The sequence below is a fragment of the Dendropsophus ebraccatus genome, chromosome 7 (genome assembly GCF_027789765.1).
Source record: "Dendropsophus ebraccatus isolate aDenEbr1 chromosome 7, aDenEbr1.pat, whole genome shotgun sequence".
Lineage (NCBI taxonomy): Eukaryota > Metazoa > Chordata > Amphibia > Anura > Hylidae > Dendropsophus > Dendropsophus ebraccatus.
In genome coordinates, this window is record NC_091460.1 from 112,696,235 (window position 1) to 112,768,323 (window position 72,089).

At 43.8% G+C, this 72,089-nt stretch overlaps 2 protein-coding genes across 13 annotated transcripts in view; one reads left to right on the plus strand and one right to left on the minus strand.

Annotated features, from left to right (window-relative positions):
• Positions 1–5,410: 5,410 nt before the first annotated feature.
• On the plus strand, positions 5,411–58,047 carry CDS1 (CDP-diacylglycerol synthase 1). Its single transcript, XM_069978198.1, has 13 exons — positions 5,411–5,785; positions 32,441–32,571; positions 33,814–33,910; positions 36,993–37,090; positions 40,211–40,350; positions 41,344–41,402; positions 46,443–46,525; positions 48,909–48,996; positions 49,931–49,999; positions 50,418–50,570; positions 52,310–52,429; positions 54,651–54,754; positions 56,379–58,047. Exons 1-13 carry the CDS (start codon positions 5,723–5,725, stop codon positions 56,488–56,490), a joined length of 1,317 nt encoding a protein of 438 aa, XP_069834299.1. The 5' UTR covers positions 5,411–5,722; the 3' UTR covers positions 56,491–58,047.
• Positions 58,048–62,256: 4,209 nt separating this feature from the next.
• The window catches only part of WDFY3 (WD repeat and FYVE domain containing 3), a 230,262-nt gene continuing 220,429 nt past the window's right edge, over positions 62,257–72,089 (minus strand). For all 12 annotated transcript variants that reach the window (XM_069978200.1, XM_069978202.1, XM_069978204.1 and 9 more), the window contains 5 exons: positions 71,363–71,459; positions 70,904–71,236; positions 69,719–69,830; positions 66,947–67,144; positions 62,257–65,498 (listed from right to left, as the gene is read on the minus strand). In XM_069978200.1, the coding sequence (XP_069834301.1) occupies positions 65,378–65,498; positions 66,947–67,144; positions 69,719–69,830; positions 70,904–71,236; positions 71,363–71,459 (861 nt within the window). In that variant the 3' untranslated portion in view covers positions 62,257–65,377. The remainder of the gene's footprint in view (positions 65,499–66,946; positions 67,145–69,718; positions 69,831–70,903; positions 71,237–71,362; positions 71,460–72,089) is intronic.

The following is a 72,089-nucleotide window of genomic DNA, read 5'->3' on the forward strand; positions in this document are numbered from 1 at the left end:
GGGCCCTCCAGTAGCCCTTTCCAGCCCAGGCCCACCCCAGCCCCCTAACACAGAGCCTCCCTTCGGCCTTCCCAGCCCAGGCCTGCCCCAGCCCCCCAACGCAGACCCTCCCAGTGGCCTTCCCAGCGCCCAAACGCGGGCCCTTCCCAGCTCCACACCAGGTCCCTAACACGGACCCTCTCACCGCCCTTCCCAGCCCCCTAACGCGGGCCCTTCCCAGCTCAGGCCAGTCCCAGCACCCTAATGTGGACCTTCCCGCCGCCATTTCCAGCCACACCCCGGATCCTTATCACTGACCTTCCTCTCGCCTCTTCCCAGCCCAGGCCCGCCCCAGCCCCCTAATGCAGACCCTCCCTTTGCCCTTCCCAGCCCCCTAACAGGGACCCTCCCTTCGCCTTCCTAGCCCAGGCCTGCCCCAGCCCCCTAATGTGGGTCCTCCCGGTGCCCTTCCCAGCCTAACAGGGACCCTCCCTTGCATTTCCCACCTACAATAAATAAATTGGGGCAGACAGATGAGAACTCTGCTTGTTGCCTTTATAAACTAATCACTGCCCAGCTTTCTTGTTGTATTCAGTTCTTCAGGAATATGAGCTGTGATTGGTTGCTATGGGCTACAAAGGCCATTGCTACTGGAAGACTACTTGATAAATCTCCCGTTATATGTTTTAATATCCAGTCTGTATAGAGCAGCACAATCCGTCATTGTGGAGGCTGCAGACAACCCCATATTACCCTATGGGCCAGATTACAGACCTATGCCCTATGTATGATCGTATGATCTGAATGGCGGCCATATAACACTACAGGTTACTGGCTGTGATTTCTTGGAGATGACAGTCCATGGCCACCATTACTAATGTCATCTGTGTCCTGTACTGATCAGTCATATACAGTACAAGTCTGCTAGTTACATGGCCTCCTAACATGACCAGTCTCCCCGCAATCTGCCCCCCCCCGGCTGTGCAGTGCGCACCAGTAATACTTACCAGGAGACACTCTAGGATATACCGGGGAGCTGTGCTGTGTGCGGTGGGCACCAGTAATACTTACCAGGAGACACTCTGGGATGTACCGGGGAGCTGTGCCGTCCATCAGGCGTCTCGCTAAAAAAAAATGGGCAGGGAGTTGCCCCTCAGAGACCATAAGACGCCACAGGACTTGTTTACAGCTCCAATGATGGTGGCAGTTGGTCGCCAGCCTCACCAGCCACATCATAACATTCCGGGATTGGACAATGACTTCTTTTTTTTTTTTTAACTGATGTAGCTTTATTAATAACAGTTGTTTTTAACATACATACAATGTACTGTGCAGCAGCTCCAGCTAAGAAGCAGCACACCATAAATTAGTACACATCCCATACATAGCACAGCAATATAACACAGGGATCTCTACAACAGTGCTTCTCAATTCCAGTCCTCAGGCCTCAACAACAGGTCATGTTTTGAGGATTTCCTAAGTATTTCTCAAGTGATATAATTATACTCGGTGCATCAGGTATTATCACAGCTGTTCTTTGGATGGGAAATCCCTAAAAACATGACCTGTTGGTGAGGCCTGAGGACTAGAATTGAGAAGCTCTGCTCTACACTATACACCAGTGCTTCTCAAACTCTTTCCTCTGGAGCCTCGCCCAACAGACAAAATGATGCTTGGGCCTCACCAGACTGACCAGGAGGATGCCAGGGCCTCACCAGACTGACCAGGAGGATGCCTGGGTCTCACCAGACTGACCAAGAGGATGCCAGGGCCTCACCAGACTGACCAAGAGGATGCTGGGGTCTCACCAGACTGACCAAGAGGATGCCGGGGCCTCGCCAGACTGACCAAGAGGATGCCAGGGCCTCACCAGACTGACCAAGAGGATGCTGGGGTCTCACCAGACTGACCAAGAGGATGCCAGCGCCTCACCAGACTGACCAAGAGGATGCCAGGGCCGCACCAGATTGACCAAGAGGATGCCGGGGTCATCGCTAGACTGACCAAGAGGATGCCGGGGCCTCACCAGACTGACCAAGAGGATGCCGGGGCCTCACCAGACTGACCAAGAGGATGCCTGGGCCTCACCAGACTGACCAAGTGGATGCCGGGGCCTCACCAGACTGACCAAGAGGATGCCGGGGCCTCACCAGACTGACCAGGAGGATGCCGGGGCCCCTTACCAGACTGACCAAGAGCAGGTCTGGCGTCAGCACAGAGCTTACCTGGGCAAGTGCCAGGGCCCACAGCTCCTCTAGGGGCCCAGAGAGGGAAAGGCGCCTGGTGCTGTACTGTTCAGCTTGCTCACTGTAGTGCAGGTTGAACGAGCTAAGCATCAGAAGACACAGGAGACGGAGCAGGACCTGCACAGAGGAAGAAAGGGTGAAGGACCTGATCACATGACTGGAAGGTCCTCAACCTTTCAGTGTGGAGAGCAGCCTGACAGAGAGGAAGAAAGAGAGGACTGAGCTGTAAGAGCTGTGTGTCAGTGTCTGAGTGTGTCAATGTCAGTCAGTGTCTGTGTCAGTCTGTCAGTGTGTGTCAGTCAGTCAATTAGTGTATGTCAGTCAGTGTGTGTCAATAATGTGTGTTTGTGTATGTTAGTGGTGTCTTAAGTGATTGTGCATAGTGGATAGATGAGGGGCCTGCTGAGGATCTGTTGCCCGAGGGCCCAAAAAAACTGGAGCCACCCTGACCAAAAGGAGGCTTGGGCCTCACCAGACTAACCAAGAGGATGCCGAGGCCTCACCAGACTGACCAAAAGGATGCCGGGGCCTCACCAGACTGATCAAGAGGGTGCCGGGGCCTCACCAGACTGATCAAGTGGATGTCGGGGCCTCACCAGACTGACCAAAAGGATGCCGGGGCCTCACCAGACTGACCAAGAGGATGCCGGGGCCTCACCAGACTGACCAAGAGGATGCCGGGGCCTCACCAGACTGATCAAGAGGGTGCCGGGGCCTCACCAGACTGACCAAGAGGATGCCGGGGCCTCACCAGACTGACCAAGAGGATGCTGGGGCCTCACCAGACTGACCGAGAGAAAGCCTGGGCCTCACCAGACTGACCAAGAGGATGCCTGGGTCTCATGATCTATGGTAAAAGTCCATGCAAATATAAAAACAATTGCTCAGTCTACCCTCCATTTGTCTCCTGATCTCTGTATAACATTAAATAAGTACAAAACAAGCCAATAATGTTCCTAAGGATGTCTTCACACACACCGGATCCGCAGCAAATTTCAGGCTGCGAATTTGCAGTGAAACCGCTGCGGATCCAGTGGCTGTTCATTCCAATGAGAATACATACTCACAGCGGGATTGACATCCCGCTGCATGTATGTAAATTAACTCCCCCGTCAGTCGGAGCATACATCACCCACTCCCGCTCCGGCTTGCTTCGGGGGTTCCTACCGTCTGTTCGTCCCCATCAGCCAATCAGTGCGCTGCCCAGCCGCAGCGGAACATCCAGCAGAGAACCCCTCAAGCAAGCCGGAGCGGTTCACACGTACAGGATCTGCAGCAGATTTGATGGCGCAGATTTGAAGCTGCAGATTCAAAACAAATCAATTCTGGGCCATCAAATCTGCTGCGGATTCAAATCTGCACCATCAAATTCTGTACTGTCTGATTGTTAATACATCCTTAGAATTGTAAAGTGCTATGGAATTTGCTGGTGCCCTCAGTGCATCGGTCGGCCCCGGCTGGTCTCGTCTAATGTATATTGTTCCACCGCACTGCAGTGATAAGTGCCGGAGTAAAATCACTGCAGAACACTGGGTAAATATTCATTAAAAGAGGCTGGCTGGGGCGGATCAGTGCACTATGGGTGGTAGTCCTGCCCCAGTGCACCAAACTGCATCATAGGCATATGGATTAAAGTACAAAATAAAAAGAACGGCATAACGTCTTCATCCCCAGTGCCGTGTGCACTATAGGGACATAACAGCAGGTGGCTGTGTATGTATATATAATATTAGCCATTAACACTTAGTACAGGAGTACATGTATATGTCATAGACACTAAGGCCTAGGTTTATTTGAGTAAAACAAAGACTGGTGTCATTTGCCCACAGCAGCTATCATTTACCAGAGCTTTTAAAGATAGGAAACCTGAGCTGTAACTGGTTGTTATGGGCAAATGACATCAATTTTTGTTTTACATAGATTAATAAATCTGGACCTTAGTGTCAATAGTGTACATACATGTATATGTGGTTATGTATACTAAACACTGGAGTACATACATGTATATGTGGTTATGTATATCCAGTACAGGAGTATATGTGGTTATGTATACACAGCACAGGAGTACATACATGTATATGTGGTTATGTATACCCAGCACAGGAGTACATACATGTATATGTGGTTATGTATACACAGCACAGGAGTACATACATGTATATGTGGTTATGTATACCCAGCACAGGAGTACATACATGTATATGTGGTTATGTATACACAGCACAGGAGTACATACATGTATATGTGGTTATGTATATCCAGCACAGGAGTACATACATGTATATGTGGTTATGTATACCCAGCACAGGAGTACATACATGTATATGTGGTTATGTATACACAGCACTGGAGTACATACATGTATATGTGGTTATGTATACACAGCACAGGAGTACATACATGTATATGTGGTTATGTATACACAGCACAGGAGTACATACATGTATATGTGGTTATGTATACACAGCACAGGAGTACATACATGTATATGTGGTTATGTATACACAGCACAGGAGTACATACATGTATATGTGGTTATGTATACACAGCACAGGAGTACATACATGTATATGTGGTTATGTATACACAGCACAGGAGTACATACATGTATATGTGGTTATGTATACACAGCACAGGAGTACATACATGTATATGTGGTTATGTATACACAGCACAGGAGTACATACATGTATATGTGGTTATGTATACACAGCACAGGAGTACATACATGTATATGTGGTTATGTATACACAGCACAGGAGTACATACATGTATATGTGGTTATGTATACTGAGCACAGGAGTACATACATGTATATGTGGTTATGTATACACAGCACAGGAGTACATACATGTATATGTGGTTATGTATACACAGCACAGGAGTACATACATGTATATGTGGTTATGTATATCCAGTACAGGAGTATATACATGTATATGTGGTTATGTATATCCAGTACAGGAGTATATGTGGTTATGTATACACAGCACAGGAGTACATGCATGTATATGTGGTTATGTATACACAGCACAGGAGTACATACATGTATATGGTGAGGTGCAGACAGCGCCACCCCCGGCACAGTGGTACACTCCCCTCCGAGCTCCGCACACCTCCCCGGATTTGTTGTGTTCCCCACAAGTTTCCTCCCGCCCGGTGTGCCGTCCCGTGTCCCCGCCCGGTGTGCCGTCCCGTGTCCCCGCCCCGCTGTCAGGAGTGTAGGCGGGAGGAGGAGTGAAGCGCCCAGACACCTCCGTCACCTCCAGCCCGGCTACAGCCCTCGCCTCCCTTGGTAACGAGTGACAAGGACGCCGCTCAGCTCCCGGGAAGACTGTACCAAACACACGAGAGGGGGTGGGCACCGAGCCCTGCGAGCCTCCCGTGCCATGCTTCCGGGTGCGGTGTGACCCGCCTCCTGTGCCTGCTGCTGCTGCAGATCTCCCTGATCTCCTCTATCCACTTACCTGCTCCTCATCCCTATAACCGTGCGGGACATGTCCGAGCTCCGGAGGAGAGGGGCCGGCGGAGAGGCCGAGCCCGAGCACAACAGTGACCGGGTAAGTCAGCCGATCTCCCCTACCTTCCGCCGTCATGGTGTCACCTGTGTGCGCCCGTACACTAGCACCCTGCGCCTGGCCTTAGCCTGTCATCTCTGGCCCGACACATAAAGTTTATTCATAACAACTAGGGCAAATAAAAAAAAAGCGCAATGCCGTTGCCTATAGCAACCAATCAGCTAATCTCTCTGACTTTGGGCAGCCTCCTGATTGGCTGTTCCGTGTCCATTCTCCATTGTCCTTCTCTCTTATATGTGGAGGCTGCAGGGCTGTCCTCTATCACAGGCTGGAATGTGTATGTGTATAATATACAGGTCAGTGCGCTGCTAATCTGTGGGTTATACACATACTCCGTATCGTTTACACAGAGTCCGGGGTGCTGGTTGTGTATGTTATAGTGATATACCTGGTCCAGGCCGGCTCCCAGTCCATTGCCTGGCACTGCTGTGGATGAGCCCCATGTGTCCCTGTCTCTGAAGCTCGCAGTAGATGTGCCTATACCCAGAGTAAGCACATTTTCTGCTATATGTTAGGCCGGGTTTACACCTTTCACTTTCATTTGAATGAGACAGTACACACCATGCATTGCGTGCGCCGCCGGACACACTGCGTTCTCACACAAGGCGTCTCCAACAACTGACGGTTAAAAGGGGTACTCCATGAATTTTTTTTTTTTCAGATCAACTGTACAGATTTGTGGTTTATTTATATTTCCAGTACTTATCAGCTGCTGTATGCCCTGCAGGAAGTAGTGTATTCTTTCCAGTCTGACACAGTGCTCTCTGCTGCCACCTCTGTCCATGTCAGGAACTGTCCAGAGCAGTAGCAAATCCCCCGCTTTGGACAGTTCCTGGCAGAAGAGAGCGCTGTGTCAGACTGAAGAGAATACACTACTTCCTGCAGGACATACAGCAGCTGATAAGTACTGGAAGGCTTGAGTTGTTTTTTTTTTTTTTTTTTTTTAGGGAAGCAAATTACAAATCTGTATAACTTTCTGACACCTGCTTCTTTACAAGCTTTTTTTTTTGTTCACCGCAGTACCCCTGTAATGAAAAATAAAGAATAGGATGCCTGATGACATCTGATACCTTTTTGCGGTATTAGTTGTCATCAGTTTATGGTAAAAGCAGGATGAGGGACCACTTTATGAATGTAAACCAAGATGAAGTGTTCTGGTATTGTTCTCTTTTGTATGTTTCAGTGGTCTGAACAGGGACAGCGCCCTGCATAATGTAGCCCAGTTACTGCCAGTGCCTGTACCCAGTCAGTGCTCCCATAAGACTGGTTTGTGATGCCCTTAAAGGGGTAGTGCGGCACTAATAAATTATTCACAAAATAACACACATTACAAAGTTATAAAACTTTGTAATGTATGTTATGTATGTGAATGGCCCCCTTCCCGTGTTCCCCGACCCCCGCCGGTGGACCCGGAATTGTAGTGCATTATACATACCTGATTCATGTCGACCCCCGTCCGCCGTCTTCTGACAGTGATGTAATCTTCAGGAGGCCGGCCGACCCGCTCCTGCCGTCCCTCATGCCGGCCCACCTCTGCCGCCTCATAACTGTGCTCAGCCAATCGCGGCTGAGAACAGTTATGACGCGGCAGAGGGGGGCCGGCACCGAGGGACGGCAGGAGCGGGTCGGCCGGCCTCCAGAAGATTACATCACTGTCACTGTCATCATTAGGAATGCCACTGGAACATTGCACAGGTCTTTAACGATCCAGCCCATATGCCGGGCTGCCACAGGTGAGGAATAGGAGGCAATCTGCCTGGAGCATTCCTATTGGGGGGAGGTGCAAAGTTAGGGCAGAGATACTCCCGTTTGGCACAGGGCTTCAAGTTTAAGGGTATAAACACACACACCCTATACGCAGCGTATTTGATGTTGTGTTCAGTTATTTAGATCTAATCTGCTGCGTATTTGCTGCGTATCACAGCAGTAAATACGCTGCGTATACGGTGCGTGGGTTTATACCCTAAAAGTATTTTTCTAGGACAATAACTGCATCACCTGCTGAACGGACCCCAGGGCAGATCTTGGATTAAAAGCAGCTATCCGAAGGTACAAGTGGTTTGGGGGGTCAGATTGTGGGTACAGAGTCGCTTTAATAATGCAACCACTTCCATAGTTGTCTGTGTGATATATCCTATGTGCCATGATGCATTGACACTCTAAGGCCCTATTCACACGTCTGTGGTTCTGTCCACAGTCACCGACAGAACTCAGGGCCAATAGATTTTAATGGCCCAGTTCACACGTCCGCACCGCAAAGAAATGCACAGGTCCTCGTGCGGACCTGACCTTGCATCAGGGATCGCTATCTGCAATGTAGAGCTCTGTGAAGCGCTACTGGTGCACATTCCTAGTGCTCTCCGCGGTGGTGGGCTGCACTGTGGACATATAAATGCTCACCACTCCTCCAAATTCATCAGTACTCCTTGTGTACCTATGGTGAACAAAACCGCTATACGCATATGACTCAGCTGACACTGACGGTGCAATGTTTTTTTCCCGAATCTGTGTAAAAGGCTGCTAGTAGAGCACTGACAGTCACACTTGTATGAATTTATAAAAGTGAGTGCCTGGGGGAAAAACACTGTTGGTGGCTAAAGGTGCAATAAAACAGGCGTTTTCCCGCTTCTTGGCCGATGTCTGACACTTTTACACGGGCTGATTATAGGCTAAATGAGTATTACTAGCAATGCTTGTTGCCAATCATCCCGTCTAAAAGGGCCTTAAAGGGAATGTACCATCAGACCCGGGCTGAAGCACTGGAGGTGGGCCGACTCACCCCCAGTGGGAGGAAACCCCGGCCCCTCTATGATGTGGCTCTATTGATTCTAATGGAGCCGTGTCATAGAGGGTTGGGGGGTTCCTCCCACTGGGGGTGGGTCGGCCCACCTCCAGTGCTTCAGCCCGGGTCTAATGGTACATTCCCTTTAAAGCGGGACACTGCTGCCGCCAGTGATTAACTGAATGGGGCAATTCCTGTGGGGATGACGTGTCATGGGAACAAGGAAAAAGCAGTGATGAGTCGGAGTGGAAACCATCCAAATGGCAGCTGAACAGAGGAGCTGATGTTATTGGGACAAAGGTCGGGGCATGCAACTACTACTGAGTAAAACTATATGTCCTTCTACTTGGGGAGCTGCTACTAGTGTATGTTCACACTGCCAGAAATCACACGGAACAATCCCCATCAGTATTAGCGCAGAAGATTTTGGGGCCGTTTTGATGTGTTTGATGGTTTCCAGCATGGTTTTTATGATCTCCCTGGGAGCTCGGATCAGGACTGAGCAGAAAAGGTGACCTGTCACTACTTTTTGAACACCACATGCTTTTTTTTCCATTTCCCATTGACTTGATGGGGCATGTTTTTTTATGGTAAAACCATGCAGAATTTGAGGCATAAATTGGCGCTATAAACATGCGCTTTCTAGGTAAAGCAGGTGCTGCTGTTACAGTCAGTTCACACTGCGCAATTTGAGCTGTATTTCAAACCGCACAGCGGACCCTGCTTGAAATTCTGCCTGTCCCATTGATTGAATAGGATGTCTATCGTGCACTTTGACTTTTCAGTTCTTTGGGCAAAGTGCGTGCGAGACATCCTATTCCATCAATGGGACAGGCAGAATTTCAAGCAGGGTCCGCTGTGCGGTTTGAAATACCATGCAAATTCCATAGTGTGAACGGACCCTAACTGCTACTACTGGGGAAATGGCAGAGTTAATACTTCTAATAGGGGAAAAACTCCAGTTATTGGGGGGACCCTGCTGCTGTTACTTCTCAGGAAGAGTGCGGGAACTTGTTACAACCACTATAGTGGGGTGTGTGGCAGATTGTTGACAGTACTGAGAACAGGTCAGGCAGGCACGTGAGATATAAAGGTTTCTTTATCTTCCATTTTGGATCTGATACAAGGTTTAGGGCAAAAAGTGTGTAGGAAACATGTCACAACCAGGTTAGCTTGGCGCATTCTGCGGAGAGTATTGGCTGGGTTCTAGGTGTGTGGAAGATGTACCCTGAAGTGATGGCAGTCAGAGAATCATTACTCATCCTGCCTGCTGTTACGTATGTGACAGGGGCCGGGTGTCGTGATTGTAGACTGGATTGTCATGCTCAGTCATATCTCACTTGGAAGTGTGGCTTTGGCTTTGTGGGAATGGTGCTTCATTTAGCAAGATGACCGTCTATTGATAATGGCGGACGCAAATCTGTGGCATTCAATATCAATAGACGGCAGCCTTTTTCCGCTAAGATCCCGCTGTGGGAACATAGCTTTTAGCCGTCACCATTGCTTGATATTTGTCAATCAGGTTATGGTGATATGTGACCTATATGCTGGATTTTTTGCACAGTATTTCTGGGGGAAATAGCAGCAGTAGCAGCAGCAGTGTGAACAGGTTGTTAGTCCACACGCTGCCGAGAAACAAATCCGAACCGAAACCTGCGGCAGAGAATGCCCAGCCTTCACACCATAGCCATACCATTAAAGTGCCATACCAGGCCCAGGCTGAAGCACTGCAGGCGGCCGACCCACCCTTGGTGGGAAGAAACCCCCGCCCCTCCATGATGTGACTCCATTAGAATCAATGGAACCCTATCATAGAGGGGCGGGGGTTTCCTCCCACTAAGGGTGGGTCGGCCCGCCTGCAGTGCTTCAGCCTGGGCCTGGTGGTACAGTCACTTTAAGGTAAGGTCACATGTGACTTACAGACTAGATTTTTTGTAGCTTACCCACAGCAGCAAATCCACACCAAATTATGCAGTGTTCGCATAATCCGCTGCGATTCCCGGTTCTGTCGGTTTGTATGGGTTTACATACTTGCAGTGGATGTTTCATTCTGCTGTGGGTATACAAACCCCATCCCCTTTAACCCGAATACTTTACTGGTCCGTGCTCCATCCTGCTTCTGTGGCTCCCGGCTCAGTGGGCTGTCCTGATTCCGGTATGTGTAAACCCACCCTTAGTGCGGCAATTGTTCTTCCTATCTTCGTTTGTCACTGAGGTTAGCTGAGTTCATGTCCATTATGGTAAATGACCTTAGTTACTAGGATTATATGGTTTCCGCTGCAGCCTTTGCTCCAGGATCTGAGATACGAGCACCCATTACCTACAGCGCTCTGTCTTCTTTCATTAAGTATTTCTTGTGCTGATGAGTTTGCGACCCCTCAGGATCACCCTACACACACTGACAAAAAAAGATACCAAACCAAGTTATTGGATGTGAATGAAACTTTTGCTGCGTTTACACAGAACGATTATTGTGCGAATTTGCACGATAACCATTGAATTTGAACGATAATCGTACGTAAAAAAACGCAACGAACGATCAAAGGACGAGCGAGAAATCGTTCATTTTGATCTTTCAACATGTTCTTAAATCGTCATTCGCGAAAAATTCGCAGATCGTTCCGTGTAAACAGTCTTAAATAAACCTATTTTACCTATGTGCGAGATAGGCTTAAACGATTGCAAAACAAATTTTCTGTACGATATATCGTTCCATCTAAACGCTGATTGTTATAAAAGAAAAATCGTTACTTCGAAGTCGTTAATCGTACGATCGGGTGAATTATTGCTCCGCGTAAACCCAGCATTTCTGTGTGTAATCGTAATGAGAACATATGTAAGTGATTACAACATTAGAGCCAAAGGATACATTTATTTGGGAAGAATGTACAATGAAAGGAGTATGTTGTACTATCTACACCTCTAGCTCAGAAGATGAGATATGGTTGGGCCTGGAGGTGTACAGGTTCCCTATTGCAGTGATTTTCAACCAGTGTGCCGTGGCACACTAGTGTGCCGTGACACATGGTCAGGTGTGCCGCGGGGAAAGTTCCCCAAACTATGGTGCCCCTGTGAAACAGGAGAAAACAATGGGGGGGAGAAGCAGGGGGGAGAGAAACATGGGTATGGGGGAGAGAAACAGCGGAGAGAAGTTTGGTAAAGAGTAGCAGAGGGGTGAGAAGTATGGTGGAGAGAAGCACGGGGATAGAAGCACAGGAGAGAAGCAGGGGGGAGAAGTGTGGTGGAGAGAAGCACAGGAGAGAAGCAGGGGGGAGAAGTATGGTGGAGAGAAGCACAGGAGAGAAGCAGGGGGGAGAAGTATGGTGGAGAGAAGCACAGGAGAGAACTGGGGGAGAGAAGCACGGGGGATAGAAGCACAGGGGATAGAAGCACAGGAGAGAAGCAGGGGGGAGAAGTATGGTGGAGAGAAGCACAGGAGAGAAGTAGGGGGGAGAAGTATGGTGGAGAGAACCACAGGGGGAGAAGAAAACAGGCCCAGGTGAGTATAAATACATTTAGAATCTATATTATTAACTATATGTATAATATGTACTGTTTTAGTGTCATTTTGTGCCATTTTGGTTGGTGGTGTGCCCCGGGATTTTTTTAAGTATAAAAAGTGTGCCACGGCTCAAAAAAGGTTGAAAATCACTGCCCTATAGCATCCTGCAGCACATATGCCCACAGATGTTTCAGCTGGGCCTGTAGATCCTGCACACATATTGGTTGCTGAACCTGGTGTCCCATAAATGCTCGATTGGTGATGTCTGGAGCCTGTTTGCTGTGTGTGCATGTCCTCGTATAACCCCATGATCCCAACACCTCCTATCAGCTTGGTTAGAATGGCCCAGACAGCGGACAGTTTATCAAAACAACCATGCTGCTTTTCTCAGTCTAATGATGCACCCCCCTCTTAAAGGGGTTACCCAGAGAGGAGGAAAGGTCCTATCTTTTTTGCTCTCCTGCGCTCCACTTCCTCCACCTTCCCATCCGTGCTGATGGGCATGTTGCAGGAAGTGATCAATAGCTGCCTGATTGGGCATTGCTTGTAGGCAGGGTTTTGCCTGCAGTGCCTGCAACATGCTCCCGTACTCCTCTCGTCTGCGGAAGCATCAGCACGAACGGGCAGACGGAGGAAGTAAAGAAAGTATTTACAATTTATTTATTATGCCTTGTTATAGTGCTGCTGAAAGTATTCTGGACTGTACAGACTGGCATTGTGCTGGTGATGGTTTACTCAGAACACTTCTATAGACGCCATGTGTAAGGTGAAGGAGTTTCCTAATGCACTGGTGCTATGAGAGCAGGACTTAAAGCGTAACTGTCATATATTTTTTTTTATTGCAGAAATCAGTAGTATAAGCGATTTTAAGAAACTCTGTAATAGGTTTCATCGCCAAAAAAGCCTCCTTCTGTACTCAAGAATCAATCTCCCAGCCTCCCCCCCTGACTTCTTATCTGTGCATTATCAGGCAAACACGTCTTCATTACAGAGAAGCCAGTGAAGACGGGCTCTGCTCTCTCCATTGTAAGCCTATGAAGGGGGGAGGGGCCGAGGGAAATGAGGGAGCAGGAAGAGGTGACATGAAGGTCAGCTGTTTGTAGACTCTCTGGGCACCTAAAACGCTAAATTCAGGTGTCAGAAAGGTCAGCGCTTATCTATGAACTTACTGAGAGAAGATTGCAGGGTGTTGTGCTTTGCAGAAATCCTCCGTGCTCAGTCACTCCTAACAGCCCCTCCCCTCTCCATAGCCACATAATGGAGACAGAAATCCTGCTGCTTCTGCAGTGAGGGGGGAGGCTGGGAGATTGCTTTTATAGTACAGAAGGAAACTCTTTTGGTTTATAAAACCTATTACAGAGTTTCTTAAAATCGCTTGAACTGTTGATATTTAATGTTTTCAAAAAAATGACCCTGAAATGACAGTTACGCTTTAAAGAAATGGCAACAGCACAGCAAGGAAGGGGCTACACTAAACACTGAACTGCTGCTGAGGTGAGAGAAGCCTTGATGTACCTTTCAGGGACATTGCGGATCCTCTGGAGAATGGAGGAGGGCTCACACATTCCATGTACACAGTCCAGGCCTTCTCTTCCCGTCTCCTGCACACAGCAGCAGCTAAGCCTTGCACTGACTTCCTGTGTTCTGTTCTGATACTTCTGCTGCTAGACAAGGAACTCCCCTAACAACAGACATTGGACAGATGTTTGCAGAGATGTAAGACACCTAGTGGCCAAGGCTTTAGAACTGCGTAGAGAGTCATTTTTGGTGAATAAAGTGTTTTACAAATATTTTGGCAATCACATAGGCTATCAATGCAGAAAATTTATTTTAAATGACCATAAACATCTAACATTTCAGAAAATGCTGGTTATACTGTTAGACCAGACAAAATCTCAGAAAACTCTTCATCATATCTACCACTCACTTCTCTGTAGTATGACCGGTGCAGAACCACATCATATATACACACAGATGTGCTATTCATATGGAAGGAGACAGCCTGCTTGTAACCAGACACCTATCACTGTGAATAGCTAATGCTCAGATTTGTACACTACATATGATATGTTACTTTTCTGAGAGTACGTGTGGAGCAGTAGATACCACAAGAGAAATGTCCAGCTGAGATATATATATATATACAGTATATATATATATATATATATATATATATATATATACTGTATGTATGTGTGTGTGTGTGTATATATATATATATATATATATATATATATATATATATATATATACATTTATGTGCAGTATTTCTATCAATTTACAGAAGCAAGAGAACTGATATTTAGAGAGACTGTTAGTGGGTTTATGCTGCCCTATAAACTAGTCACAGTGAAGCTGATCAGAATGTTATCACTTACATTTATTCAGAGATATCCCCCTGAATAACAAGGACTCTGAGCACTGCACACTAGTCCTCTCCATTATGTTTGTGTGCTCAGTAGTCCTTGATATTCATGAGCACCGGCTCCCTCTGACCATTGGCCGATGATTGGTAGTTGTCTATCTATACTGTGTATATATACTATGTTTAGGCAGACAGCTGTCAATCAGCAGCTAGAGGGTGGAGAGGATGGTGCTGCATGAAGCCCATTCTCTTGCATATCAGGAGAACGGCTGAACAAAATGATGGAAGTAATATAACAATTTGTTCATTATTTCTGTCACTAGTTTATGCTGCTCTCATTTACAGGAGCATAAACCTAGTGACAGATTCCCTTCAAAGAGTTTTTCCAGGAAAACCATGAGGTTAAAAGAGAACACCAGCGATACAATAAAAAAATGAAATGTACAAAAAGCATGTAGGTGCACTCACCGACTTCCCCACCAATTGTTTGACACCTTTCCCACTTGTCTGCACTGCTGCTAGCCCCAGATTCAAACTTTAACAAATGATCCCAGTTTTACATCATTGCACCTGGCCAGGAAACTACATTTCCCAGCATGCATTGCACCTCAGAGCCAATTTCTGGGTATCTGCCCCTGTCTTGTAGTATCTGCCCACCACTGGCTCCATCTGCTTCTGACAGGAAACACTCTATCTATCTATCTATCTATCTATCTAGATTATATTGAAAGAGAGAGATGAAACAACAGTGTCTCCTTTCCCCTATACTACTTTGGAGAGGCTGCTGTTATCCACCTTTGGCCAGGCAATCACTGTGTGATGTCAGTGGTGGGCGGGGTTACAGAAGAGGTATTACAGTTTGCCTGGCAACAGAAGAGACAGAGATCATGTGATGTCTGTCTCAGAGGGAGGACAAAGGAGTGGAGACAGAGTTGACCAGACAGTGAGGATTTTCAGCAGCTTTAGGATGTGCTGCAGATTATCGGACCAATTGATATTCGAGGAACCTATTACTAACAGGCTTAGATTATGGAGGAGGATAAGACAGGGTTAAATCTTGATTAACTGGTGTTCCCCTTTAACCCCATGCATCCTACATGTACAACAAACACCCACATACTTACCTCCCATGGCATGGCTGTTGCTCCGGTCTTTGTCTTTCTTCTCCCGATAATGACCTGCTCACCCACTCTGCTCTGTGGCTGTTTGAGCAGACAGTGGGACGTCATTGGAAGGGAGAACAACACAGGAGCAGAAACTGGAGCATATTACAACTGCAGTGTTGGGGGAGGTAAGTATGTGTTTGTTGTTTTAGTGCGTGGAGAGAGGCATGGGTTAATATTGGAGATTTCCTTGGACCTCATTTCCTGTAGGCCTTATGCAGAATGATGGCCATAGTCACGCTAGGGCTCTAGGAAAATGGCTCCCAAAGGATCATGTGACTTTTTTTAGGGGTTGGGAAAGCTGGCAATATCATTTAGACCAATGCCCTCTTTTTTACAGGCAACTTTTTATTTTTTGTGGATCTGAAAAAATATGGGTGTGCTGTATGTGTGTAAGGCGCCTTTCTCGCATCAGTAAAATACTGTCTGCAATTATGGATATGTGATTGTGGACAGTATATTGCTCCATAGTTGCTATGGATCCGTAAAAGGGGCCCCGACTCGCATTAATTTCAATAAGTGGGTCAATGCAGATGCGAACGGTTATAAAAAGGAGTTCTCCAGCAATTTTTTTTTCCTTTTAAATAAACTGGTGATAAGCAGTACTTATCAGCTGCTGTATGTCATGCAGGAAGTGGTGTATTCTTTCCAGTTTGACACAATGGTCTCTGCTGCCATCTCTGTCCTTAACAGGAACTGTCCAGAGCAGTAGCAAATCCCCATAGAAAACCTCTACCGCTCTCCAGACTGGAAAGAATACACCACGTTCTAATGGACATACAGCAGCTGATAAGTACTGGAAGTCTGGAGATTTATTTTTTTTTTTTGCTGGAGTACCCCTTTAAGAGATGAAAGCTAGACTTTGATAGGCGGTTTATATAGCCTTTTATAGGATTCTGAGGATTTTGAGGTCCCTTTGGGCAGACACACCAGTTTCCACCAGTTTGTATATATTAATATTAATGGGCTATAAATAATCCACTAGTTGATGGTGCAATGTGGTATCTGTCACTCAGGATTAGGTGGATGAGTCACTAATCTCATGTTGCACCACAGTCATAGTGGTAGTTGTATTTCAGGACATAACAAGTCATGTGAAAAAAGTACAAGATGCCGCCTTTAGGCTTCCTTTACACAGTGCTTTTTCTAGTATTTTGAAACTATATGAAAAAAATGAAAAATTAATAAAAACAGACATGTTTTTTTTTTCAATATTTTTTTTTATTTTAAAAAGTCACTATTCACACTTCGGTAGTTCTGTCCACAATTGCAGACAGAACATAGGACCAATGTATTTCAATGGCCCCGCCCACATGTCTGTACCTGTGTACAGGGCCATGATCTGTTCTTCAAAATAAAAGTTCAGGTCTTGGTGAATTGCGAAGCACTACTGGTTCATAGTGCGGTTTACAATTACGGTCTGTACTAGGGACGTGTATATAAGACCTTAGGCTACATTCACACGTTCGGTAGTTTATTTAGGATCGTATATGATATCTGCAATCATCCGCAGTCTTCGTCTGCAATCCACGGAAAATTTGTCCATAATACATCCGTAATTCAGATTTTTTATTTTTTTTTGCTGATCAACAAAGGTGATGGTTAGAGATGAGCGAACCTGGAGCATGCTCGAGTCCATCCGAACCTTCGGTATTTGATTAGCGGTGGCTGCTGAACTTGGATAAAGCTCTAAGGTTGTCTGGAAAACATGGATATAGTCATTGGCTGTATCCATGTTTTCCAGACAACCTTAGAGCTTTATCCAAGTTCAGCAGTCCCAGCTAATCAAATACCGAACAATCGGGTTCGGATGGACTCGAACCCGAACCTGGTTCACTCATCTTTATTACTTATCTGTATTTTTGACGGATTTGCAGACGCCAAGGACGTTTCTAAAAATTACAGATCTGCACAAATTACAGACGCTCTCATAGACTCCTATGGGACAATCTGTGCTGTGCAAATACGGTCCATACTAGAGCTTGTCAGTAATTTTTGTGGACTATGGATCCGCAAAACTACAGACAATGTGAACAGCCCAGTTGAAATCAATGGGTTCTAAAACGGACAAACTTGAGCGCGCAAATGTAGCCTTATAACACAGCAAATTCACACCAGATAGATGGATTACTTGACAGATAGTCATTGTTGGGTGCCATTGGGGTCAGGGCCCTATTACACCAACAGATTATCTGGCAGATTTTTTTGAGCCAAAGCCCGGAATGGACTATACACAGATAACAGGTAATAAAGGATAGACTGAGATTTCTCCTCTTTTCAAATCCATTCCTGGCTTTGGCTTAAAAAAAAATCTGTCAAATAATCTGTTGGTGTAATAGGGCCTTTAGGGTAGCTTCACATGTAACGAATCGCAGCGGATTTCACCCTGCCAGTTCAGCAGTGAAATCCACAGCTGTTTCTGCTACTTTGAGTTTAATGGGGTTACATACTCACCGTGGAATTTTAATTCCACTGTATGTAAATGCCGCCCCCCTTAACCCGGAGCATCCTTTACCTGATCTGCGCTATGGTTGCATCCTAGGCTCCTGGCTCCAGTAGGTCCCCCACAGCCAATCAGTGACTGCAGCGGGGCCGTGCAGTTATTGGCTGCGCAGGACCTACAGTAGACGGGAGCCTCAGATGCAGCCAGATCACAGATACGGTAAAGTATCCCCCAGGGGCGGCAGCAGGTTAAGGGGGCCGGAATGAAATTCGCTACCTCTGAAGCTACCCTAAGGGTAGCTTCACACGTACAGGATCCGCAGCAGATTTGATGGTGCAAATCCGCAGAAGATATGCTGCAGATTTGACTGAATAACTGAACACATAATCAAATCTGCTGCGGATCCTGCGCATGTGAACACACCCTTAAAGGAGTACTCCAGTGTAAGGGCACTTTTGCGCTGGAACCGTCCACTCACCTCACCGGTGACCCAGCGGCGGGTCCTGCATCGCGGCGCTCCAGTGCCCGGTTCCCGGCCGCTTCCGGGTGTCTGACGCGGGCCGAGACGTGACGTGTTAGGCCGGCTCAGCCACTCAGTGAAGGAGGCGGGATCCGTTTTAAGTCCGCTCAGATCCCGCCTCCTTCACTGAGTGGCTGAGCGGACCTGAGGCGTCACGTCTCCGGCCCCCGTCAGACACCCGGAAGCGGCCGGGCACCGGAGCGCCGCGATGCAGGACCCGCCGCTGGAACCGGGGAGGTGAGTAGACGTCTTTTCCCTCGGCCACCTTGTCCCCGGTCCCAGCGCAAAAGTGCCCCCACACTGGAGTACCCCTTTAATCTAACATTACCTAATGAATAGGTGGCATCATCTAGCTCCCATCTAAATATGTGTACCTATAGCCTTACCGATGCTCCGTGGTTGCCATTACAGTCTTTACAGAACAGCTATCCGCATATCCTGATGGGTATATAAAAGCCGCATTGTTAGAGACTCTCTTCATTCTATAAAAAGCTCGGGGACTTTGTCTGCTTTGAAAGTCCCAGTATCCATTACAAAGGCTGAATAAAGAAGACGCCGTACAAGTGACTACTCTTGGATTCCAGGATTGTTTTTTTATTTTTTATACTGATATATTTCCTCATTGTTAAATGAAACACTGTTATGTTTGATCTGTTTTTATTACCTGGAAAAAGAGCCGAAAATCCGGTGAATTATGTTGTCAAACACAATTTATGGTGGTGAGCGTTCCCAATACAGGAGTCTTGTTTGAGCACATGGCATGGTGCCCTCGGTAAATAAAGGAGTGGAAACGTGGACTAAGTAATCCACCTTAGCACCCTGTATCACTGTCTAGTCAGTACGCTGGACTTTAGATCCACTGCCAATAAATGTTTTATCAGTGTAGAATTTAACACGTTCTATGGGATCCTAGCAATGTAGTACAGTATTACCTCCATACAGGATGGGTTTTTTGCCACTTAGATTTTTTTTCAAATTGGTTATCCAGTGAAAATGTTTTTCTTTCAAATCAGCTGGTGTCAAAAAGTCATACAGATTTGTAAATTACTTCCAGTACTTATCAGCTGCTGTATGACCTGCAGGAAGTGGTGTATTCTTTTCAGTTTGACACAATGCTCTCTGCTGCCACCTCTGGCCATGGCAGGAACTGTCCAGAGGAGAAGGAAACCTTCTAGAAAACCTCTCCTGCTCTGGACAGTTCCTGCCATGGACAGAGGTGGCATCAGAAGAGCACCATGTCAGACAGAAAAAGAAGACACCACTTCCTGCAGGACATAAAGCAGCTGATAAGTACTGGAAGATTTAAAAACTTTAAATAGAAGTAAATTACAAATCTATATCACTTTCAGACACCAGTTGATTTGATTTTTTTTTTGGCAGAGTACCCCTTTAAATGTTACATAGGAGAAACTCTGAATCCTGGGATAGGAATAGAGCTTTGGGCTCAGTACTTTGGTAACCTCCTGAAAGTCTGTGACTCCATGTGACCCTTGTAGATGAAGTGGCCAGTTTTACTTCCCCAGTGACATGAGACAGCATTGAAAGAATACGTCTATGTACATGAACGCTTTGATTATCTGAGGACTACACAACTCACTGAAAATCTAGACTGACAAGCTGTAATATCCCCATAAGCAAATAGTATATTGCTGAAATATATTACATCTTTATTAGATATGTATTATAATGTTGTATAAGAACTGATGGATCTCGAGTCACACAATTGTTTTTAAGTCTCCTGATATTTTTGGACACAAGGGCAGGAGAGAGTCCTGGGAGCCGTCCGTACGTATTACCAATTGCCTGGAGTAACCAATGCTTGAGACTGCTCTGGTCCCCACCAGGCTTCTATTTTAGGTCCCTGTGAACCCTTTAATATAACATGGGAGACTTTTGGGCCCTTTCTGTACCTGTACCTGGGATTTAGATTATTTGAGATTGGGTTTGTCACTATGTGCTAGGGCTGGTTGATATGGCCTAAATTAATATCATGGTTAAAGGGATACTCCAGTGAAAATCAACTGATTTCAGAAAGTTATATAGATTTTTTATTTACTTCTATTTAAAAAATATCAAGTCTTCCCATATTTATCATCTGCTGTATGTCCTACAGGAAGTGATGTATTCTTTCTAGTGTGACACAGTGCTCTCTGCTGCCACCTCTGTCCATGTCAGGAACTGTCCAGAGCAGTAGAGGTTTTCTGGTTCAATGTTTTTATTAGGTTTTTTAAGAACATATTACAAAAGAGAAAATCTATATAAGCACTGACTTTAGTGCCAAAAGTAAAGTTAACATGTTTGTACAACAAGCTAACGTATGGGTTAACAAAGAGTATAGAAACAACAGTAGTAACATTCGGTTTGCTACTGCTCTGGACAGTACCTGACATGGACAGAGGTGGCAGCAGAGATCACTGTGTCAGACTGGAAAGAATACACCAGTTCCTGCAGGACATACAGCAGCTGATAAGTAGTGGAAAACTGGAGATTTTTTAAGAGAAGTAAGTTGGTTTAATTAAAAAAAATTCATAAAAGTAGTGCTGCTGTTGGGCTTTTACACACTTACAAAAATTACTTGTTTTTAAATAGTTGGAGCGGTGGTGCCAAGCCGCTGCGGCCATGCCTCCTCTCCTCCATACCAGCGTGTACTTTTTCAGAAGAATAAAACATTTACAATAAACAAATGCTAAAAATCCTAATCCGCCTAAACCTGAAACGCGTTGCAACTTTTACAGATTTTGCTGGACACAATAAAGCAGACTACTATTCTATAAAGCATAAAGAAATGGAATCCAGTGAAATGCAAACAGAAAAATGTACTTTGACCCCTGCCTTACCCTAACCGGTTATATGTCCTATATTACTGTTCTGTTTTTCTATTTTTAGTTCATGTAGTCCAGCTTGAATTTTGTGCATTGTTGTCTTTTGTGTAACTTGATCAGCTCCCTTCTCTATAGCTTCTGCCTGTGGATGACGCCATGGCTACAAGAGCTTGCTGATAAAACGGCCGTATTACCTGGAGGGATCGTGCAGCTATCGGCCACCACGTGTAGGCTGGGCCCTATTGTCCATGCATGTAGAAAAGTGGAAGAAACAAGCTCACATTATCACAGACAGTGGACACGTCCGCATAGAATTGACTGGTTTCTATTATCTTGACTTTCCGGACATTTGATGCTTTTAGCATTTACTCTAGGCATTGGTGTCATATTTGCTATTTACACATGCCCGGCCAGTAACTCCGCTTGATATGATTTGGCATGGCAGCCAAACTAAAGCGCTTCTCGAGTTTTCCTAAGCATGTGCTCATGAGTTGGCAGCGGTACTTACAGATTCTGTAGAAAAGCTGCAGCCATACTGTGAAGTCAGTTTTTATTAGGGAGACAGCTGTCTATGTGCAGCCAATGTGCTCTTACCATACCATCCTTGTATATTTAAGGGAGTTTTATAGTCTGACTGTGTGTGTTCAAAATTAGAGAAAAAATTATGCTACTCAAACTTGTATAGTAGTCAGGTGTTTTAAAGGGGTTATCCAGTCAGATAAAATACATGTTGAATCATCCCCCTCCTGGAGACTAACAATTTGTTTCATGCTTATTATTATGTTTTCTTGCTCCTTCCCTCAGTTCTGAGCTGCTGCTTTGTGCTAGAAACAGAGAAACCTGTGTGTGAGCTTTACACTACGTCTCCCCCCTCCCTTCTGAGACGGCTCATATAAACAGCATCTTTGGCCATCTGTCTCTGCCGGGAGGGTTAATCACAGTGAGGTCACCAGTAACTTTCTCAGCATTACAGAGTGCAGAGACAGACGGACAGGGAGCTATTTACATAAGCTGTCTAAGAAGGTAGGGGGGAAGAGGAAGTTCAAATTCAAGACATAGTGAACAGCTCACACACAGTTTTCTGTGTCTTTAGCAGAAAGTGGCAGGCTCAGAACTGGCGGAAGGTGACAGTATTTTGGTGCATTAGTTCAGGGTGAGCTTAGCTTTAGGGTTAGTTCAATAAAATTTCCTAGGGTAGGAGAGACTTGGCTTAGGATTGGTAATACTTAGAATTCTAGTCCATAAATTCGGACGACGTGCAACGGATCAAATTATCAGAACTGCCAGCATCATGCATCATTATGATACCGGGAGTTCGAAAAATCTTCATGGTACTGTACTGACTAGATATGAGCAAATTTACAGTAATAACAAAGCAAGATGGCTAATGATACATGATGCCGGGAGTTCCCAATAATCTTGTTTGGTTGCACACCATCTGCATATAAGGACTGCGCACAAAACATGGGAATAAGACTCAAGCACTGTGGGACAGCTATCTTTCCTAGCCAACTACTTATCCTATTACCCAGAGAGTTAACCCTGTCTACCCCTCAGCTATCTAGCACTTCTTCTTACATGCCTTATTGAATCTTGTAGAGCAAGAGGAGGGAAAGCTTGGCTCTCCAGCTGTTGCAAAACTACAACTCCCATCATGCCTGGAGAGCCATGGTTCCCCTACCCCTTGTTGTAGAGCATGACGCATGACCTGAACAGTTTTTATGTTATATAACTTTTATGGTTGCAATTACTATTTTTAAATAAATTTCTGAAAGTAACAAGCTTCTACTCTCATTTAACAGACAATAAAATAAAATGCCTACCTATTATCTGAATAGTTTATTTAACAAGCGGAAGTGAGTCAGATAGTGGAAGACGCCACGCGCAAGAAATGTGTATAGGTCTTCTCCCAATGCCGCTAGGAGGTTACAAGAGAGTGGGCTCTGTGATCGGCCGGTGCCCATAGGTTAGCCATACTCCTCTCTGACAGACAGGTAAAGCCTTATGCAGGATCCTTCACACTTATATTTAAAGGGGTTATCCAATGCTACAAAATAGAGCCATTTTCTTCAGAGACAGCACCACCCTTGTCTCCAGTTTAGGTGGGGTTTTGTAATTCAGTTCCATTGAAGTGAACAGAGCTTAATTGCAAACTTCACCTGAACTGGAGACAAGCATGATATTGTCCCTGGAAGAAAGTGTCCATGTTTCTGTAGCGCTGGATAATGGTGCATTTACACAGACAGATTTATCTGACAGATCTTTGAAGCCAAGGCCAGGAACAGACTATAAACAGGGAACAGGTCATAAAGGAAAGACCTGAGATTTTTCCTCTTTTCAAATCCATTCCTGGCTATGGCTTCCAAAATCTGCCAGATAAATCTGTCTGTGTAAACGCACCATTACCCCTTTTAATGGTTACCAAAAGGCATTACGTGAAAGCCAGGAGAAATGTCTGGTCCCGGCCATACAAAAGGATATGAAAAGACTGGCCAGCTTTATTACAACTAAATCATGTTACAATATCATGTCAATCAGATTGTGGTATATCTCATTGAATGCTATTGTACATGAATTTGTGGGGAGAACGATACAATCCTCGTGCCATAGGTTTAACAGCAGAATCAAAATGTATTGAGGTATTTTGTGTATTTTGAAAAAAACTGATGAAAAACGGATTGCAAAAACTGATGCATTTGTGTGCATCAGTTTTGATCCGTTTTTCCATTGACTTCCATTATAAAAAAAAAAGGATCAAAACGGATCAATTTTTTTTGACTGGCGCAAAAACGTTGCTGACACTATATATTTTTTTTTGTCCGTTAAAAAAAATGGATCCATTAAACGGATTGCAAAAACACAGTGCGAACCCACTCTAACTTAGATGAAATAATCCCATTAGAATCACACCGACTATATAGCAGACAGTGTGCCCAACAGATTTGAACAATGCAAAAAAAAAAAGGTATATTGGAAGTATCTTTTGGGCACCGTTTATTTATTGCATACAAGTCTGCAGTATATACATCCCTCTGCATTTTACCTCTTATATTACACCCAGGGCCGTATTTACCACTAGGTACCCATGGTACGGTGCCTAGGGCAGCACCTTGCAGGGGGGCAGCACCAGGGAGCAGGGGAAAGGTGACAACTTTTTTTTGTAGGGGGGGGGGGGCTGATATGGTGGAATTGTTCAGGTCTGCTATGGCAGTGTTATCCAGTCACAGTATGGCGGTATTGGTCTGGTGTGGTGTTGTTATCCAGTCACAGTATGGTGTTATTGGTCAGGTCTGGTATGGCGGTGTTATTCAGTCACAGTATGGCGGTATTTGTCAGGTCTGGTGTGGCTTTGTTAGCCAGTCACAGTATGGCGGTATTAGTCAGGTCTGGTGTGGCGGTGGTAATTATGACGCTTGGAGCCATTACCAGTCTACCAATCCTGTGGTTAAACAGTTAAAAACCATGGAAAACGCGATTCAGACAATAGGGGAGATTTATCAAACATGGTGTAAAGTGAAACTGGCTTATGCTGCGTTTACACTGAATGATTATCGTTCAAATTTGCACGATAACGATCGAATTCGAACGATTATCGTACGTGTAAACGCAGCGAACGATCAAACGACGAGCGAGAGATGGTTCATTTTGATCTTATAACATGTTCTTAAATCGTCGTTCGCAAAAAATTCGCAGATCGCTCCGTGTAGCCGTTCACCGATTTAACCTATGTGTGAGATAGGCTTAAGCTATGGCAAAACGATTTTTCCCGACGATATAGCGTTCCGTCTAAACGCTGATCATTATAAAAAAAAAAGTTACTTCGAAATCGTTAATCGTACGATCGGGCGAATTATCGCTCTGTGTACCCGCAGCATTAGTTGCCCCTAGCAACCAATCAGATTCCACTTTACATTCCTCAAAGATTCTTTGGAAAATGAAAGGTGGAATCTGATTGGTTGCTAGGGGCAACTGAGCCAGTTTCACTTTACACCATGTTTGATAAATCTCCCCTCATGTTTCTACATGAAGAAAAATGCATGTGGCAGAAACCATTCTCCCCCACGCTCCCAAGATGAGGCGTCTTCAGGGTTAGTTCCCAGGGCAGCAGCAGTTGTTAATACGGCCCTGATTACACCACCTACAACTATAGAACCAGTAGTCAATGCCATTAGTTACCCCTCTCCGACATGGTTTAGTTGCCCCTAGCAACCGATCAGATTCCACTTTTCATTCCTCATAGGCTCTTTGGAAAATGAAAGGTGGAATCTGATTGGTTGCTAAGGGCCATGTTTCATAAATCTTTGATAATACTTTGTACTCAAAATGGCACCAAGTGTTGTGCGTCTGCGGTCTGTTTATTCCAGACTCAATCCATTGCTCTTAGTGCCATCTCCCATTACTCCAGCCTTTCCAGGTGCAGATTCTCCAACACAGCAAATTCTGTGAGAAATAAGAGATTAATATTTCATAGAGAAGTGATGACAAGTCTTCTTTAAATTGGTTGTACAAGGATACAGAAAAAAAGAAAGCACCACACCTGCACAGGTTATGTATGTGGTTTTATAGGTCACCCCTCTTCATTTCAATGGAGCTGAGCTGCAGTGAACAGATACAAATCCATGGACAGGTGTGGTGTTTCTGGACAAAAGCCATGTTTTTCTTATCCCCTTATACAACATGCTTTTATTTGACCATAGAAGTCTAATTGCGATTTAAAGTCATATTGTCACCTCCCCCCCCCCCCCACACACTTATTTCATTTTATTGGTTAACAGTGTCACCCAGGTTGGGGCTTCACAGCAATGGGGCCTATATATATATATATATTCCTGCTGGGGAGAAGAAGCCAAACTGCCATGAAGCCCCACCTAGGTGACAGTGTCCACTGATGAAATGAAGCCATTTTAATGCTATGTTCACACTACGTGAACACCCGGCTGTTCCGTGACCCCGTAATTAAGTACCGGCCGGGTGATCTTTCCGGCCGCGGAGCTCTGATGCGGGCCCATCAGCGCGCGCCCGCATCAGAGCTTCACATAGCCCACAGTGAAGCAAGCGGCCGGAGCCGCTCGCTTCACTGTGTCAACTGACAGGTCAGTTTTTTCCGGCGCCACATGGGATCCCGGCCGGAGCGCATACGATGTGTGTACGCTCCGGCCGGGATCCCATTGAAAATAAGGCTATGTTCCACCCCTAAAAACTATGGCCGTAGTTCTGCGGCGAGAACTACAGCCGTAGTTTTACGTAATGTGAACATAGCCTAAAGCAGAAAGAAGACACAGACAAGTGTTATACAGGTCTATATGGAATGTGCAGCATCTAAGCTTGTGGATGGTGCAGAGAACCGCACATAGAGTAAAGGGGAAGGGGGGGTGACAATATCACTTGAAGGGTAGCTTCACACGTACTGGATCCGCAGCGCATTTCACACTGCATGTTTGCAGTGAAATCCGCTGCGGATCCTGCTAGTGTGAAGTGAATGGGTCACATACCCACAGTGGAATTTTTATTCCGCTGCCAGTATGTGACCCGGCCCCTTTAACCGGCCGGAGCATACATTACCTGCTCGGCGCCGCGGCTGTGTGACAGACTCCCACACAGCCACCGCGCCGAGCAGGTAATGTATTCTCCAGGCCGGGGGCTGCGGGATGCGGGGGGTTAAAGGGGCCGGGTCACATACTAGCAGCGGAATGAAAATTCCGCTGTGGATATGTGACCCATTCACTTTATACTACCAGGATCCGCAGCGGATTTCTCTGCAAACTCGCAGCATGAAATCTGCGTGAAACGTGTGAAGCTACCCGAAAGAAGTAAAAATAAAAAAAAACAAGCTACTGACCTGCCGTTCCTCCATCATAATTGCAAACTTAATATCCACTAATATCAGTAGTGTACACAGCCCCCGCTGTATATGAATAGTGGACACAGCCCCCCGCTATATATCAGTAGTGGAAACAGCCCCCTGCTATATATCATTAGTGGACCCAGCCCACCGCTATGTATTAGTAGTGGACCCAGCCCACTGCTATGTATCAGTAGTGTACACAGCCCCCCGCTATATATCAGTAGTGGACACAGCCCCCGCTATATATCAGTAGTGTACACAGCCTGCCGCTATATATCAGTAGTGTACACAGCCCCCCGCTGTATATCAGTAGTGGACACAGCCCCCCGCTGTATATGAATAGTGGACACAGCCCCCCGCTATATATCAGTAGTGGACACAGCCCCCGCTATATATCAGTAGTGGACACAGCCACCGCTATATATCAGTAGTGTACACAGCCCCCCGCTATATATCAGTAGTGGACACAGCCCCCGCTATATATCAGTAGTGGTCACAGCCCCCCGCTATATATCAGTAGTGGTCACAGCCCCCCGCTATATATCAGTAGTGGTCACAGCCCCCCGCTATATATCAGTAGTGTACACAGCCTGCCGCTATATATCAGTAGTGTACACAGCCCCCCGCTGTATATCAGTAGTGGACACAGCCCCCCGCTGTATATGAATAGTGGACACAGCCCCCCGCTATATATCAGTAGTGGACACAGCCCCCCGCTATATATCAGTAGTGGACACAGCCACCGCTATATATCAGTAGTGTACACAGCCCCCCGCTATATATCAGTAGTGGACACAGCCCCCGCTATATATCAGTAGTGGTCACAGCCCCCCGCTATATATCAGTAGTGGTCACAGCCCCCCGCTATATATCAGTAGTGGTCACAGCCCCCCGCTATATATCAGTAGTGGTCACAGCCCCCCGCTATATATCAGTAGTGGTCACAGCCCCCCGCTATATATCAGTAGTGGTCACAGCCCCCCGCTATATATCAGTAGTGGACAGCCTGCCGCTATATATCAGTAGTGGACACAGCCTGCCGCTATTTATCAGTAGTGGACACAGCCCCCCGCTATATATCAGTAGTGGACACAGCCCCCCGCTATATATCAGTAGTGGACACAGCCCCCGCTATATATCAGTAGTGGACACAGCCCCCGCTATATATCAGTAGTGGACACAGCCCCCGCTATATATCAGTAGTGGACACAGCCCCCCGCTATATATCAGTAGTGGACACAGCCCCCCGCTTTATATCAGTAGTGGACACAGCCCCCGCTATATATCAGTAGTGGACACAGCCCCCGCTATATATCAGTAGTGGACACAGCCCCCGCTATATATCAGTAGTGGTCACAGCCCCCCGCTATATATCAGTAGTGGACACAGCCCCCGCTATATATCAGTGGACACAGCCCCCGCTATATATCAGTAGTGGTCACAGCCTGCACCTTTATCCCATGTAACGCTCCATTCCCCTCCATTGCCTGCTGCTGCTGCTGGTAGAATGTATAACTGGCTGCCATGGCTGAAGTGAGAAAGCTTTTATTCTGCTCTTATTATCATTGGGACCATTTCCCACGTCTGGTTATGGGGTGAATGTGCTGGTAATCCTTCCATGGAAGCCTGTCAGTGACTATCAGCAGGTGACTCAGGCCGTACTGTAGTCGTGTCATCTTCCTCAATTGCACAAGATTGACCCAATTATGGTCTGGTATCTAAATACATGTTGTTCAGCAGTTTCTTAGATGTTTCATAGATTAAGTCGCTGAATGTTGGCTACACCTACACTCCACCTTTACAGCCACATAAGTGATCAGTGTTTCTGGAATGTTCTGCTAATAATAGGCAAGGCTGCAGGAAGCTTCTCAGGCCCTGTTCACACTATCACAGACCTGGGCATCTCCTGCTTAGATCTAAGGGCCCTATTACACGGGACCATTATCGTGCGAGAAATCATTATATCGTTCAAATTTAAATGATAATTGTTCTGTGTAATTGCAGGCAACGATTGAAAAAGCGTTTGTGTGTCGTTGATTTAGATCTGAACCTAAAATCATCGCTAATCGTTCGCTGTAATTCCACATTCGTTCACTTAAGTTCCGCATTTTTTCACTAATCTTTCAGTGTAATAGACAATTGTCTATTGTTTTGCTGGGATCAGATGGAGTAAACGATCGTAGTAACGATCGTAACTAATGGTGCGTTTACACAGACAGATTTATCTGACAGATTTGTGAAGCCAAAGCCAGGAACAGACTGTAACCAGTGAACAGCTCATAAAGGCTTGACTGGCATTTCTCCTCTTTTGCAATCCATTCCTGGCTTTGGCTTCAAAAATCTGTCAGATAAATCTGTGTAAACGCACCCTAACCATTATCGTTCTGTGTAATAGGGTGAACGATTTCAGGCTAACGATAAACAATCTCGTTTGCAATCATTTATTGTTAGGGTGCTGTCACACAGAAAGATTATCTGCGAAAGATTTGAAGCCAGAGCCAGGAACAGACTATAAACAAAGATCAGGTCATAAAGGAAAACCTGAGATTTTTTCTCTTTTCAAATCCATTCCTGGCTTTGGCTTTAAATCTTTGGCAGATAATCTTTCTGTGTAAATGGACCCTCAGTCGTTAATTGCTTAGTCGAGATGAGCTAACCGGGTTCGGGTTTGAGTCCATCCGAACCCGAACTTTCGGCATTTGATTAGCGGTGGCTGCTGAACTTGGATAAAGCCCTAAGGCTATGTGGAAATCATGGATATAGTCATTGGCTGTATCCATGTTTTCCAGACAACCTTAGAGCTTTATCCAAGTTCAGCAGCCACCGCTAATCAAATTCCGATTGTTCGGGTTTGGATGGACGCAAACCCGAACCCGGTTCGCTCATCTCTATTGCTTAGTGTAATAGGACCCTAAGAGCCAGTAAGAGAGGGGGCCACTCTCAGGTGCTAAACAATGCAGCATTCTCAAAATGCTATATAACATGTATAGAAAGCATGGGACCTAGTGTTTCATAAGTTCCGATTTAAATAGCACTCCACTCGAACACCTAAAGTAAAAGCCTGATAAGTTAGGTAGGGCATTGTGCGTGTGCAGCCGTCAATGTAGAGTGTAAAGGGGTCTCCTGAACTACCACCGAAAGATGATGTTGGTGGCGATAAGGGTTGGATATGATGGAAAATCACCACCCGGTCCCTTTGTTCTGGGAGAGATAAGCCACAGCCAGAGCTCTCTGGCTGCAGCTTACACCTTCTTATAAAGAAAACTGGAATGCTCGACCTCACCGACTGTTTCTGTATATGAGGAGGACCGGCGCCAGAGAGATAACAAGAGAGTGTATGGCCACCTTGGAAGAGAGATACTGTGGAGGGGTTCAAAAGCACCTAGTCCTGTTCTCTCTTTGTCCCCAAGTTAAGTGGTTTGCAAACAGGCCTGTCCATGGGAAAGGCTTATGTGTATGGCCAGCAGGAGTCATTGAAAGGGTTTTCTGAGTCTGCACTGTTTGCATACATCTTGTCCATGGAGGAGATGTATGTGAGTGGCTCTCGTGTCTGGATGTACTGCATACTCTTGTGGATATAACCCTTGAGATCGTAGATTGGGGACAAGAGGTGCCATTCTTTGCTCTCTAGTAAACCTGTGTATATAAATGGCTTTTTTTATTATAACTTGGGTATATTGTTACAGCTTATGCCCATGTATTATTCTGTGGACTCTGCATTCATCACGCTTGCTGGCTAACATCTGTGGCCTGGCTACCCATCTCCACTAAGTTGAACACCCACTTGGTGTACAGGCCAATAGTCATTCCGTGTAATAGGGCCTTTAGGTTGGTTTCACACAGGACAGTTTTATGGAAAACTACCATTGCAGTTTTTGTCCCAAAGCCAGAAGTGGATTCAAATTGGATGGACAATATAAAGAGGGGACTTGTACTTCTCTTTTCTGTTGGATCCACTTCTGGTTTTGGCACAAAAGCTGCAGTGGCGGTATTCCGGCATAATAAAGACAATATCGGCTGAAGAAACGATCATTGACTGATCAATTTCTTTTAACATCAGCCATGCATTGCCCTCAACCGGTAACTACATCATTATTTTTACACCAAAGCAAGGGTTGCACGGACATCGCTATCGATATATACTGTACTTGCTGCACGATGATTGAGCCGTGTAAAAGGCTCAGTACTTACAGTGTAATGTCAGGCTGTGTATTACGGCTCTTAGGCTGTGGAATGTGTTCCAAGCGAGGTGGAAACACTGCCCCCATTTCTCCCCCAATAGCACCATGTTGCATCATCACACGGCTATTGGGGGGAATAGTGGAGCGGTTTCTCCCGCCTTCGGAACGCATTCCACAACATAGCCTCATAATGGGGGATGTGGTTGTAGTCAGAATAAGCTAGGGCTGAGTGATATGGCTAAAAAATGTAATTTTTTTTTTTATTATTCTCAATTTAAATCTCAATTTTATTTTTTTCCCTATTATTCAAAGCGATTTTGATTAATCCGATAGAAAGTTAGGCTGATCTAGTTGGATTTTCCTGACATTTTTTTTTAGTTTCATTATACAGCAAAAGCCATGGTCTTTAAACCGCCTACAACACTTCAGTGGAATCTTAAGGTTGAAAGGCCGACCATGTTTTTGTGTACGTTAAAAAAAACTGATGCGTTTTGATCCCTTATTTTTTTTTTAATAAACCAGGAAGTCAGTGGAAAAACAGATCAAAACAGATCTAGACCTTGCTTTAAAGGGGTTATCCAGTGCTACAAAAACATGGCCACTTTCCCCCTACTGTTGTCTCCAGTTTGGGTGGGGTTTTGAAACTCTGTTCCATTGAAGTAAATGGAGCTTAATTGCAAACCACACCTGAACTGGAGACAACAGTAGGGGGAAAAGTGGCCATGTTTTTGTAGCGCTGGATAACCCCTTTAAAGGGGTACTCTGGTGTTGGGATATAGAAAGTATTATGTCAGACCCACTCAACCAATCACTGACTTTGGCGTTGTCTCGGATTGGCTGATTGGGCTGTCACTGCAGAGACAAGTACATCTGTGGAAGTGTCACGGCAGGAGGACACTGGGGGAGCGTGGAGAAGTAAGCATGACATCTTTATTATTTTCTATATATCAAGTGCCAGTGTTTTTTTTCTCTAATAACCAGAGAAGGCATTCATATATTTGTTTTATTCTACAGGAAACAGTGGAGGACAAATATGCAGAGGCCGATGCCGACTCTGCATTTGAGGCTGATGTTGCAGATGCCCCCGCCCCTGCAGATAGCACCCCGCAGCTGCTCAACAATGCTCTGTCTGGCATGTCATCCAGGTACACAAGTCTATGTCTGTCAGGAATTTAAATCAGCTCTGGAAAACTGTTTATTTTTTTATTGTTAATTCTCGAATGATTACAGTAAAATTGATATACAGCTCTTTAAGCTGGAAAGAAAACAACATTTCTGTTACTAGTTGATTTGAAAAAAAAAAAAAAAAAGTATTTTTCACCATCTAAGGAATGGTACCAGTAGTTTAAGAGGGGTCAGTTGGTACAGATTAGCTTTAAGATCAAGGAATACAGGAATGAGAGCTATCTTTTTTTAGAAGCACAGATTTTGTTTTCAGGGGTCACGTGCCATTTGTAGAACCATTGTGCTACCAGTACAGCGAAAACTGCATTTTGGCATTTTGGCAGCGATGGTGCAAAGTGAAAGTTAAAATGTCCAGTTCCTGTTATGACAGGTAGCGCCCCCTGCTGTTCCTTGTTCTGCTGATTTTTGGATCAACCTTCCTATAGACTCAAAAGTCCCATTGCTGGACCTCTCACCAGGAGCATTGATATTAGAGATGAGCAAACCTCGAGCACACTTGGGTCCGTCTGAATTAGAGCGTGTGATGTTTGATTACCAGTGGCCGAAGAACTTTGATGCAGCATTAGGGAGTCCAGGAGAACATGGATATAGCTGTATCTGTGTTACCAACTTCTTCAGCCACCGGTAATCAAATGCTACACGTTAGGTCCCGTGCACACAGAGCAAGAGCGGCGGAATTGCCAGCCTCCATGTCATAATGACGCTCTATGGGAGGCTCGCTGGCCTCTTCTCTCCGCGTAGAAGAATAAACATGCTCATTCTTCAGCGCCGGGAGATGCAGCGCGCGAGCCTCCCATAGACTGTCATTATGACACGGAGGCTGGCAGCATTCCGTAGCGGACAATTCTTCCGCTCTTGCTCTGTGTGCATGAGGCCTTAGAGTTCAGACGAACCCAAGCATGTATATTTGTACTACACAGAAATTCATAGACATTTATTGCTCTCTTTTAGAGAGAATAGATCTATGTGTAGTACTATTTTTATCTCCCGTTACATATACCGGCTTATAGAAATGTATAAAGGAAATATGTGATGGATAAAATTGTGTGATCTCGGAGAAGATGATTCAGGGAAATGAGATCCCATAGCTCTATGTATTTGTGAGATCTCTGAGTGTAAGAGACTACCGTATTTTCTGTACTGGTCAGATAGCTACCGTAATTATGTTAATAGCTGACTTGATATTGTGTTTTACATTTCAGATGGAAAAACTGGTGGATTCGAGGAATTTTCAGTTTAACAATGATTGCATTGTTTTTCTTTCTCATCTACTTGGGTCCTGTTATGCTGATCATTTTGGTACGTTCTCCAGCTTATTTACAATTTAAACTGGTTAGTAGGGTTAGAAAAGCAGGTGTTCTCTACAGACAGCAGCGAGTTTGTGCACAAGCCGGATCTTATATTGCAGTTTAGCTCTGGTATACTTGGATGGAGCGGAGTTGACTACAGTGGCCTTTAAATGAACCCAGAACTAAAATAGTTTCTGTTTCAGAAATACCTTTCCCACTCCCTTTTTTTTCCTTTGTTTTGATACATGACTTGCACTGAATGTTCACTGTATTAGAGACACCAATCTACTGCCTACTCCAAGAGATGAAATATTTTATGGAATTAAAGAGGAACGCCAACGAAATTTTTTTTTTTTCATATCAACTGGTGTCAGAAAGTTATGTAGATTTGTGCATTACTTTTATTTAAAAATCTTCAGTCTTGCAGTACTTATCAGCTGCTGCATGTCCTGCAGGAAGTGGTGTATTCTTTCCAGTCTAACACAGTGCTCTCTGCTGCTGTCCAGAGCAAGTTCCCATACAAAACCTCTACTGCTCTGGACAGTTCATGTCATGGACAGAGGTGGCAGCAGAGAGCACTGTGTCAGACTGGAAGAAATACATCACTTCCTGCAGGACATAATCCATAAGAGGAGCTGTCATGTTCCTGGAACCAATCCATGACTTTACGACCCTAGTGGCATGATGCATTTTACTGCTGAAAGTGTCCTTCTGTTTTTGGGTAAACAGCTGCCATGACGCCTGCTGTACAGATGTTCATCCAAAGGTATCATAGGACCCAGTCATGTGCCAGGCAAACATTCCCCATACCATTATGCCAGCTCCACCAGCCTGAACTATTGACAGCTGACAGGATAGGTTCCTTCATTCATGCTGTTTGTGCCAAATTCTGACCCTCCTATCAGCCGGGTGCAATAGAAACCATTCTCAGGTAACTCAAAGCTCCATTGCACGAGATGACCGGGCAAGGTTGACAGTGTTCACCATTCTGGCCCAGCTAGTCTAGCACAATGGTCATGCCTTCTACAACGTCCCATTAGATCACTGGATTTTTCCATTCTAATGTAGAGCCACACTAAAGCTGATCCACATAAAACCTGCTTGCTCGATTTTGTGCTTCAATCCAGGGTCATGCGTCTAACATCAATACTGGGCAATTGCAATAGTGAAAGGGCAGATCCCTAATAAATTGTCCATTCATTGTATACAGTGTATGTATAGTCTGTAATGTCAATATACACCATGTCAGCAGCACAGGATAACTATAAGGGTAAATTCACACAGGCGGATCCGCAGCGGATTTAACGCTGCGAATTCGCAGCTAAAACTGCAGCGGATTGATCCCCTGTGAATTCCAATGCAATTACATACTCGCAGCGGGATTGTCATCCCGCTGCCAGTATGTAAGTGCAGGTAGCATTAACCTCAGCTGCCCGGGATGATACATTATCGGCACTACGATCCGGCAGCATCTGAGGCTCCCGGCCCTGGAGGTCCCGCACAACCAGTGAACGGCCCTGTCACAGTCACTGATTGGCTGCGCGGGACCTCCGGGAGCCTCAGACTCGGCCGGATCGTGGTGCCGGTAATGTATTATCCGAAACGGCGGGGGTTAATGGGGCCGGGACTTGCATACTGGCAGCAATATGCCAATCCTGGAGCCAGTATGTAATCACATTGGAATTCACAAGGGAGGGATCCACTGCAGATTTGGCTGCGAGTTTGCAGTGTCAAATCCGCTGCGGATACGCCCATGTGAATTTACCCTAATGATAATACTGTATAGTGCACATCTCACCGAACCGGACCAGGGTCTGTACAAACAAAATCAAATGGAAGAGGAGACGGCACTTGGTAGAAAAAACTTGGGCTTTATTCACACTGTGCGCAACGCTTCGCCTTTTTCAAGCAGTAGTTAGGTGCCTAAAAGGCTATCTGTTGAAGCCAAAACTTTGCGCACAGTGGGGGAGATTTATCAAACATGGTGTAAAGTGAAACTGGCTCTGTTGCCCCTAGCAACCAATCAGATTCCACCTTTCATTTTTCAAAGAGTCTGTGAGGAATGAAAGTGGAATCTGATTGGTTGCTAGGGGCAACTGGGCCAGTTTCACTTTTATACCTTGTTTCATAAAGCCCATATTATTTCTGCCAAGCGCCCATTACCTATTACCAGGGGAATTATTACCTGGAAATTTTTTTGGGCCATTTAGATTAATAACCATCCTTTTTATCGTGGCTGCTTGTATAGAGAAGCTCTTAGTTCTGCTCATAAATTATGGGTACTCCTCTATTATATCCATTTGCCTCCTCTCTATGATGCCGTATGGACAGGGGTTGTCCTCGTATGAAACCTCTTTAGTAAAATTATTTCCCATGTAATGTTCGGAGTAGGGCAGGGATGGTAAAGCTAATGTTTTGGCTGTCCAGGCATGATGGGAATTGTAGTTTTGCAACACCTGGAGGGCAAAAGGTTCCGCACCCTTGGAGTGGAGGTTATACCCATAACAATAAAATATGGCTGCTTTCTTTTCTTACATAAGGAGAAAGGCTGAACTTGGATCTTCATGTTATCAACCATTGTATAAGGTTGCTGGGTCTTCGTTTTATTATCAGGCAAAGTCCATGTGTGTTCCTGTCCTGTTGTCCCTGGTGTATTCCTGATCTTTAGATTGAATAAGTTGCTCTATACAGGATCGGGCTTCTTTCTACATAATAGTTAAAGGGTTCTTACATGTGCAGTTGGCTGCTTTATTAGGGATGGGCAATAAAACCATTTTGCTTGTGTCTACAGTGCACATGTAGGACTACAGTTTATCAGTTAGGGGCCTATTCCACGGAGCGATAATCGGACGAATCGGACAGATTCTGCCAATTATCGCTCCATGGGATAGAGAGAACGATCAGCCGATGATCGTTCATTTAGGTTCAAACCTAAAATCATCGGTCGCCACCCTAGCAGATCGGCGCTTGTTTACATTATTGATCAGGCCCCCATCGGCCCGTGGAATAGGACCCTTAGACTGGTTGAAGAGGTGGTTCTCATTGGATATCACATACTTTATTGAGCTTATACTTCTTTATCTGTGTTTCAGGTGTCCGCGATCCAGGTGAAATGCTTCCATGAAATAATATCCATTGGGCACAGATTTTACAAGTCTTATGAGCTACCGTGGTTCAGAACTCTAAGTTGGTAGGTAATAAGGTTTCAAGTTCAATGGTTTATTGAGATTGTAAGTATATATGCATACCATAAGTAGCTGGAAACTCGTACATTTTATTTAATGATATCTTACAGTTATACTGTGTCCCTCTGTCACTGTCTGAGCCCCTCTGCTAGTTAGAGCAGCAGGATCCCAGCTGTAATACAGGGCCGGGACTCAGCTGTTATTGCCGGGAACGGAGGTGAGTCCATTAAAGGGAACCAGTCAGTATGATTGTGCTGATATGGTTTCCTCCAGCAACGTATAGATCTATTTGCAGCTCAGGGCATGTACCGGCCGAGGCTTCAGCAGTAGTTTTAGTAAGCAGAAAAATAAGCAGGGAGGGAGAGGGGCAGCAACTAGGAGGCTCAGGAGTAGTTACCACTCTCTGCCTGTCAGTGCGCAGTGCAGGGATGATTGACAGACAAAGAGGCCATTAATGGGTCTCTCTGCCTGTCAGTCATCCCCACACTATGCGGTGACTAGTCCTGGGCGGCTCCCCACTCAGATGACTAGTTCCTGTCCCTCTCCCGACCTCGCACGGCAGAATAAGCCTTCTCTATCTGCTTACTAGAGCTGTTGCTGCAGACGCCGCCAGTACGTGCCGTGAGCTGCAGAGTAGCTCTATACGGTGCTGAAGTGAACCACAATTGTGCTGATTGGTTGCATTTATTGGATCTGACGGGGAGGGAGTCTATTTGCCATGGCATCTGGGAGCCTGATGCATGCGCTTAGGACTGCTAGGGCTATAATGCGTATTAGAGTACAGAAGTGATTTAAAAAAAACAAAACAAACAATAATATATAAAAAGTAATAAAATAAAAAAAATTGCAACATCTTTCCCCCATATTTCTTTTAGGGGCCATTTATATATATTATAATAAATAGAAATATGATAAATATCTCACCTTAAACATCTCTTCTTCCCTTAAACGACTAAACAAATGTAATTTTTTAAAATCTTTCCTCATAACTAAGATGCTCCATTCCCCTTATTAGTTCAGTTGCCGCCTTTGCACCTTTTCCAGCTTCAGGACGTCCTTTCTATGAATGGGGTTCCAGAGATGAACAGCATACTCCAGATGAGGCCGCACCAAAGCTGTCCCTGTCTCAAGAGTCCAGGCCTGTTTTAGTGTATGACAAAATGACAGAACAGCCCAATAAAAACTACTAAAAATACTCCATCATAAAACCATGTTGATTAAAAATTTTTGGAATACAGTGACACAGAAATGCATTTTTGCAAAAAAACAAACAAAATCCCATATTTGTAATTTCTCTGTTTGTACAGACATAATGAAGTTTTAGGGGGGCATCTTTTAGGGTTTGCAGCTAGTACAGACCTTTAAAATGTCGAACATTTCTGCCCAAAGCCCTGGCCTGCACAATAACTGTGTGACTTTTCACTGATCTTCCCCCTCGCTCACCTATTCTGTTGGAAAGGGGGTGCCACATTGCATGGTGGAGGCGTGTCTTACCTTTGCGTAAGATTATGCGTCTTTACCCAGGAGTAAATAGTAACTAAATTAGACGTTACAGACGGGGGGCATTTGACATTAGAGCGGCGTATAAAATGCCACCCTTAATAAATTCTCCCCAAAATGTTATTTTCAGTTCATAGTAAAGGGTATTGAAGAAATGGAGGAGAATTTTTTTTTTGCAAAATTAGCAAAAAAAAAACAACTTCACTGTTGCACTAGTGGTGGTAGCTAGTGCATTTGGTCCAGGCTGTTCCGCAAGTGGATATGCTAGCTGCAGCGGTTAGTGCAGCAGAGAATAGTACCTGGAAAGAACAGGGAATAGCTGAAGACACTGCCAGAAATGGGGAGAGATAAGTGCCAAGTCCCCACTAAGGAGTAGAACACCCGTCATTTTGACAGGTGTTATGCTCTTGTACAGTAAGCAGAGATCTATATAAATGTTTTTAAATCAGCTGGTGTCAGAAAGTTATACATTTATAATAGTAAATTACTTTTAATTAAAAAAAAATCTGCAGTCTTATCAGCTGCTGTATGCCCTGCATGAAGTGGTGTATTCTTTCCAGTCTGACACAGTGCTCTCTGTTGCTACCTCTGTCTGTGACAGGAACTGTCCAAAGCAGGAGAGGTTTTCATTGAGATTTTGAGATTCAATTCCTGACGCCTACAGAGGTGGCAGCAGACAGCATTGTTTTAGACTGGGAAGAATGCACCACTTCCTACAGGACATACAGCAGCTGATAAGTTCTGGAAGACTTGAGATTTTTAAATAGAGGTAATTTACAAATGTATCGACACCAGTTGGTTTGAAAAGAAGAATTTTCTTTAGAGTACCTTTTTAACATTTCTCTTGACAATTTTCTACCTTTTTATATGCAGATCAAATATATAGTGTAGGTATGAAATAATTACTGTTACATAATACTAACTGTATTAACACTGTACTTGTAATTTTAACATTTCTTTATGACCTTTTAATTTGTGTTAAGAAAAAATATATATATCTTTGCTACAATACAGTATGAAATTGAAGTGATTTCTTATTCTACAGCAAGGTCTATACATTTTTGTTGTGCCCTCTCTTTCTTCACAAGCCAAGCAGGGGCTGAGACATTGTTATGTATTGGAAGTCTGTGTTTCCGCTTTGAAGGCTTGGCGTGCTCCTTCAGGATTTCTTCTTTCAATTAAGATTAAATGAGGCCAGAACACAGTGTGACCCAGACAGAATGTTAACACACTGCGTGAAGAGCCTGTTCTTGTTCTGCCGCTGGGGTGTAGCTAGCAAACTTTACATTTGGCCCAGGTTTCTGAAACCGGATCACCGAAGCTTTCTTATATGCAGAATGCGTCAATTAGAGCAGCAGATTATTAGGCATTTCCGTATCACTCATTACCCGATATCTATATAAAAATAGAATGGAAGGTTACCCTATTTATTGTATTGTACCTTATGGTCACACTACAGCCTCAGCCCAAATATCATCCCGTACAGCCGAACCAAAAGATGATTTTCGTGTGTAGTATGCATGTTATTACTGTGAGGCGACTAAACTGCTCCATGCTATCTGCTATGCACACATCAGTATTGCTTGCATCTGTCGGATTGTAAACCCTTATGTCTTCTATTTTAGGTACTTCCTTCTGTGTGTTAACTATTTTTTCTACGGGGAGACTCTGGCGGACTATTTTGCGACATTTGTACAAAGGGAAGAATCTCTTCAATTCCTTATCCGCTATCATCGCTTTATATCATTTGCACTTTATGTCATAGGTGAGTTGTCATAGTATACTAGATGCATCATTTATATTTCTGTGTACAAAACCTATACTTACCCCCCTCGCTTCCCTGACATCTGTGTCAGCCCCCCACCATGCTGCAGCTCCTTGTGCCTATGTTCCACAAGCCTCTTTCTGCTCAGCCATTCAGATGGGGGGGGGGGGGACACTGCAGCCACTCATTGGCTTAGTGCAAAAGGTCCTTCTGTGACACAGACACAAGTAAGTGGAGCACAGCAGGCGATCGACATGAAGATAGTGGGTGCAGCAAAAGGGGTAAGCATAGTTTTTTTTTTTCCTATAGCAAAAAATCTGAATACCTAATTAAGGGGTACTCTGGCAAAATATTCTCTTTTAAATTAACAGGACATACAGTAGTTGATAAGTAATGGAAGACTTGAGATATTTAAATGGAAGTAATGTACAACTCTATATAACTTTCTGACACCAGTTTATTTGAAGAAAGAAAAAAAAAAAGAATTCACTAGAGTACCCCTTTAATGCCAAAGTCCCTAGCTGTTCAGGAACAATCTTAGATGACTTTTATTTTAACATAATATGCAACATTTAAAGGGTTTAAGTCTGGTTTTAAGTAAAAGTTTTAAATGTCAGCTCAAAACAGCTTCTTTTCCTTTGGGGAGGGGTGTGTGTGTGTGTGTGGGGGGGGGGGTCCAGTACATCTGGGTATTATAAATCAGCTGTTTGATTAAAGTGGGGATGGTGTAATGCTTTATTTCACCCATGGTGGCGCTGCAAGACAATCAACCACTTGGTGGCAGATTCTCCTACAGATTATAGCTGATGTCTGGACTTGGACACCTGACTAGCATGTGGTTAGGAGACACTTCTAACATTTGTCTAGTTATTTGGCAGTGACATTGTATCCATGTGTCTATTTGCTTTATACACACACCACTTTAGGTGTTTGCTCTCAGCAGATACACAAATCTATGAAGACATTTCACTGTGTTATTTCTCTGTCACACAGGTTTCTGTATGTTTGTATTGAGCCTAGTGAAGAAGCACTACCGTCTCCAGTTTTACATGGTTTGTATTGATTCCTCTTTAAAAAAAAAATAAAAAATCTGTTTTTTTTTTCTTGCCTAATGATAGCCCTTATGCCTTAAAGGGGTAATCCTTATCTTTCAAATCAACTGATTTCAGAAAGTTATATAGATTTGTTATTTATTTCTAATAAAAACGCTGTCTGAGACTGTTACTGTGCAGAGCAGGAGAGGTTTTCTATGAGTATTTGCTAATGCTCTGGACAGTTCCTGACATGGACAGAGATGTCAGAAGAGAGCACTGTGTCAGACTGGAACATGTAGGACATGCAGCAGCTGATAAGTATGGGAAGGTTTGACATTTTTAATTACAAGTCATTTACAAATCTATATAACTTTCTGAAACCAGTTGATTTTAAAGAAAAGATTTTCGCCGGAGTACACCTTTTAACATGTTAAGAATAGTGCATATGCCTAAGTCTGCATTTATTCATTTAATTCAGGGATCTCTGGAAAGATTAGGGCCTCAGTAAAGATTAGAGAGCTAGAAAATTAAACTAAACTTTTAGACTTCACCTCCTTTCAAAACCTGAAGTTTTCACTGAAGCTGGGTTATTATTCCAGAAAGTAGTCACCTATCGAATTCTCCACCTACTGTAGGGAAAATAAGTTTTTATACCCTGCCGATGTTTGGAAGTTTTCCCATCTACATAAAATGGAGAGGTGGGTAATTGTATAGTAGTTATATTTCACTATACAGAAGCTAGAAAGAAAAATCCAAAAAAATCACATTGTTTGTTTGATTCTTAAATTATTATGCATTTTATCGCATGGAATAAGTATTTGATACAATAGAAAAACAGAAGTTAATATTTGGTCCAGAAACCTTTGTTTGCAGTAATTGAGGTCAGACGTTTCCTGTAACTCTTTACCAAGTTTGCAGACACTACAGCAGGGACTGTGTCCCCCTCCTCCATACAGATCTTCCACAGCTCTTTCAGGTTTCAGCAACCTTCAAAGACTTTCTATTAGGTTCAGGTGTGCAGACTAGTTAGGCCACTCCAGGACCTTGGAATGCTTTTTATGGAGCCGCTCCTTAGTGGCCCTGGCTGTGTTTTTGCGTCATTGTCATGCTGTAAGACCCAGCCACGACCCATCGTCAATGCTCTGAGGGCAGGAGGTTGTTGGCCAAAATCTCACAATACATGGCCCCATCCATCCTCTCTTCAATAAGGGGCACTTGTCCTGTCCCCTTTGCAGAAGAGCTCCCCCCAAAGTATGATCTTTTCACCCCCATGCTTTACGGTCGGGACTGTGTTCTTTGGGTTGTACTTATCCTCCTTCCTCCAAACATGGCAAGTGGAGTTGATATCAAAAAGTTTTATTTTGGTCTCACATGACCTTCTCCCATGCCTCCTCTAGATTATGCAGATGGTCACTGGCAAACTAAAACATTACGCCTGGACATGTGCTGGCATGAGCACATTTTTTAAATCCCCCTAGGGGACTATTACAAGCAATCATTAGATTGCATATATTAATCAATGCTATGCCATTGCATAGCATTGATCAATATTATCGGCGCTCTGCTCATAGAGTGTTTTATTTTTGTATTACCAGACTGCTGATCAGACCACAAGGAAACTAATTGAGACCGATCAGGTACTTTTCCTGTCCCTTAAACGCAGCAGTTGCTATAGATTGCTGCATTTAAGGTGGTAATAACAGGCAGTAGCGTGATCTTGGCTGCCTTTCATTATGTACGGCTTTTACGACAGGAACTTTTATATACGTTCCTACTCCATCAGGCACCAGTACTAGAAATGTATATAGCTATATGGCTGACGTGAAGGGGTTAACAATAGAAGGACCTACAGTAGCGACATTGCAGAGCATTCAATGTGAGGGAACACTGTAGGCATATACATTGTCACTCTTCACCTGTGCACGGTCACTTGCTGAGGAATGTAAATGCACTGAACCGAGTCTAGCAGATATAGCCCAGTGGTTGTGAAATGTTAATAAGTGACTGAGAGACCAAATAAATTATTCTGCCTTATGGCTTCAGATACCACCAGACAACCCACATTGCTTATAGGGAACCTGTCACTCCCGCACCCAGTGCGGAACCCACCCGAACCCGATAGAGCCCTCCATACTTACCCACTCTTGCTGCTCCCGATGCTGGTGCCACCGATGAGAAATTGCCGCCCGCTCGTCCACCCCTAATATGCAAATTAGAAGAAATAAGTCTGATGTCCATACAATCGCTGTTTTAAAAAGGCCACTATTGCCTTCCAGTTCTCTACAAGAACAGAAGATTAGTGAAGCCTCTAGGGGGCAGAGCTGTTCTCTGTGCCCTTCCTCCATTTCCAGGCTTTGTGTAAAGTGCTCCATGATCTGTGATTTGCAATTGAATATGTTATGTGTTACTATTATCTCCTCTTTGTTATGCTGTAGTGCTGGTGGAAATGCAATAAACATATTGGCACTGTGCTGGGTATAATTTACAGTAAATTATTATAGGTGGCATTTGGAAAGAGAAGGTGTTACTGATGCACTGGCTTTGCATGGTGCTATGTGAGCAGAAACCTAAGAAACAGAAGCAGCACAGGAAGAAGGGGTACTGAGCAATAAACTGTGGCCACTGCCGACAAGCAGGGAGAGTCCACTACAGCCCTGTGGACATACAGCAGTAGGAGTGGAGGGAAACTTTTACTTTTGGGGACTGTGTGAATCATGCAGAGCAGGCAGCTAGCCGTTGCTTAGCTCAGGCTTTCTGAGACTCTGCCCTAATATGCACATAATAGTAGCTACGTCCCACTGTTACTTCCAGTAATCTGATTACAAGTGCACTGATGCAAGTACACAAAGCAGCATTGATCAGTAAAATCGGTGCTCGCCTTTACACAGCACATTAAATAATCAAGCGGCTGGACCACAGGAATGATCCTTGTATCATTCGTGCAGCCATGGAAACTGACAGCACAGATATGTATATATGCGTGCTGTCAGTTTCCAGATCACACAAGCAGTGCATACTTACCTTTTGCTTGGCTGTATGATCTGGTATTCCACTTTCCAGCTACCATGTCCTGCTCTCCGGGTGCCCCTCTGTCTCCTCCAAAATGATTGACAGCAGGGGCGATTGCAGGAGAGCTCAATGGGAGAGCCAGAAAGCGGGATGCTGGATCACACAGCAGCACTGACGGAAAGTATTCACTGCATGTGTGATCTGGAAACTGACAGAACAGACATATGCATGTCCGTGCTTTCCGTTTCCCCTTGCTACTGGCTGTCCATCCCCTTGGGCTGTGGTGCAAAAGACGTGATCAGCTGAGGATCAGGCTTTACTTTTACACTCAAAAAAGGTGCAACAGCAACCCACAGGTGTAAGGGCTTACCATATATTCTCCTCCCAGCGTACACACGGTAAACACCTATTCTGTAGATATTAAAAATTTAAATATTAATTTTTTTTTTTTTAGAAAAGTGAGGATCTTAGCAAACCATTTGATCAAACAGAGTGTACCATGTCGCCAACGTTAAGGCGTCCTCGAGACATGGTCCCATTTTCACACTAGCAATGGCCTCTCCTGGGCTGAATAAGCCTACAACTGGGCAGATAGGAGCCAAATGATCTCTTTTATAGCAGCCTTGGGACATGGGTGGAGTGCAAGCCAACAGGAGGTAGCCACACCCCCCACATTCAACAGAAAAAAGGGAAATTTTGGCAGCACACCTACTCTGTAGATATTAAAAATTTAAAATATAACATTTTTTTTTTAGAAAAGTGAGGATCTTGGCAAACGATTTGATCAAACAGAGTGTACCATGTCGCCAACGTTAAGGCGTCCTCGAGACATGGACCCTTACTTTTACACTGGCTGATTATCGGCCAAAAAACAATCCTGGCCAAGAGACAGATTTCTCTTATCGGGTAGTAGACTGCAGATTGCAGAAAAGTGAGATACCTATTAGCCAAAATATTGGAGGTGTGTTTGGGGGTAGAATTGGTGACATTATACACATCTACAAAAGCTTTTGGTCCCCAATAAAATACAAAAATGCAACAATAAATGAAACTAAGTTATTGAGCCAAAAAACTGCTAATAAAAACAGTTAAAATCCTACGAACGTGGAGGAAGGAGGAAACATGGAGGACGGGACAGATGGGACGGATGGCTAGGGCAAATGCCAAAGTGCAAAGTGCTGATACAAATGAAAATAGAAAATGCAGCATGTGCAACACAAGTAATATACAGTACGACTCGCTAACATCCACTGTTCCTACCCCCACAACTTACTACTTCCTCAGGGGGTTTCATGTAGCAGTCACCTAAACTTAAAGGAGAAGTCTGGGCAGACCTATTTTTATCAAGTGGCGGGTAAGCGGAGGATAAAAGAAATAACGTGCTCTCACCTCCCCGCTCCCAGCTCTGGTGGGCGCATACCACTTATGCGATTGCCAGGTTCCCGGACGCTTCCTAATCTGAGTGGGAACCCGGGATGTGTCAGGTCGGCTTAGCCAGTCATCGGCCGTAGTGGGGTCCCCACTCAGACCAGAAAGGGTTCCTGGTACAGAGCCAAGGACAGCAGACCCCAGTCCGGGAGCCAGGGAGGTGAGAGCATGTAATTTCTTTTATCCTCCCCTTCCCCGGCACTTTTATCCTTCCCCCTTCCCCGACACTTTTATCCTTCCCCCTTTCCCGGCACTTTTATCCTTTCCCCTTCCCCGGCACTTTTATCCTTCCCCTTCCCCGACACTTTATCCTCCCCTTCCCCGACACTTGTGAAAGTCTGCCCAGACTCCTTCTTTGATAGTTATTGTGTGTGAATGGCTAAATGTTTGTCTTATTTTTAGCCTTCTATAAAGGCCATTACAGTTTGTGCACATAGAATTTATTGATAATATCCTTTTTTTTTTTTTACCCCTCGTTCTTGTCCTCATGTTTCCCATCTTCCTTACTTGTCGGCTCTGTAATTGTCAGGTCCAGTGTTTGTTATAGTGTCGGTATCTATAATACAGTCCTGGTTTCCTGTCTTATTTACTGATGTGTTGTGTTGTCTCCCCTATTCACAGTTTGGATGGACTCATGTCACTTTGCTGATCACTGTCACACAGTCTCATCTTATCATCCAAAATCTTTTTGAAGGGATTATCTGGTAAGGTCTGACATTTGTGTGCGTTCCATATGTAACATGCTCATTGAGCAATAGCTAGACCCAATGTTACCAGCATTTCACACTCAGTTGGCTAGCAATCTCCTCTTTATTGCGGTACTCCAGCAAAAAAAAAAAAAAAAAAAAAAAAAAAATATATATATATATATATATATATATATATATATATATATATTAAATCAACTGGTGTCATAATGTTATATAGATCTATAATTCACTTCTATTTAAAAAAAATCTCAAGTATTTATCAGCTGCTGTATGTGCTGCAGGAAGTCTGGCACAGTGTTCTCAGCTTTCACCTATGTCTGTGTAAGGAATTGCCCAAAACAGGAGATGTTTTCTATGGGGATTTGCTGCTACTCTGCACAGTTCCTGACACGGACAGAGGTGGCAGCAGAGAGCACTGTGTCAGACTGGAAAGAAAACACCACTTCCTGCAGGACATACAGCAGCTGATAAGTACTGGAAGACAGGAGATTTTTTTAATACAAATTATCTGACACCAATATAACTTAATATAACTTTCTGACACCAATTGATCTGAAAGAAAAAAAAGGTTTTTTTATTTTATTTCTCTTTTACTGTATATAGAACAATACTGTAATTTACCTACCGCCAGACCAGATTTCTGAGCCTAGGGCATATGGAAGATTTTAAGGACAGTTCTTGTATGCCATGGCTATTTGCAGTACCCTAAAACAACAGATGCAAGCACAAAATCTGCTTATTCCTTAGAATTGGATATTTAGGTTACACTGCAATTACAGCAGTCCTGCTATGGAAGGGCAAAAGAACAGAGTATGGATCGCCGCTTAGTGTTCAACTAAGAAAGGAGACATTCTGAATGCAGTGAAATGTTTGATAACGTAGTATTGGCTGGTACCAAATATTCAAAATATATAGATATATGTTGTATGTGTTGTCATATTGTGAAATTATCTCAATACAGATGATATCATTTCAATAACAGTAAAGCACAAACTGTATATAACTACAGCATTGTGATAAGCATGGTATATAATTACATGCATTGTGTCTAGAGATGAGTGTATCTGGAGCATGCTTGAGTCTGATTGTTCCCAATTTAAATATATCTGTGGCTGAAGAAGTTGGATGTAGCCCTAGGGGGTCCTGGAAACATGGATACAGCCTTAAGCCCCTATTACACGGGCGATCCAGAGAAGCAAGCGTGCTCCAACCTTTCAGGCCAGAGCTTCCTTGCTTCTCGTTCCCTGCTTGCTGACGGCGATATTACACGCGCCAACAGAGAGCGGGTAAGACTGGGGGAGGTGGAGGGGCTGGCTGGGTGATTGTTAAATGATCCTGGCAACCCATAGAGTATAGCGGCGGTCTGCTGCCACCACTCCTGTTACGCTGGAAGACGGCAGCAGATGGTTGCCAGGCTCATCGTTTGTGTTTCAGCCTGTTGAAAGACAACGATCAGCCGTCCGCGCTTGTCGGCTGATCGTTGTCTTCTGTTACATGAAGCGATTATCGTCCGATATCGTCCAAATATGTTTGATCATCTCTTTGTGTAATAAGGCCTTTAGACTTTTTCTGGACTCCCCAGGGCTGCAACCAACTTCTTTAGCCACTGATATTTCAATGCCGATCCATTAGACGTGAGCATGCCCGAGTCTCACTCCTCTCTAAGTAATATATAAAAGCTGAGCCTTAATTGCTTGTAATGGGCAATAAAAGGCAATCTTACTATATCTGACAGCTTGATAACTTTCCCTCATGGTGGTAAAAGGTGCATTCAGTGTTTTATTAAAGGGTTTTTCCAAGACATACAAATGTTTTTACTATCTTTAGATGGATTTGCTTTAAAATATTCTCAGTATTAAGCCAGGCTGCAATACCATATACACTGGGCCTAGTAAGGGATTATATGAAGCTTATATGGGTGCTGCAGCCTCTTCAATCGGCTGATGTCGGGGGGGGGGGGGGGTATTGGTCATCATAATTAAAGTCCCAGAAACCCCCTTAAAGTTCTTGGTACCAGTGGTATCTTTTTTTTTTTGTGGTCCTTCTAATAATTTCTACATTTCCAAGGGGACATTCCCTATGTGATATCTGTGATTTACAGAGACAGGCTCGGTGTTCTGACTGGTCGAATTTAGTAAATTCTTCATGGAATGATCCTTGAGCATATTTCCTGCCTGTCCTTCATTTTCCTAGAAACAAATACATCTCCGTATTACTAGTTGTGGGGTTGTCTGTACCCTGTCCTCTTGGTGATTGTTATTGCCAGGCGGTGTATGGACAGACTACTTTCACACAAGGAATTTTAATACCCAATTGTAAATTTGTTACCGTATTATTTTGCTGACTGACTTTTTGTTTTTGTTTTCATGTTTTGTAGGTTTTTAGTTCCTGTTTCCATTGTCATCTGTAATGATATCATGGCCTATCTTTTTGGTTTCTTCTTTGGTAGGACGCCACTGATAAAGGTAAACGGGAGTCAGACAGTTAAAGTAGAAGTCCTGCAAAAATGTTTATAAAAATATTGTATTGCCCCTCAAAAGTTATACAAATCACCAATATACACTTATTACAGGAAATGCTTATATATATATATATTTTTTTTTTTTTCCTTGCACTTCTGCATCATGGCTTCACTTCCTGGATAACATGGTGATGTCACTTCCTGGATAACATGATGATGTCACGACCCGACTCCCAGAGCTGTGTGGGCTGTGGCTGCTGGAGAGGATGATGGCAGAGGGGTGCTCAGTGTCCCTCCAGTGCCCTGTGTCCCTCAGTGTCCCCCTGCCATCATCCTCTCCAGCAGCCACAGCCCGCACAGCTCTGGGAGTCGGGTCGTGACATCATCATGTTATCCAGGAAGTGACATCACCATGTTATCCAGGAAGTGACATCACCATGTTATCCAGGAAGTGACATCACCATGTTATCCAGGAAGTGACATCACCATGTTATCCAGGAAGTGAAGCCTTGATGTAGTAGTAAGTGCAGGGAAAAAAGCACTTTATAAGCATTTCCCATAATAAGTGTATATTGGGGATTTGTATAACTATTGTGGAATCTGTTGGCTTTATATAAATGTTGTTGTAATGCCGGTGTATCCATGTCTCAGAAGGCGCAATCGTAATGTGAACTCATCCTTGTTCACTTTACCTTCCATTGCTATTAATGTTATAGCTGATCATATCATATAATAATATTTCCTTTATGTATATATAGCGCTAACTTATTTCACAGCACTGTACATCACCCGAATCAGTCCCCGTCCCATTAGGGCTCACAATCTAAATTCCAAGTTCCCCTACAGTATCTGTATGTTTTTGGATGTGGGACATGCCCCCCCCATATCATTGGTGTATTCACCATCCTAATGGTTACACTCTTCTTTTGATCCTCTAGCTGTCGCCCAAAAAGACGTGGGAAGGTTTCATCGGTGGCTTCTTTCTGACCATAATATTTGGATTCCTGGTAAGTATTCCTGATTTATGTTATTTATGCAACTTTACATTTCAGCAGTGTGATGTCATACCTGATCCTTACCCGGTCATAGTAAGGTGTACCCTATAGAAATCCATTTAAATATAACAGGTACAGAGGGGAAAAAAATCACTGTCAATGGGTACCAGATATGCTGACATGTTCTTCTTAGTTTGTGAATGTTTTACCCACATAGTCCTCTCAACTATTGACCTTTGGGATACTCTGGTTACATTTTTTTCAAATCAACTTTTACCAGAAGGGTATATATTATAGATTTTTAGTTTACTTCTATTTAAAAATCTCAAGTCTTCCTGAACTTATTAGCTGCTGTATGTCCTGCAGGAAGTGGTGTATTCTTTCCAGTCTGACAGAGCGCTCTTTACTATTTTTATTTTTATTTTTATAGTTTTCATACATTCTGGCACAGTTCCAGTACTTTGTGTGTCCCGTGGAATACAACAGTGAAACAAACAGCTTCTCCACCAGCTGTGAACCATCTGAGCTGTTCAGGATCCATGATTACACAGTCCCCCCTTATGTGCAGTCGTTGTTGGGATGGGTAAGGACTCGTCGTTTGTTCTTAAGTCTCACTGCATTTTGTATTGAACAGTTTCCTTGTGATACTAAGAGAAGTGGACAGAGAACAGGGGAGCGTTGAGTCAGGCTTTCCTAAAGGGAAACTGACAGCAACGATATGCATATATCAGTGCTGGCAGTTTCCAGTTACCTGAGCAGCGTTAAGGTACCATTATTATTGTTCTGTCATACGCTGAACTTTAATTTCTGACAACAGTGTCTCAGAGGTGGGTCCATGACACTGTGTGTGCCTGTCCCGCTCTCGCACCATGGCTCCATCCCTGTCCCACCTTCTCTGAGAATGATTGACAGCCGGCTAATGCCATGCAGCCAAATACGAGCCGGCTGTCAGTCATTCTCTGACATAAGTTACTCCAGCACAACTAAAAAGGGCAACACTAGAGCATCCTGCCCAGAGGTTCAATTGGGTGCCACCCAATTGCTAAATTTTCATCATCTATGGTAGACTCCCTGACCATTTGGCTCTCGCTTCCAGTCCTTAGATTCCCACTGACTAAGGACAGAGCTTCTGTCCGTAACGCGTAGGCGATAGCCTGAAGAGTGTATTTTCTTGTTTGCTCCAGTGGCTTGTATTGCACTCAATAAAGACATTCGTTTTTGTACCTTCCTTCACTGAGACAAGTTTCGTTGCTTAGATTCCCATTGTTTGTTCCCAAAAGCAGGGTGAACCAGCAGCACTGTAGAGAGTCAATAAAAGCTAAAGTACAGTAAATCTATGCGAGTTATAGGTACAACTAGATCTCCAAATTTTTTTTTTTTCCCTTTCCACTTTTAAGGGGTTATCCAGGCTTAGAAAAACATGTCTGCTTTCTTCTAGAAACAGCATCACTCTTGTACTCAGTCTGGATGTGGGTTTTGCAGCTCAGTTCCATTAAAGTGAATGGAGCTGAATTGTAATAACACACAAAACCTGAGGACAGGGGTGGTGCTGTTTCTACCATCTAAGTAGCTGTGCATTTTCTATTTCTAAATAACCCCTTTTAATAAAGGATTTGGGGACCCATGGCCCTTGCTGTCATAATAAGTGGGGGACCCTCCTCTCAGACATAAGACTCCTTAATTTAGGTAGTGTTGGTAGTGTTTGGTAACTGAGAATGTTATTGTAGAAATCAGATTGATAGAAGAATGATGACTAGAGATGAGCAAACCTGGAGCATGCTCGAGTCGATCCGAACCCAAACTTTCGGCATTTCGGGGGCAGCTGAAGTTGGATAAAGCCCTAAGGCTATGTAGAAAACATGGATATAGTCATTGGCTGTATCCATGTTTTCCAGACAACCTTAGAGCTTTATCCAAGTTCAGCAGCCCCAGCTAATCAAATACCGAACGCTCGGGTTCGGATCGACTCTAATCCGAACCCGGTTCGCTCATCTCTAATGATGACCTGTGTCTCAGGAGATGCTCTTTGGTACATGTTGTTATTATTATTATTATTATTATTATTATTATTATTATTATTATTATTAATATTTATTTGTATAGATTCCACAGCGCTTGAAAAAATGTTAAAAATCAATCCATTTATTTTACGTATTTTAAGTATTCGCCAGTTATGACTTTCTGTTAGTATTGTATAGCAGCCTGTTGCACAGTTTACATAGTGTCTTTGATTCTTCTATACAGTAGTTTCTGAAAGTTTGAGTAAGATCCTAGTTTCCTAGAGTGGCATGGACAATGATGGTTTTTTTTCTTTTTTCCTAGACAACAGTCCGCTTGTACCCATTTCAGGTCCACAGCATTGCCCTATCGACGTTCGGTTCGCTGATCGGACCATTTGGAGGCTTTTTTGCCAGTGGTTTCAAACGAGCTTTTAAAATTAAGGTAAGTCCATATTGCACGTATATTCCTGTAGTTACTCGTCCAACTTTAGGTTGTCTTACCAGACCAGTCCATTTGTTGATTTGCATATAATTATATTTATTTTTCAATGGAAATGCCACTGACACTGCTTAGGAAGATTTTCTTTTACATATGTATTGCTAGCAAATTAACAACGGGCAGCTTCCACAACTAGTGGTGTCTTACTGTATACACCCAAAGGGTAGCTTCACACATACCAACTCGCAGCGTTAATAACGCTGCAAGTCGGCTAGGTCCTGGCAGATCACTTTCACTACATACACACAGCGGTCTGAACTACCGCTGCGTGTATGTAATTCTGCCGGCCGCTTAACCCCTTCTGTTGCCGCCCGGCTCCCGCTCTGTATACATTACCTGTCCTCACTGCACGGGGTCCCGACGTACTGCTCTCCCGCCCAGCCAATCAGTGGCTGCGGCAGGGCAGCACACTGATTGGCCAGGCGGGAGAGGACAGGTAATGTATACAGAGCGGCAGCCGGCCGGCAGCTGAAGGGGTTAAGCGGCCGGAAGAATTACATACACGCAGCGGTCGTTCAGACCGCTGTGTGTATGTAGTGAAAGGAATCTGCCAGGAGCTGCGAGTCGGTACCTGTGAAGCTACCCAAAAACTGTTTATCAACCTCAATAAAAGTTAAAACATATCTGTCATTTTGAAGCTATGAAGAGTGCTGTACTGTCATTAGTAACAATTGCTAGAGGGCTAAACCAGCAGCACATATTGATCTTTTGATTCACTTCTTTACTTTGTAAAGTCAACTTCTGTCATTAGGTTTATGTGGCCTTAAATGAGGGCAACGTAAACTATTGACAAAAATACTGAACAGATGTTTTACTTCCATCATTCTGTTCTGCCGTTCTCCTAATATGCAGGAGAATAGGATTGGTGCCACACCCCTCCCCCCACCCAGCAGCTGCTGATTGACAGTTGACTGCCTATACACAGCATGGATAGATAACTGCCAATCAGCAGCTGGTGGGCGGAGTTTTCGGCTTCTCATGAATATTTAGTACTACTGGGCTTATGCCCATAATGGAGAGGACTACTTATCCTCCATGTTTTTTGTTTTCTCCAATGAACGATTGCAAACTAACGCCTTTTTGGGAACAAACTGAACTCATTCACCATAATACACTCATCGATAGTCAAACAAAACATGTGTAGATACACCGAAGATTTGTGAACGATTAAAGCGTAACTGTCATGTTTTTTTTTATTGCAGAAATCAGTAGTATAAGCGATTTTAAGAAACTCTGTAATAGGTTTCATCAGCCAAAAAAGCCTCCTTCTGTCCTCAAGAAGCAATCTCCCAGCCTCCCCCCCCGACTTCTTATCTGTGCATTATCAGGCAAACACGTCTTCATTACAGAGAAGCCAGTGAAGACGGGTTCTGCTCTCTCCATTGTAAGCCTATGAAGGGGGGAGGGGCTGAGGGAGATGAGGGAGCAGGAAGAGGTGACATGAAGGTCAGCTGTTTGTAGACTCTCTGGGCACCTAAACTGCAGGATTCTGGGGTCAGAAAGGTCAGTGCTTATCTATGAACTTACTGAGAGAAGATTGCAGGATGTTGTGCTTTGCAGAAATCCTCCGTGCTCAGTCACTCCTAACAGCCCCTCCCCTCTCCATAGCCACATAATGGAGACAGAAATCCTGCTGCTTTTGATGTGAGGGGGGAGGCTGGGAGATTGCTTTTTCACTACAGAAGGAAACTCTTTTAGTACATAAAACCTATTACAGAGTTTCTTAAAATCGCTTGTACTGTTGATATTTAATGTTTTCAGAAAAATGACCCTGAAATGACAGTTACGCTTTAACAATGATTTTACGGTAGCACAGTAGCTCTGTATACAATCGTGCTGACTGGTTCCCTTATATTCAAACAATATAACAATTTTTCACACAATAATCTTTCTGTGTAATAGGGCCCTAAGTCTATAGAGCCTGAGTGAGCACCAAACCGGGGTGTCATGCTCTCTGCTGCGGCTATATCTAGTGGGGGGCTTTAGTCCCAATGAAAACTTTTGATATGTTTGTGGCAAGTTTTCAAAATTTAGTTGACCTGTGAGCACCGCTAGGAGCAGATGGGGTCTGCATGCAGCTCTACCCTGGTTACTTACTTAATTTAGAGCCTGACTGTGAAGTGGAAGCAACTAGAACATAGTATTGATGTGTATTGTTTTTCAGGATTTTGCTGACACCATTCCTGGACATGGCGGGATCATGGACCGATTTGACTGTCAGTATTTGATGGCCACCTTTGTCCATGTGTATATTGCCAGCTTCATAAGGTAGGAGATCCTGAGATGTAGAGAAGTTTTCATATTACCATTATTACTGAAGAATACATTGTAACTAGAGATGAGCGAACCTCAAGGATGCTCTGGGTCATCCAAACCTGAGCGCCCAGCATTTGAATACCGGTGGCTGAAGAAGTTGGATGCAGCCCGAGGGAGCACTGGAAAACATGGATACAGTCTATGGCCTTTGGGATGTATCTTTTGTTCCAAGCAGCTGTAGGGCTGCATCCAACTTCTTTGGTTGGATATTGCTATACAGTCATCTATCTTCTGGCCAGCAGAGGAACTCTGACCCCTTAGTCATCATCTAAGAGTCAAGTAATAACACTTCCCATCATAGAAGACAAGTGCGATCTCACAATATGGCAGCCTTAAGCTGGGCTAGCCTATGAAAATGAATGGGCTGAGTTGTGTCAGGAAAAAGGAGAAGCTTTGTGACTGTGTAAGATATAGTTATTGCACTGCTTGAATCTATTTCCAGCAGGCGTCTTACAGTTCCTTGCACAGACATTGTATTGACCCTGCTGTCACTTGGAGGATATTTGGTGTAACTAAGCATTTTCATATTCGGGTTTAAAAGGGTATTCCAATCCTTTTTTTTTCTTTCAAATCAACTGGTGTCAGAAAGTTATGTAGGTTTGTTATTTGCTTCTATTTAAAAATCTTAAGTCTTCCAGTACTTGTCAGCTGCTTAATGTCCTGCAGGAAGTGATGTATCCTTTTCAGTGTGACACAGTGCTCTCTACTGCCACCTCTGTCTGAGACAGGAACTACTGGCCAGAGCAGTAGCGAATTCCCATAGAAAACCTTTCCTGCTCTGGACAGTTCCTAACATGGACAGAGGTGGCAGCAAAGAGCACTGTGTCAGACTGGAGAGAATACACCACTTCCTGCAGGACATACAGCGGCTGATAAGTACTGGAAGGGTTGAGATTTTTAAATAAAAGTAACTTACAAATCTATAACTTTTTGACATCAGTTGATTTAGAAGAAATTTTGTTGTTGCTAGATTTCCCCTTTTAAAGGGGTTATCCAGCATAACAAAACATGGCCAGCACCACTCTTGTCTCCAGTTTGGGTAAACATTTTGTAACTCCGTTCCATTGAAGTGAATGGAGCTTAATTGCAAACCACACCTAACCTGGAGACAAGAGTGATGCTGTCTCCGGAAGAAAGCGGCCATGTTTTTGTATCGCTGGATAACCCCTTTAGGCTATGTTCACACTACGTATATTTGAGGCTGTATGTTTGAGGCTGTATAGCAACCAAAACCAGGAGTGGATTGAAAACACAGAAAGGATCTGTTCACATAATGTTGAAATTGAGTGGATGACCGTAATTTAATGGCAAATATTTGCTGGTATCTTAAAACAACGGCTGTTGCATTGAAATAATGGCCGTTATTTACTGTTATATGGCGGCCATCCACTCAATTTCACCATTGTGTGATCATAGCCTTTCTGTGTTTTTAATCCACTCCTGGTTTTGGTTGCTATGAGGACCACAATACTGACTGAAATATACGTAGTGTGAACCCAGCCTTAAGGCGCTTCCTGTCATGTATCATGAACTAGTTCACTTCCTTTAATCCAGCTATTTCTTTCTCTACGTCCAGAGGTCCAAACCCCAGCAAGGTCCTGCAGCAACTTCTAACACTACAGCCAGAGCAACAACTAAACATCTACAAAGTGTTGAAGACCCACTTATTGGAGAAGGGGGTCCTGTAAGGAGCGACCTGTGACCTGTGACCTTACTATATGTCAAGGACTGTGTAGGTGGCGCCGGAGCTATTGCACTGACTCCAGAGCATTCAACCAAAGAATGTCAACTTTCCTTTCTAGTTCCCCATAGAGAAGGCACAAGGCTGCCTTATGGCTCCCAACGCAATGAAACAAGCGAATCTGCTGTCCGAGCGCAGCTCTGAAGGTTGGAGCGGTGAACGTTCCTTATGGATGCTATCTAGCCCTTCTAGTTTTTATTTCCATGTGAGTGTAGTGAAGAAGAAGGGCAGCTCCTTCATTGATGACTCTATGCACAAGTTCTTGTAGGAAGCGGTTTACTTCTCACACTGTGTACCTCTTCCTGCTGAATAGATGGAATTGGGATTCCACTTTCTTTGTATTGCTTTTATGGGATAGGTTTTATGTTTTGCAATGGGCATTTTTTCCATAGTTCCCCCCCCCCCCCTCTTTTTAATATTGTTCTAGAAAAAAAAAAAATAATGGTATTTATTTGCTGTATACTGTACATGTGACGTCATTCAGGGCTCCCTCTACTGTCATAGGGCAGTACTACATGTGTAGAATAGAATAGATGAGCATGACGGACTGAAACACAGCTTTTCTTGTCTTCATAGTCAAATGGAACATAGTTTAGTTCTCTGAATCTCTAGGGGTAGCCATGGAAGGGGGTACTGATGGCGCCAACCTGTGTACCAATATAACGGTATCTGTACTGCCTGACCGCTAAAGGTGGCTAGGACTGGAGCCAGAGGACGATACTGCTTAATACTGTGAACTCATTCAGTTCTGTCCGAATAGACTGATACTGTCTTCAGCATGCAGATATCCTGTTTCCGCAGCTGTACCGCGGCCAGAATTGCTGGGACTACAGGCCACATTCCTTGTTTCTGCTCCCCTGCATGGATCTGCGGAGTATATTCTCTTCCTGCCTTGTAGTTTTCCGTCCTCCTAGTGCCTTTGTGCGCACTAGTCTTTTGGAAGTTTAAAAAGGGTTATCCAGAGTTAGAAAACCATAGCCGCCACCTTCTTAAAAACAGCGCCACTCTTGTCCTCAGGTTGTGAATGGTAGTGCAGCTCAGTTCCATTGAAGTGGGAGAAGAGTGGCGCTGTTTTTTTTGTTTTGTTTTGTTTTGAGAAGGCAGCTATGGTTTTGCAACCCTAATGCAGCGATTGATCTTTTTTTTTTTATACTGAGAATAAAATCTGTGTATTTTAGGAACAGCACATAGTTACGTATAAATGTTAGTCATAGGCAATAATAGTCTTTATTGAAAGCGGTAGGAAAACATTTCCTGTTCCCACCAGGACTGACTGGTCTCCTGTATATTACTTTTATTAGATAATTATTACACAGCCCTTTTCTTTAATGGAAAAAACTAACTAACAAAGATGTGACGCGTTGCACCTAGGCAGTCTGATTTTGTAACACTCTATACTATAACTATAACTTTTTTCTGAGTCAACTTGTGCCAGAAAGTTATATAGATTTGTAATTTACTTCTATTTAAAAATCTCCAGTCTTCCGGTACTTATCAGCTGCTGTATGTCCTGCAGGAAGTGGTGTATTATTTCTAGTCTGACACAGTGCTCTCTGCTGCCACCTCTGTCCATGACAGGAACTGTCCAGAGCTGCAGCTCCCCATAGAAAACTGCTTCTGCTCTGGACAGTTCCTGTCATGGACAGAGGTAGCAGAAGAGAGCACTGTGTCAGACTGGAAAGAATACACCACTTCCTGCAGGACATACAGCAGCTGATAATTACAGGAAGACTGAAGATTTTTAAATAGAAATCAATTACAAATCTATAGATCTTTCTGGTACCAGTTGATTTGAAAAAATAAATTCCCCTTTTAAGGGGGTCGGTCCATTATAGATAATGGAAGTCTAGCACTCCTCTTTTCCTCCTATCCTTGGGCCCTTTACTAGATTTTATGCCACAATTTTCTCAGTTTTTAATATTATTGTAAATTCGACTTTAGGCTGGGTTCCCACACAGTATTTTTGCTCAGTATTTTGGTCGGTATTTGGCTATGTTCACACACTGTTGAAATTGAGTGGATGGCCGTCATCTAGTGGCGGTTGGTTTAAAATAACAGCAGTTATTTGCCATTATATGGCGGCCATCCACTCAATTTCAACAGTGTGTGAACATAGCCCTTCTGTGTTTTCAATCTACTCCTGGTTTTGGGTAAAAGATACTGGCCATAATACTTAGCAAAAATACTGTGTGGGAACATAGCCTAATACTGTATATTCATCATTGATGATATTGTACTTGCCTACAGCAGCTGTATTCTTGTAAATGCTATCAGCTTTATATAGGATACCTACAGCCTGTGTCTTATGCTGTCCTATTACACTGGGTGATGTGGAGGGCAAGCAAGCGACAACCTTTCAGGTCAGAACTTGCTTGCTTCTTGTTCCCCCGCCCGCTGCCGACGCTATTACTCGTGCTGACAGCGAGCGAGAAGGAGCTGGTAAGATCCGGGGCACAGGGAGCTGCCTGGGTGATTGTCAGATCGTCCGGACAGCCCATAGGAGATAGTGGCGGTCTGCTGCTGTCGCTTCTGTTCAACAAAGGGACGTCAGCAGATCTGTAGCGTTTCAGCCTGTTGTAAGACGTCGGAATGTCAGCTGATCATTGTCTTCTATTACACCAAGCAATTATGGGCTGAATACGCCCGGTACTCACTATCAGTGTAATAGGGCCTTAAAGAGTAGCATAAACTAGTGACAGAGAAGCTGAGCAGAATGATGTATCACTTACATTGTTCTGTGCAGCTGATCCAGAGATATCCTCCTGAATACCATGGACAAGAAGTGGTCTGTTCTCAGTAGTTCTGGATATTCATGAGCACCAGCTGCTGATAGGTAGTTTCTATCTATACTGTGTATAGGCAGACATTGTCAGTCAGCAGTAGAGATGAGCGAACCTGCCGAGGTTCGGGTTTGTATGAACCTGAACTCTCGGCGTCTTATTCCTGCTGTCTGCAGCCTCCCAGTTTTCCAGGCGGTCCTCCAGCTGTATCCACCCTCTTCACAGAGCGGGCATCAGACGCCGAGAGTTCAGGTTCATACGAATCCGAACCTCGGCAGGTTCGCTCATCTCTAGTCAGCAGGTGGTAGGAGTAGTGCAGCCTGAATCCATTGTCCTGTCTAGCAGGAGAACTGCTGAACAGAATGATGTAAGTAATACACAATTTCTCCATTCCAGCCAAGCCACGCCCCAATATCACATTTTTAAAACACATTAAAAAAGTTGTGCGAGCCGCATAAGACAGTTTCCTGGAACATGCAGATTTATTTATTTCCCATGATGTTTTAGCTATAATCTCCAAGCGGGAATTTACAGTTAAAGATCTAGACATTGAAATATCTTTGATAAAGGTCTGGCACTTTGCAGGGTATTTAGTCAATTATGGATGCTAGCTTTCTGGCATAGAAAATTTAGTTTTGCTACTTTGTGGCCAGAACGGTAGCACCTTCCTGCAGCCAAGTCGGTGAGAGAGTACAGTCAGATGGCTGTTTCCGTATCTACCATCGCTAGAGAGCAACACACATACCGGCCACCTCCCTATTTATTGTTAACATGGATACAGCCACAGGTCATAGGCTGTGTTCATGTGTTCCCGGTCCCCACCAATGATAGCATTAGTAATAGAGAGTAAGATGCATAAATCTTTAACACATTTCCATATTAATAGTGAAATAGGAAAAGGCAATTTTTACACAAGCCTCAAATCTCATTTGGAATGTTTTTTTGAGCAGTTTTTTTCCCATATTTGGACCTTTGTGGGCTACAGCAAATGCTAAAAAGTAGTTTGCAAACAAGCCATAAACATCTTAAAAAAAAAAGTGCCTAAACGTTCCAGAAAACTGATTATTAGGGGTCACATACCGGATTTATTGAGAGGTACACACCTTTTTGTACATCTGGTGAATCCAAGGCTGCCATGCTCTGATCTGGTGTAGATTCTCACCTGCTTGCAGGCATAAATCATGATAAGGCTATGTTCCCACTACATAAAAATTATGTCTGTCTTTTCACCATTAAAAGGCGGCTGCCGTAGAAAGAAATATATAAAATAGCCTCATTGTTGAAACATCCTAAATCAGGAATGGGAGGAGACACGGCCCCTGCACAGTGTCAGGAGAGCACAGTGTCCAACAGCAAAAAGTCGCACACTTTTGGTTTGCGCAAAACATTACTTTTTGCCAACGTACTGCGGGCACAGGGGATGATATTCCTACTTTAACACAGGAATTGCTCAAAAGGAATCCCTTACACTTAGTTTCATGGATGCTTTAATTGTGGCCATAAAGTTAAACTACTTTTGAACTGACAGTGCAGTTTATTAAAAAAAAGTGATTTTTTTTTACATTTTAAATTGAGTTCATCCCATGGTAAATAAGATGTTCTTTCTGTAATTCCTTTAAAGAAAAAAAAAAAAAAAAAGCAACTTTGACAGAATGTCTCATTCCACAGCAGAACTTAAGGGAACTGTTACACTTTTGTAATTTAGAAGGGCGCTTTGGTACTGTGTGTGGTAAATATATATATTTAGTGTTTTAACCATATACATTGGAGAGCTATTCCTCCTAACTTCCTTCTAAGACATACATACTCAACATGCCAGGACCCTCTGTCTACTATCTTCCATGGCAAATATTGAAATCTAACATGTTGATTTTTCTTTCTCCTGAGAACCAGAACTCTTCATTTGCAGTCTCACAACATTTATCTAATGTGTAGAGATGAGCAAACCCAAGCATGCAGCAATTTGTTACTGGCCACTGTCGTTGGATGCAGCCATAAGGCTGGCTTAAAAACATGGATATAACCATAGGCCATATCCATGTTTTCCAGGGCTCCCTTTGGCTGCATCCGTCGTCTTCAGTCCCAGGTAATCAAATGCTGCACGCTTGGGTTCAGACGAATCAGAGCGTCCTTGAGATTTCCTTATCTCTACTAATGTGTGCGGCTAGCTTTATAGTCCTTTAGCCTGCAGAATATCTAGAAGGAGCAGTCCCTTCAAGTTCTGCCTGAACATACATACTTCCAAAATGTTAGTTTTTTTATTTATTTATTTTTTTAAGAGACCAAAGTAACTTTAGTAAATGTAAGCACAAACATGAGGGAAACAAAGTATAGATCTATTTTTTCAGTTGGCTTTTTAGAAAAACAAAACTATAACAAGCAATATTTGTTCTTTTGTCATGAAATGGTAAAAAAATTGCTGCTTTTTGGTGCCAGACATGTATGTAAACTAATTTAAGGAACACTTGAATATTATTTTTTAGGTTTGATTCTTGTACATATTTATTTTCTTTGTGTTTATATGAAAATTAAAGTATATTATACCTCACTTCTCTTTGTCCTAGTTATGTCGTCTTTCAGAATAAATGTAAAAAAGGTGTAAAGTCTCCAAAATAGTAATAGTTGTGAATAACGTTACTTTGAAAAAAAAAAAAAAAAAGCATATGCTAATCTGAAAATACACAGAAAATGTAGCATATGCTAAGTGTGAATGAGGCCTAACAATTATCCCTTTAGGGTGCGTTCACACGTACAGAATCCACAGCAGATCTGCAATAGATTTGATGGTGCAGATTTGATGCTGTGTTCAGTTATTTAGATGAAACCTGCTGCGGATCTGCAGCAGAAAATCTGCTGTGGATCCGGTACGTGTGAACGTACCCTTACACAAATTTCTAAAATCAAATTGGATGGAAAAAAAAGACTCAAAGCCATTGTATTGGTGGTAAATAGCAGGTATTTATTCATAATGAAAAAAAAATTAACTTAAGTACCTGACCTATTGCATTTAGTCATGTATTGTAATCGTGTTACTCTATGTTCTTGACTTTGAGACAAATATACAATAAACATTCATATATTACAGACCGCACGCTAGTTTCTCCAGGCCGTGAACATTTAACCACCAAAAAAAAACATATACCGAATTCTGTAATACAGTACAAAATTCCTCTCTCCGGTCATCGCCAGCTATTGCCGAACAACTTCTGCTGCCATATAAATAACATGGCTGTCTGTAAGGCCGTACAAGTTAATAAACAGAACAAAATAAAATATACATTGCACTGACACAAAAAGTCAGCTGTGTTAATTACTCATGCAACAAGTAACAAAACTTGCTGAAATGAAAAATACTTCCTAAAAATTTTTTTTTGCTTCTTTTCACTGCATAAATATTTTTTTTTTATACACAGTTTTTTTTGTTTATTATGAATCCAAATGAGTGTCAAAATAATACAGAACACAAATAAAAATTTGGCTACTACTGCTATGTTACATAAAGGTGCAAAATAATTAATCGATAGTGTTTCTATAGGACTAAGGCGAGCGTCTTACAATGCCTGTTCTATTGGAAAGCATGACAGTACAATTAGATTACATCTTACAAATATACTGGAGGATACAAGGGTCTAAAAGTATTGGAGTCTCTTTCCATAATTTCCAAATTATATATATATATTTATTATGAGAGTCAGAAATGGGCCATCATATGTATACATTTTTCCAGCAGGATACAAAATAACATTTGATTCCCTTCCTTCCCGCTATAGTTCATGCATCTGTAAAAGAACCACTGAGGGCTTTTTAGTAACACTGCTCAAAGGCATATCACCCAATATGTACATACAAAACTGGAATAGAGAGAGTCTCCATCCCTGGTCCTTATTAAGCCAAACCCCTTTAGAATAGGAAAGCGGAATCTTAACAAGTAAACAGGATGGCTTTTTGGGGGTGGGGTGCACAAAAATATACATAAACCATCATCTTGTCTAGTGCAAACCTGGCAAATAAAGCAAATTTCCGATTTGTTCCATTCAGCGGCAATTTACACCTTTGAGCAATGTTGGGAGTTACTCTTAAGACTGAGAAATAATGTGGAGTTTTTAATTATTACAATTACAAAACATAATTGCTAAGAAATCCTGCGCTGCAGACCCAGGGAGTCGAGGAGTATTACCACCATCATTTATCAACCATAGTAAGGAATTGGGCCACCGAAACTGTATGTTGGGAAATAAGAGTCCGCACTTAGTGGTCCCTAAAGACGGACGATGTGCTACAGAATGGAATTCAGAGTTTTCCATCTTTAAATCTTCGCCCTACCGTAGGGTGAAGAGTTAAACCGTTTTAGTATGATAATACCAGGAGTTCCAAATTCTGGTCCGTGTAATAGGCTGTAATTACGTAACGTGTGAATGCCCCCTAAGTTGGTTGCCATGATTTGATTTGTTTTCTGTAATATCAGTTTAGGGAGGGGGATAAACAATTTGATAGCACATTTATTACAGGAGTGAGTATTACATGATTACGTCTCGTACGCCACTGAGAATAACTGTAGGCCAAACTAACCAGTTTTAGCATCAGAGTGGGAACTGTTTAAAGGGGCCGCTATCCATTTGACTTAACGCTTCCTCACTAACATGAGATTAGATAATGAGGCTTCAGGTAAAAAAAAAATTATAATAAATAATGCTAAAAATAGACTAAAATATGAAGCTGATCCATTGTATTGCTTAAATGGGGGGACCTCATTTTTGCAGTTTTCTATAGTAAGCACAGGCCTCCACACATCAGTACAGTGAACGCATCTCCGCAGCAATAGTCATAATCAACATTCCCTTTACGGACAGGAGTTAAAATTCATAGAATTTCATTTAAAAAAATGGTATGTGCCTTTATTTAAAAAAAAAAAATGCCCTGTGCTGCAACACACACATCTATGCCACAGATCGACTGTATTCACTAAGAAATGAAGAGAACGAGAGACTTTGTGCTATGCATGGAACGGATCAGCCATGCAACCTGATATATATATATATATATACAATCCATTATTCCTATGCCACTGCGACTGATTATGGCTTGTGAGCGTCATTACAACCGATGCCACTATACTGCCACACCACGATGTACGCTGCCTCTACAACCGGACACGATTAACCACAGACCTTCACCCTTTTTTCCCCCCATGCAGTTAGGCTGGGCTGTGTCTCTATACGTGAAGGAGGTAACACAACACTGGTGTATTCCCAACTTTGTTCTTCTTGACATCACAAGACATTTCGCAGACGTAGGTTGAGTGTGTGCAGTTTTAATATCAGAGTGCACAACCCCAGAACCCCCAAAACATGCACAGAATTTATGCTAAAACCTATTAAATGGATTGAGAGCTACTGAATCTGAATTTAAGTGCCGTTTGGTTGGCCACTGCGGTATGGATTGGTGTCGAACCAAAGCGAATAAATCCCAGTGATGTGTTTTTTTTAGGCAAGGTTCAGCTGCGAGAGCGGAGGTAAAAGAGATGCCTTACGAATACATACATGGATGATGTAGAGCAAAACGACAGTACGAACAAAAAGTATATTGGTGATCTATTACTTGAGTTCCTTTCTGAAGACTTAGTCCCAATGTAACAGGCAAGTTAAACTGGAGATTTTCATAAAAAGGCCAATATTTTATTTACAATAAACTGTACACGACTTCGAGTCATTTCTTCGTAAGCGGCTTATTTGTCCGAAAAGCTATCTATTGGGTTACTGTGCCGAGGGGACTGCTCTACAAAACAAAGACAACGTAGTATGGGAGCTGTTGGTTGGACGCTTTCTTCAGCCGGCAGATGTAGCAGCAGGACTAGAATATAGAGAAGCTCACCATCGAATCAGTGATTAAATTCAGTGTAAAGTCCTTAGTGAGCCAAGTGATCCCTTCTTGCCGTGTTCAGAACACAAAACAAAGTTGCATGTAAACTGATTTTTTTTTTACGGTCCAAACCCTTTGGAAAGAATGGTTACAGCACAAAGTGGAGTTTTCTTAGTGGAGTGTCTAGAAGCCCATCTAGTTCCTTGAAGACTCCTCAGAGCCCCGCTCATGCTGTAAATTGTAGTAACAGTTCTGACATACTCTCACTGGGGAAGAGATCTTCAGGCGCTTAATTTCTGACTGGAATCGACTGCACCTAAAGATGGGGACAAAAACAGAGGTGAGAGGTTATCATCATGAGGCAAGAGAGAATTATTATTAATATTATTATTAAAAAAGCAAAGAGAAACATTTAATTCTGTGTTAGTGAAGACTTCAGAAGAGAAGGATTTAGGAGTAATCATCTCTGACAGCCTTAACTGGGCAGCTTTGCTAGAGGTATAACCAATAGGAAGATTGCAAAAAACAGAGTGGAGCCTCATTTAAGAGTCTCGAAACACAGGACTAGCCATGTATCCCTCTGGAAAGGGCCAAGCCAAGGGGTGATTCCTGTAGGGAAACCACAAAAACCACCATATTAAGTGGCCCTATAAGTCAATGTAATGACAAGGGAAAAACCAAGGCCATGTATCCATCCACAGACAGCTGTTTTAGGGTGTTGCCCCTCATCAGTGTGGAGCAGGATTCTGGTTAGGTGGGAGCAATGGTTAGTAGAGCCATATGGGAAACAAATCACTGATCTCAGGAAGACCAGTCAAAGATAACACCACTGGCTGCTGGCTAAAGTGCTTTCCCAGGGAGAAATGCACCTAGGATTTCACTGTATTGAGCGCTTTAGCCAGCAGCAGACATTGTTTTCTTTGGCTGGTCTCCCTGAGATCAGTGATCTGTTTCCAATAGGTAGACTGTAATCCCACTGTACAAAGCTCTAGTGAGACAACATCTGGAATACTGTGTCCAGACCGCACCTATTAAAAGATATTAATAAAATAAAACGGTTACAAAAAATCGCTTTGATAATGTACTATTACATTATCTGGCTTCCAATAAAACCGATCCATTATGCTATATAAGTGGTGTCTGTCTAGCAGCACAATCACATATAGGTGCATCCTGACCAATTTTCAATTTTTTGTTGTTTTTTTTCCTCTTCTTTGTCTCAACTGATCAGAACTGGTGCTGGACTAGTCAAGAAGTCAGATCTAGGAACGCTACAATAAATAAATGTTGGCAAGCCTAACAAACCACTACAAGAGTTTATGTTACCCTGGAAAGAGAATGGAATTTCGAAGGGTTTTTCCCATCAGTGGCATAACTAGAAAGGGCTGGGCCCCATAGCAAACTTTTGATTGGGCCCCCCTCCCACTGCAGATAATCCCCCTGTTTGCTAGTCTTCCGCCAAGTAGATAGCATATGTTAGGCATCTCCCCTTGTATCCCCCTACAGTAGATAGTGCCCCCCATGGCAGACATCGCCCATAGTGTCCTCCAAAATAGTCATCTCCAATAGTATCCTACCCTCCCCAGTACGTAGTGTCCCTCATGGTAGGCATCTTCCTTGGTAGTATGATGACAGCTCAGTAGGCCCAGTGTATTGCAGGAATGGCCCCCTGATACAGTGGACCCCATAGCTGCTGCTTTGGCTGCTACAGTGGTAGTTACGCCCCTGTTTCTCATACTTTCTAGCAGTAGGACAAATACTTACTTTTGGCAAAAAAGCTGCCCGCAGTTTCTGCAATGGTGTCTCCTCTCAGTCAGGGAAAACCTCACAGCACATCCTGAACAACTGTCCATCCCTTCATCCTTTACCCAGTGGTCAGCAGCAGATCGTCCTGGCTGATCACTTACTGACCAGCTGAACACTCGTCCTCTGCTGTCTCCAACCAGGATCCTGCTGTGATCCCTGCAGAAGAACACACAATGTAAGCGATCAAACAGTTAAGCTATAAATTAGAGATGAGCGAACCTGCTGAGGTTCGGGTATGTACAAACCGGAACGATCGGCTTTTGAATCCTGATGTCTGAAGAAGGTGAACGCAGCCTAAGGACTGCTTGGAAAATATAGATACAGCCTATGGTTGGTTCACTCATCTCTACTAAGAAGGGTTTAACAGAGAAAAAACGCTTCTTATAGTATAAGGACACCTTCATAAGCAGCAGTAAAAAATGCAGCAGTGTACCCAATGTACTATAGACTAAAAATAAACAACCTAAATATTGAACGTGCGAAAATGTAATATTAAACTATAATGTGACATCAACTCAATGGAATACAGCCAGAAAGGAGCCTGCATGGTCAAGCCAGACTGTCCATTTCCAACTTAATTTTTGCTGTCAAAACAGTAAGGATTAGGGATGAACCTTGAGCAAACTTGAGTTAGTCCGAACCCGAACACTCTCCATTTGATTACCGGTTGCTAAAAAAGTTGGATGCAGCCTTATGGGCTCAATAAGCGAGTGCCAATCTAAAAGATCTGCCCTCGCTTACAGAAAGTCATTGGGCCATGTAATAGGCTGCCTGGAAAACATGGATACAGTCATAGGCCATAGGCTATATCCATGTTTTCCAGGACTCCCTAAGGCTGCATGCAACTTCTTCAGCCACCGATAATAAAATGTAGAGTGTTCAGGTTCAGACTAACCCAAGTGTGCTTGAGGTTCGCTAATTTCTACTAAGGATAGATGAAGATGTGCAAGTAGGGCTGGGTGATTAATCAAATTAATTGGCCTAGATTTTAAAGGGAACCAATCACCCCGAAAATCAATGTAAAGACAAGGATATGTGCTGATAGATCACCCAGCACACTTCCCAAATATGCCCCTGTAACCTCTGTGCCCCCCTCAATTAGACAGTAATCTTACTTTCTTCTTGTCACGCGCTGTATGTAAATTTTTGCTAACTAGTCCGGGTGGGCGTATGTAGTCCTGGTGGGCGTATGTAGTCACGGTCCGTGGGCGTATCTACTCACGGTCCGGGGGCGTATGTAGTCGCGGTCTTCGGCTGTAATCACGCCCAGAGGGGCGTGATTCGGCGGCTTGCGGTCCAGTGACGTCATCCGGCGGCTTGCGTTCCGCGTCGCGGCCGCGCCGACGTGTTCGGGAACCCGCGCATGCGCAGTACGTCAGCGTCGTCTCCCGCCGTACTGCACATGCGCGGGTTCCCGAACACGTCAGCGCGGCCGCGACGCGGAACGCAAGCCGCCGGATGACGTCACTGGACCGCAAGCCGCCGAATCACACCCCTCTGGGCGTGATTACAGCCGAAGACCGCGACTACATACGCCCCCGGACCGTGAGTAGATACGCCCACGGACCGTGACTACATACGCCCACCAGGACTACATACGCCCACCCGGACTAGTTAGCAAAAATTTACATACAGCGCGTGACAAGAAGAAAGTAAGATTACTGTCTCATTGAGGGGGGCACAGAGGTTACAGGGGCATATTTGGGAAGTGTGCTGGGTGATCTATCAGCACATATCCTTGTCTTTACATCGATTTTCGGGGTGATTGGTTCCCTTTAAGAATCGATTTCAATTCCTATGAAAATTGTAAATTCGATTTTCAAGGAAAAAAAAAAAAGAGCTCCGACCTGCAGGGGGAGAAGTGGTGCTGCTCCTCCTGCAGGTCAGAGCAGGACCGCCTGCTCGCACCCGGAGCACCACCGCCACCCGCCCGCACCCAGAGTAGCCTACCCTCACCCGGAGCACTGGAGCCGTCACCACCGCCCGCACCCACCGGCCAAGATGCTCGCACAGACGGGGAGCGGCTCCTTAGAGCACCGGAGACATGGAGGTGGTGCCCGCTTCATGGTGTGAGTAGTGGTGCTAGTCAGTGCAGTCAGTACTGCAAGACTACTCTACTACCCCCAAAACTACTCCCATACTGCTCTACTACTACCCCAATACTGCTCTACTGCTACTAATACTGCTCTACTGCTTGTACTACCATTGCTGCTACTACTACCCCCAATACTGCTCTACTAATACCCCCAATACTGCTCTACTACTACCCCCACTCCTGATACTACTGCTGCTACTACTACGCCCACTACTGCTACACCCCTTATCTACTACTACACCCCTAATCGACTATGCCTCTACTACTACACCCTAAATAAAATAAATCAAAAATAAATAAAATAAAATCGAGAAATTTTTTTTTTTACCCCGGATATTTTACGATATTTTATTTTTTGGCCATATCACCCATCCCTATGTGCAAGTAAATTCCGAATGAGCATTGTACAAACTCATGGAGGTGCAATGTCTCGCTGATGAAAGATGCCGTAGTTTGTAGGTGCTAAATCCAATGCACATCACCAGCTATTGCAATGTGTGAGCCCCACTTCAGGTGTCTTTTAGATGACTGTATATGAGAAATATAATCCCTCATGTCACAACGCTACTGGTTACATCTACATAGCTAAAGCAAAGACTGTTATAGAACGCATCATCAGTTTTCCCAGCACTTACTTGGATATCCCCAGTGCTGTGATCTCTGCAGGGTGAGCATTGTCTTTCCGATCAAATGCAGTGTGCATAGTAAGCTTACTCCTAAATACTAGCTGCCGCTCCCACCTGTATCCTGAAATAAAGCAAAGAAGTCTGCAAATCAGAATGAAGCCTTACACAGACTATCAGCCTGTCATGTGTCACACTATTATATAAGTAAGGTCTGGTCACATATCCGGCGCTTCTGTCAGATTCATAAATGTCATATCTGACGGGAAGAATAGCGCAGCATGCAGCATTGTGAAAGTGATGGACCCTATTATAAGTCAGTAAGTGCTTGATAGCAATAGCCGAATGTACATGTCTTCCTAGTGCTGTCTATCTGTAATGAAGCAGCAAAAGCAGGAATCTAGCAAGATGCCCCGCATATGACAATCTGTAGTCAAGTGGATCCATAGCGGACTACAAGCTGCTGTAACCGCTGCTATCTAAAGCTGATGGGAGCCAGCTGCTGGAATGTTCCACTATTACTACTGGCATATTATTAAGTGACTGCTTCATTCCCCCCTGCCCTGCAGCAGTCACATGCAGTCCGCAGCAGGCACATGCATCAATAACAGCTGATCTCCAGGGCTTAGAAAACCTGAATCAGGGGATCACCTGACTGCTGGGCTGGCATCCATTTAGAACCAATTTAAAAGAAATAAATCTGCAGTCACCTTTATCGTATATTAAAGGGGCACTCCGAGGATTTTTTTCCCCAACTCAACTAGTACCAGAAAGTTATATATATTTGTAATTTGCTTCTATATCTCAAGTCTTTCAGTACTTATCAGCTGCTTTATGTTCTGCAGAAAGTGGTGTATTTGTTCTAGTCTGACACTGGATGGTTCCTGTCACGGACAGAGGTGGCAGCAGAGAATACTGTGTCGGACTGGAAAGAAAATGCCACTTCCTGTAGGGCATACTTCAGCTGATAAGTAATGGAAGACTAAGTAATTTATAGAGCCATTTAACTTTCTGACACCAGTTGATTTGAAAGAAAAAAAAATATATAAAATAAATCTATCTATATATCATAGAGTTCACAGCCTATTCCAATGGCTTTAGTAGGGTCGGGACTGTTCCCCCAGGAAAATACTCATGGTAGGAGAATAAAGGAACAGCTGTCTCCTACGGACAGTGTATCATATTAGTTCCTCTTACCAGTTTTCAGTTTGTTATAGTGTCGGCTTTCAGGTTGGGTTGTTGAGCTGCCACTCTGGACCTGTGGGAACTGCACCTTTGATTGACCTTCAGAATAATTTACAAAGACGAAGCCATCTTTTTCATCTAAACTCAGCTGATCTGACCAGCGTCTGGAATCATCAGAGCTGCTGTCTGCTGACCATGCTGCTAAGCCGGCTCTGGCAGACGATGCCCTGGTCCTGGGAGTGACATTGCTAGGCTGGCTCTGGCCGTCCTTTACTCTGGTGTCTTGGCTGGAGCTCTGATCTTCCACATCCGAGTCGCTGCTGTCATCTTCCTGAGCTTCATGTCCTGCGTTTTGTTACACAAAGAAAACACCACATAACTGCAATGAGCAGTAATAGCTACAGAAAATGCAGAATAAAGAACAAAAATAAAATCACAAGGACATTGAAAATGGTGAGCGGGTCCCAATACCTATTTGTGTTTCTGAGCAGTCATCCGGCATTTCCAAGGTATCAACCGGCTCTGGTGCTGGCGTCTCTGGCACTTGTAAAAACTCCATTCTCCAAAACTAGAATAAAAAGTAACATTGTGGGGTTCTGTGCCAGCTAAATACAACGTATTGCAACTCTCTTCTATATAACATATAGTAAAATGTATTACAGTACACTATAATAAACCAGGACAGCTGACATAAAACATGCTTAACACGCTCATCTGTAATAAAGGGGTATTCCACTCAAACATAACTTTCCATATGTTGCTACCCATAGTGAGACTAACAATTCATTCTATACTTATTATTTATTTAGTCTCCTTCCTCCAGTTCTGAGCTGCTGCTTTCTGCTGAAGACACAAAAATCTGTGTGTGAGCTTTTCTCTCAGTCTCCCCCTTATCACCGCTGTCCTTCTGAGATGGTTGATGTAAACAAGTCCCTGGCAGGCTGTATCTGCAACTTTGTAGCTTCTATGTAATGCTGGGAGGGTTAAAGGGGTAGTGCGGCGGTAAAAAATTATTCACAGAATAACACACATTACAAAGTTATACAACTGTGAATGTCTGTGAATGGCCCCCTTCCCCGTGTCCCACCACCCCCACCCGTGTACCCGGAAGTGTAGTGCTTTATACATACCGGATCCGTGCCGACACGCGTCCGCCATCTTGTGCCAAACGTCATCTTCGGCCGGCCGGCCCGAACAC

What these genes read in the sequence shown, in the direction of transcription:
- CDS1 (XM_069978198.1), top strand. Translation starts at nt 5,723, where the DNA reads ATGTCCGAGCTCCGGAGGAGAGGGGCCGGCGGAGAGGCCGAGCCCGAG. An exon ending in TGGTTCAGAACTCTAAGTTG is followed by an intron (nt 37,091 to 40,210) that starts GTAGGTAATAAG and finishes CTTCTATTTTAG; the next exon opens with GTACTTCCTTCTGTGTGTTA. An exon ending in ATTTGCACTTTATGTCATAG is followed by an intron (nt 40,351 to 41,343) that starts GTGAGTTGTCAT and finishes TCTGTCACACAG; the next exon opens with GTTTCTGTATGTTTGTATTG.